The 72,089-nt window shown below is 38.6% G+C and overlaps 2 long non-coding RNA genes across 3 annotated transcripts; one reads left to right on the forward strand and one right to left on the reverse strand.

Moving 5' to 3' along the window:
• Positions 1–1,740: 1,740 nt before the first annotated feature.
• On the reverse strand, positions 1,741–54,597 carry LOC134484355 (uncharacterized). 2 transcript variants are annotated; one of them, XR_010061770.1, is made up of 3 exons: positions 51,285–54,597; positions 41,068–41,169; positions 1,741–2,462 (listed from the first exon to the last, which is right to left on the reverse strand). It is a non-coding gene; the product is annotated as an uncharacterized LOC134484355 (long non-coding RNA). The 2 variants fall into 2 exon arrangements; XR_010061769.1 differs by lacking the exon at positions 1,741–2,462 and adding an exon at positions 37,187–40,314.
• Positions 53,590–56,251, forward strand: LOC120099658 (uncharacterized). The gene is made up of 2 exons (XR_010061771.1): positions 53,590–54,364; positions 55,715–56,251. It is a non-coding gene; the product is annotated as an uncharacterized LOC120099658 (long non-coding RNA).
• Positions 56,252–72,089: the final 15,838 nt, after the last annotated feature.

Consider the following 72,089-nt stretch of genomic DNA (forward strand, 5'->3'; position numbering starts at 1 on the left):
ATTAACACTCCACATAGCTCCGCAGCACTATATTATTTTAAGTTTCCAAGCTAAGTGATTTCTTGTTCTGTATTAGAATCATGTGGGAGTATCTAGATCAATCAGTGTAATCCTAAGGGATTCTTCTTGGTATATTATCATCTACAGATGGTGTAATATCTACAACGTTTGATACTCAGCCTTTGATACACCTTCCTTCACCTGTGTAAAAGAAAATTATTTGCAACAGAGGGATCCTGTAATATTTAAGCTACTACATGAATCCCTTGGCTAAAATATGGCTATACATGCTTATTCATGCCTAAAAGACCCTTGGGGAGACCCACCTGTCTAAAAATGTCAATTACTAATCAGATGTCCACTATGTGTACAGTCTGAGGAAGAGTCACTTCAGTTCATGTTTGGAACTGAAGAATACTCAGCCATTTTCCAAACGGAAAAAAAAAAACAAACAAGTTACTTAGATAAGGATTGAGAGAATGCTTTTATCTAGGTAGAACATTAATTTTAGCCTTACATACAAATGTGTGATGTGCAGTATTTTCAACACTGTATTTCAGAAGGAATTATATACTTTTGGGTATGGTCTCTCGGACTAGCATATGATATCAATATAGTTTGCTGTGACAGATTTTCAAGTACATATGAAATCTGAGGACTTCAACAGAGTAACTCTAGCTCAAACATATATCCTTCATATTATTTGTGACCCACACTGGGAACACTTACTACATGTATCAGAGTTCTGACTCAGTTTTAGTATTTTTTTTGGTCTCATGCTAACTTTTGATGCTTCCTTTCTCCAATAGAACAGTTAGTCAATGAGTCTGTATACCAGATATCAGCTGCATTATCAAGCGTTGGTTGCAATTTCTCTCTGCTGAATTCACAGCCACGAAGAAGTGTTTCTTATGAGATAGCCTTGATCTCTACAATGCAGATTATTGTTGTCTGTGTCTTTCTCTGACTCTCTCAGTTCTCTTAAGGGTCCTACCAGGGAAGAAATGGCAATGATAGTGAGAAGTAATCTTTGTGGACCCAGGATAGACAAAATCCACCAAAGTTTCCTTTCATGTGATAAGAAAATAGTGGACAGTGTTTATATTCAACTTAGTCAATGAAATGCTCTCCCTTTATACCCTGTATAAACTGGACTGGCTTGTTAGCTATGCCTGTTTACCCAGCTTGCCCAGTTTTCAGGCTGAGAAGAGGAGAATTTTTTCTCAGCAAGGCATCAGGTGGTGGACCAACATCTTACTCTTGCTCACTGTTACCCAGTTCCTCCAACGTAGCAGCTTCTTCCAAAAGGATCTCCATTGTCCATAGTATGCCTGACTTCAAGTCTGAAGCTATGAGCCCAGTCAACAAGAAAATTTCCATAGCTAAGAAAAAGTAAAATTTTTCTTTATTTAGTGCTGAGGTGGAGGGGCAGATATTATTGTGACTTTTCTTATTGTAAGTTCTTGAAACAGGAAGGGGAAGAGCACTGGAGGAGGGTTAATTTTGATCTACTTAGGGTTTCTTAATTATAATAGTAGTAATAATAATAATAATAATAATAATAATAATAATAATAATAATAAGAAGAAGAAGAAGAAGAAGAAGGAGAAGAAGAAGAAAGATGAGGAGGAGGAGGAGGAGAAGGAGAAGGAGAAGAAGAAGAAGAAGAAGAAGAAGAAGAAGAAGAAGAAGAAGAAGAAGAAGAAGAAGAAGTAGAAGTAGAAGAAGAAGAAGGAGAAGAGGAAGGAGAAATAGTTTAGGCTGGGAAGATTATTCAGCAATTAAGAGTACTGCCTGTTTTTTCCAAAGGTCATGAGTTCAATTCCAGGTGTACACATCATGGCATACAATCATCTATAATGTCATCTGATGCCCTCTTCTGGTGTGTCTGACAGGTACAGTATACTGTTAAAAATAAAATAAAATAAATCTTTAAAATAAATAAAAATCAAAAGTTTTCTTATCTAAGTCTAAGTTACTATGCTTCTGTAGCTTAGCAGCTTTCTGTGTTCCTCTGAGGACAGAAAATCCATTCTCTTTCTATTAAAATCCAGGATGAGAGCTCACACATTGCTTGCCATATCTCGACTGTTATTCAAACACACCTTCTTCTTTTCTGAGAAATGAAATAGCTTCCCATTACACTCCTATCCTACCTTCAAGTTCTGCTTTTGAGAGGTGCATCAGAAAAATGAGTTTGTGCATAAGGATGCTGGCGTTGCAGTTGCTTCTGATGTGAGAATACTGGGGTTAACACAGAGGGGTCAAGACGGTCAACAAATGACTGAATGTAATGACAATCTTTTGTTCAAATTCTGTGGATGCAATGGGTCAGTATTCCTGGAAGTTACCCAACTCACAGGTTTTCTTCTCGAGCTCAATAGTCAGTTTCTCCAACTTCTTAATGTGCTGTACTTGCTCACTGATGTTGGAAGGTTGGCATGATACCTTCCCAGCAAACCCTATAGATAAACACAAGGGAACATGAATATTAATGGCCCAGTCACAGAAGAGACCATGCTTTGTCCCCCAACAAAGCATGAGGAAAGGGGAACTCTACAGACACTTTGAAGCACTGAAAGAGTAAGAAAGCTCTTTTCAAGATGGACCTATTAGCTACTCTCCTACCTACAACCATGATTCCTAGACATATGCAGGTAAGATCTGTAGTACATACAGTTTAGGACCACAAAGCCCTAAACATGTATGTTCAAGAAAAATGAGTCTGAGATTTTGATACATGTCCAGGGCAGTATCTCTCTCTTCTTATCACAACATGTCAATGACATGTACAGGAATCCTGTGAAGATGAAGTCCAATACTCTACCCTGAGTGGCGAAGCTTTATCTATGTGGCTCCTATTGGATATCTTTCTCATTCGGAGTGAAAATAAGGAACTCTTAGCAAACCAACAGCATGCTTGTCAATTACTGGTGGTCTGCCCAACATTCATCAGATATTCTTGATGCTTGGTCCCTTCTTTTAGAATCTAGAGGTTTCAGACCACAAGTCCTGCTCCTAAGAGGTCTGACCCAAGCACAGCTTCTCTAGGAAGCTTCCCAGCAGTGGCTCAGGGCTTACTATCTCTGCTTTACACCAGATTATTTATTTTGCACTTTTATAACAAGAAAGAAGTCCTAATTTTTTTGTCTCTCTCTCATCTCACCATGCATTCTGTTTTCCCTGTAAATAACTTGATAATCCTAAAAAACATGTCTGTGTGTAAACCAATATGCACTAACTAAATACCACAAGGGCAGCTTCTGTTTCCATAACACTAGTGATATCAGAGAGAATACCACAGAATTTCAGGTATACAATAGTGTATCCAGAGGAGTGTCCCCTTCAACATCACATAACTACACATTAACTAGATCTTCTCCAAATCAACATGCCAAGTTGCCCTTTCCAGTACCTTTGCCTGAGACACAAGCGAAGACTTTCCATCACTCTCCCTTCTAAAATGGAGAAATGACTGATTTATTGAATTCTTTCCCACCATCATGTACAGATATTGAAGCCTAAATTTTCAAACAAAGCCCAGAATTTGTCTTCCCCACCTTATGTTGCAGGCTGAAAATGACAAGGAAGAAAGGAAGTTGAGAACTTAGGTCAGGATGATTTTCGTTGATGCAACGATTCTACAGAGTTAATCCCTCTAAGAGGACATCTTCTGGAGCTAAATGATCATTTTTTCCAATTTCCTCATCCATTGCTCCTCCTAACTAATGCTGGAGAGTTGGGATTATGCCTTCTTTGTAGAGTTGGCACATAGATAAATACAAGTAACCAAAAATTTTGGAAAGATCCACAGAGTAGTACAGTTTGGGTGGGGGAGTAAAAAACTAGGAATAATTGTGTAAATTTGGACAAAAACATTGTTCAGAGCCTCAAAAATAACATGTTTTAGACATGGGGCTGTTTATGATGTGAGCAGCAATTCACAGGTCAGGCTACAGGTGCATTGGTTAACATAGGTGCAATTTGAGACCTCAAAAACAGTCAGAGAAAGCATGGTTGGTCAACCTGGAATGAGCAATTAAGAAGTCATGCTATACTATGGAGAGTTATTATATGAAGGAAAGATACAGACAGAGACAAAGACAGACAGACAGACAGACAGACAGACAGACACACACACACACACACACACACACACACACACACACACACACACACACCAAAACAAAGCATCAGTCATGGGGACAAATATGTTGTAGATCAATGATAAGGAGCTTCAACAAGGGAAGAAAAGTCAAATTCTTCTGTTGGGTGCCACATGTGACAACGTCTATACTCCTGAAAGTGTGTCACTACTACATTTCTGGACAGCATCCATTAGAAACCTACAGACAGGGAATGGTAAAGTAAGCGTAGAGTCTAGGTATTATTAAACTATACATGTTTATTAAAGCCCCATGTAACCTTTGTCATGATCCTGGCAGTCCCAGCAAAGGGAAGCAAGCCCATGGTCAGCCTGCCATGCACTTCTTGGATCTCTGAAAATTTACCTTCCATACATGCTTATTGGGCCCTAAGCTTGTTGGGAGTTGTTGAATATTCTGCATCTTCACAGGTGTTTAAGTTCTAGTCTAGTAGAGTTGGATGTCAACTCTATTTCTAATTGTGGTTCTCCAGAGGACACCTAGTTCAGATCACACTAGGGTTTATAAGATAAGGAAGTGCTTAAACTGGCAAGAAATATGTTATCATTAGTAAAGACTGTTTTAGGATAGGGGAAAAATATGACAGAGACGCAGAGAGACACACACACAGAGAATGAAAGTATTGCCTTATGTACATGAAGCCAGAAAATAATTTGTGAATCTAGAAGACAAGGTATGAAGGATTACCTGTAAATCCCAGTAACTAAGAAAGAACCTTGGAGCCAGTTTTGATATTGAGGCTTCATACAGCTTGGCCTTTACCAATGTGAGACACTACATTTCCATGAGCAAATCCTTAGCCTGGAAAACGTAGTTATGGTGGCCCAGAAAAAAAGCAAAACAAAACAAAACAAAACACAGAATTGTCCCCTTTGTTTGTTTCTCATGACTCTGATCTCCCATGTCAGAAGAGGCTGAGTGGCCTTCCACATACCCTCACATGCAGCTCACAAGGAACAGCACCTATCTTCATCAGTACTTCATCTGAGCCTACCCTTGGCCTTTGGATGGTACTCAGGAGCTGAACTGACAGGTTACATATTCCTAGCTGGGTGTCAAAGTTCAGACATGAAAATCCCACTCTGTGATTGTCAACAGTTCCATGTATCCATTGGGATGGCAGTGTCACAATGGCTGCACCTGTCTTTTCATGCCTTTCACATGCTTTATGTGACCGAGTTGAAAGTCTCTCTCAGAAGTATTTACAGATCCACAGGATGCAGCTTGGCTTCAAAGGCCACATGTCTGACTACAGAAGCCACGTAAACAATGTCACAGTTCACAGCTATAATGTAGACATGTCAAGGTATTTCCTCTAAGTTTTGCTTTGAAGCATATTCTTTTTTTTTTTCTTTATTAACTTGAGTATTTCTTATTTACATTTCAATTGTTATTGCCTTTCCCAGTTTCTGGCCAACATCTCCCTAACCCCACTCTCTAACCCCTAAGCCCATTGTATATGGTTGTTCCCATCCCCATCCTCCCCCCATTACCGCCCTTTCCCCAAAAATCACGTTCACTGGGAATTCAATGTTAGCAGGACCAAGGGATTGCCCTTCCACTGGTGCTCCTACTAGGCTATTCATTGTTCTCTATGAGGTTGGAGCCCACGATCAGTCCATGTATAATTTTTAGGGAGTGGCTTAGTCCCTGGAACCTCGAGTTCCTTGGCATTGTTGTTCATATGGGTTCTCAAGCCCCTTCAAGTACTTCCAGTCCTGTCTCTGTTTCCTTCAACGGGGGTCCCGTTCTCAGTTCAATGGTTTGCTGCTGGCATTCCCCTATGTATTTGCTGTATTCTGGCTGTTTCTCTCAGGAGCCATCTACATCCAGTTCCTGTCAGCCTGCCCTTACTTGTCAAGCGTATTATTTTATTACAGATTATGCTAATCTTTCTAGAAGGCCACATTGTGGGAGACCATTTGGATTATGCCCCATCCACAGTTTATAGATTTTTTACAGAGACTTCTTTCAGTGAAAATGGTTTCTGTAAATTGCATACAAACTAACCATGTAAGGACACAAACCACACACATAGACACAAAAGATACACAGATACACACAGACACACACAGACAAAAACAGACACACAGTGTGCAGGGATAATACAGATGTGTATGTTAAAAAAAGTTAGGATAGTGTATCGATAATATAAAATATGAAGGGTTACACTAAAATCTAAGACACTAGGATGGAGGATGGGAAGCAATTGTGAGGTGTGCTTTCCCACAACTTGGACACATGAAAAAATGAAGTATGAGACATCAGAACTGCATTGTCAAACAAAGACAAGAAACATACACAATCAATTGAATGCAAATACAGCTCATCTTGTTGATCTCTAATGGAAGAGTTCAGGTGTTTCGAACACCTCTCCAGCATAGTATTTCATTGCAGTCCAATGCTAGAACACCAAAGGATATTCAAGAACATATAAGGAGATGAAGCCAGAATGTCAGCATTCCCAGAGATCAGTTGAGCAGGGAGTTCTGTTTTCCTATGTCTACCTTAACTATGCTTCAGAAAACCAAGGAGACAGTCTCCTCAAGCATATCCACATCTTTACTGGGTGTAATTTGTCTTCAGAACATCTTTGGCTGTAGTTACAGAAGCCAGGATGAAAACTACAAACTATGTCAGCATAAAGTTGATGTGCATATGGCCAGGATCACTGCTAAGTCTCTCTAGACCTACGAGTGTAGATAGACATGCCTTATAGGAATAGAACATGGTTGTTTAGTTCCCGCAATTACTGTTCAGGACACATACAGAAGTCATGAAGAACCCAGTCCCTCTTCTATTTCACTAATTGATATTTCTTCAATATAGTAGAAAACTGTGGTTCTCAACTCACTCTTGAAGCCGTGACAGGGTGATCCCATTGGACGGCCATGTTTTGTTGTTGGAACTGAAATTTTATTTACATGCTCACAAGAGCAAATAAATGCAAGTACGGAAAGTTCCTTGGTCCTCTACATGAGAGTGACATCCTCACGTAGTCCTCTGATCTACTTGAGAAACAAAGAATTTAGATGGGCAATGAAAAGGATGCTGACCAAAGACCCACATTATTATTATTATTATTATTATTATTATTATTATTATTATTATTATTCCAGGATTATTCCTTTATATTATAGTCTGTGTTGTTACCAGTGTGCTAAAGTTTTTAACAATGTTACAGGCTTTCGGGATCGGTAGACATTACACAACCGTCTTATCATTTGTATAGGAATACTCAGAATTATTAAATAACAGAAAGCAGAAAATTTTAAAAACATATTTATGCTGGCTAATTTAAATTCCTGTTTTTGCCTCTGGAATATTATATATTCTCTTTCAGGTTCTTCTTGAAATTATGAAGAAGTAAATAATCGGTATGGGTTTATCTGATTACATTCTTTTTTTTTTTTTTTTTTTTTTTTTTATCTCTCTCTTACCTACCAAGTATTTTTTTTTTTTTATTTACTTGAGTATTTCTTATATACATTTCGGGTGTTATTCCCTTTCCCGGTTTCTGGGCAAACATCCCCCTCCCCCCTCCCCTACCTTATGGGTGTTCCCCTCCCAACCCTCCCCCCATTGCCGCCCTCCCCCCATAGACTAGTTCACTGGGGGTTCAGTCTTAGCAGGACCCAGGGCTTCCCCTTCCACTGGTGCTCTTACTAGGATATTCATTGCTACCTATGGGGTCAGAGTCCAGGGTCAGTCCATGTATAGTCTTTAGGTAGTGGCTTAGTCCCTGGAAGCTCTGGTTGCTTGGCATTGTTGTACTTTTGGGGTCTCGAGCCCCTTCAAGCTCTTCCAGTTCTTTCTCTGATTCCTTCAACGGGGGACCTATTCTCAGTTCAGTGGTTTGCTGCTGGCATTCGCCTCTATATTTGCTGTATTCTGGCTGTGTCTCTCAGGAGCGATCTACATCCGGCTCCTGTCGGTCTGCACTTCTTTGCTTCATCCATCTTGTCTAATTGGGTGGCTGTATATGTATGGGCCACATGTGGGGCAGGCTCTGAATGGGTGTTCCTTCAGTCTCTGTTTTAATCTTTGCCTCTCCCTTCCCTGCCAAGGGTATTCTTTTTCCTCATTTAAAGAAGGAGTGAAGCATTCACATTTTGATCATCCGTCTTGAGTTTCGTTTGTTCTAGGGATCTAGGGTAATTCAAGCATTTGGGCTAATAGCCACTTATCAATGAGTGCATACCATGTATGTCTTTCTGTGATTGGGTTAGCTCACTCAGGATGATACTTTCCAGTTCCAACCATTTGCCTACGAATTTCATAAACTCGTTGTTTTTGATAGCTGAGTAATATTCCATTGTGTAGATGTACCACATTTTCTGTATCCATTCCTCTGTTGAAGGGCATCTGGGTTCTTTCCATTTTCTGGCTATTATAAATAAGGCTGCGATGAACATAGTGGAGCACGTGTCTCTTTTATATGTTGAGGCATCTTTTGGGTATATGCCCAAGAGAGGTATAGCTGGATCCTCAGGCAGTTCAATGTCCAATTTTCTGAGGAACCTCCAGACTGATTTCCAGAATGGTTTTACCAGTCTGCAATCCCACCAACAATGGAGGAGTGTTCCTCTTTCTCCACATCCTCGCCAGCATCTGCTGTCACCTGAGTTTTTGATCTTAGCCATTCTCACTGGTGTGAGGTGAAATCTCAGGGTTGTTTTGATTTGCATTTCCCTTATGACTAAAGATGTTGAACATTTCTTTAGGTGTTTCTCAGCCATTCGGCATTCCTCAGCTGTGAATTCTTTGTTTAGCTCTGAACCCCATTTTTTAATAGGGTTATTTGTTTCCCTGCGGTCTAACTTCTTGAGTTCTTTGTATATTTTGGAAATAAGGCCTCTATCTGTTGTAGGATTGGTAAAGATCTTTTCCCAATCTGTTGGTTGCCGTTTTGTCCTAACCACAGTGTCCTTTGCCTTACAGAAGCTTTGCAGTTTTATGAGATCCCATTTGTCGATTCTTGATCTTAGAGCATAAGCCATTGGTGTTTTGTTCAGGAAATTTTTTCCAGTGCCCATGTGTTCCAGATGCTTCCCTAGTTTTTCTTCTATTAGTTTGAGTGTGTCTGGTTTGATGTGGAGGTCCTTGATCCACTTGGACTTAAGCTTTGTACAGGGTGATAAGGATGGATCGATCTGCATTCTTCTACATGTTGCCCTCCAGTTGAACCAGCACCATTTGCTGAAAATGCTATCTTTTTTCCATTGGATGGTTTTGGCTCCTTTGTCAAAATCAAGTGACCATAGGTGTGTGGGTTCATTTCTGGGTCTTCAATTCTATTCCATTGGTCTATCTGTCTGTCTCTGTACCAATACCATGCAGTTTTTATCACTATTGCTCTGTAATACTGCTTGAGTTCAGGGATAGTGATTCCCCCTGAAGTCCTTTTATTGTTGAGGATAGCTTTAGCTATCCTGGGTTTTTTGTTATTCCAGATGAATTTGCAAATTGTTCTGTCTAACTCTTTGAAGAATTGGATTGGTATTTTGATGGGGATTGCATTGAATCTGTAGATTGCTTTTGGTAAAATGGCCATTTTTACCATATTAATCCTGCCAATCCATGAGCATGGGAGATCTTTCCATCTTCTGAGGTCTTCTTCAATTTCTTTCCTCACTGTCTTGAAGTTCTTATTGTACAGATCTTTTACTTGCTTGGTTAAAGTCACACCGAGGTACTTTATATTATTTGGGTCTATTATGAAGGGTGTCGTTTCCCTAATTTCTTTCTCGGCTTGTTTCTCTTTTGTATAGAGGAAGGCAACTGATTTATTTGAGTTAATTTTATACCCAGCCACTTTGCTGAAGTTGTTTATCAGCTTTAGTAGTTCTCTGGTGGAACTTTTGGGATCACTTAAATATACTATCATGTCATCTGCAAATAGTGATATTTTGACCTCTTCTTTTCCGATCTGTATCCCTTTGATCTCCTTTTGTTGTCTGATTGCTCTGGCTAGAACTTCAAGAACTATATTGAATAAGTAGGGAGAGAGTGGGCAGCCTTGTCTAGTCCCTGATTTTAGTGGGATTGCTTCAAGTTTCTCTCCATTTAGTTTAATGTTAGCAACTGGTTTGCTGTATATGGCTTTTACTATGTTTAGGTATGGGCCTTGAATTCCTATTCTTTCCAGGACTTTTATCATGAAGGGGTGTTGAATTTTGTCAAATGCTTTCTCAGCATCTAATGAAATGATCATGTGGTTCTGTTCTTTCAGTTTGTTTATATAATGGATCACGTTGATGGTTTTACGTATATTAAACCATCCCTGCATGCCTGGGATGAAGCCTACTTGATCATGGTGGATGATTGTTTTGATGTGCTCTTGAATTCGGTTTGCCAGAATTTTGTTGAGTATTTTTGCGTTGATATTCATAAGGGAAATTGGTCTGAAGTTCTCTTTCTTTGTTGTGTCTTTGTGTGGTTTAGGTATAAGGGTAATTGTGGCTTCATAGAAGGAATTCGGTAGGGCTCCATCTGTTTCAATTTTGTGGAATAGTTTGGATAATATTGGTATGAGGTCTTCTATGAAGGTTTGATAGAATTCTGCACTAAACCCGTCTGGACCTGGGCTCTTTTTGGTTGGGAGACCTTTAATGACTGCTTCTATTTCCTTAGGAGTTATGGGGTTGTTTAACTGGTTTATCTGTTCCTGATTTAACTTCAATACCTGGTATCTGTCTAGGAAATTGTCCATTTCCTGAAGATTTTCAAATTTTGTTGAATATAGGTTTTTATAGTAAGATCTGATGATTTTTTGAATTTCCTCCGAATCTGTAGTTATGTCTCCCTTTTCATTTCTGATTTTGTTAATTTGGACACACTCTCTGTGTCCTCTCGTTAGTCTGGCTAAGGGTTTATCTATCTTGTTGATTTTCTCAAAGAACCAACTTTTGGTTCTGTTGATTCTTTCTATGGTCCTTTTTGTTTCTACTTGGTTGATTTCAGCTCTGAGTTTGATTATTTCCTGCCTTCTACTCCTCCTGGGTGTATTTGCTTCTTTTTGTTCTAGAGCTTTTAGGTGTGCTGTCAAGCTGCTGACATATGCTCTTTCCTGTTTCTTTCTGCAGGCACTCAGCGCTATGAGTTTTCCTCTTAGCACAGCTTTCATTGTGTCCCATAAGTTTGAGTATGTTGTATCTTCATTTTCATTAAATTCTAAAAAGTTTTTAATTTCTTTCTTTATTTCTTCCTTGACCAGGTTATCATTGAGTAGAGCATTGTTCAATTTCCACGTATATGTGGGCATTCTTCCCTTATTGTTATTGAAGACCAGTTTTAGGCCGTGGTGGTCCGATAGCACGCATGGGATTATTTCTATATTTCTGTACCTGTTGAGGCCCGTTTTTTGACCAATTATATGGTCAATTTTGGAGAAAGTACCATGAGGAGCTGAGAAGAAGGTATATCCTTTTGCTTTAGGATAGAATGTTCTATAAATATCCGTTAAGTCCATTTGGCTCATGACTTCTCTTAGTCTGTCTACATCACTGTTTAATTTCTGTTTCCATGATCTGTCCATTGATGAGAGTGGGGTGTTGAAATCTCCCACTATTATTGTGTGAGGTGCAATGTGTGTTTTGAGCTTTAGTAAGGTTTCTTTTACATATGTAGGTGCCCTTGTATTTGGGGCATAGATATTTAGGATTGAGAGTTCATCTTGGTTGATTTTTCCTTTGATGAATATGAAGTGTCCTTCCTTATCTTTTTTGATGACTTTTAGTTGGAAATTGATTTTATTTGATATTAGAATGGCTACTCCAGCTTGCTTCTTCTGACCATTTGCTTGGAAAGTTGTTTTCCAGCCTTTCACTCTGAGATAGTGTCTGTCTTTGTCTCTGAGGTGTGTTTCCTGTAGGCAGCAGAATGCAGGGTCCTCGTTGCGTATCCAGTTTGTTAATCTATGTCTTTTTATTGGGGAGTTGAGGCCATTGATATTGAGAGATATTAAGGAATAGTGATTATTACTTCCCGTTATATTCATATTTGATGTGAGGTTAGGTTTGTGTGCTTTCATTCTCTTTGTTTTGTTGCCAAGACGATTAGTTTCTTGCTTCTTCTAGGGTATAGCTTGTCTCCTTATGTTGGGCTTTACCATTTATTATCCTTTGTAGTGCTGGATTTGTAGAAAGATATTGTGTAAATTTGGTTTTGTCATGGAATATCTTGGTTTCTCCATCGATGTTAATTGAGAGTTTTGCTGGATACAGTAATCTGGGCTGGCATTTGTGTTCTCTTAGGGTCTGTATAACATCAGTCCAGGATCTTTTGGCCTTCATAGTTTCTGGCGAGAAGTCTGGTGTGATTCTGATAGGTCTCCCTTTATATGTTACTTGACCTTTTTCCCTTACTGCTTTTAATATTCTTTCTTTATTTTGTGCGTTTGGTGTTTTGACAATTATGTGACGGGAGGTGTTTCTTTTCTGGTCCAATCTATTTGGAGTTCTGTAGGCTTCCTGTATGTCTATGGGTATCTCTTTTTTTAGGTTAGGGAAGTTTTCTTCTATGATTTTGTTGAAGATATTTACTGGTCCTTTGAGCTGGGAGTCTTCACTCTCTTCTATACCTATTATCCTTAGGTTTGATCTTCTCATTGAGTCCTGGATTTCCTGTATGTTTTGGACCAGTAGCTTTTTCCGCTTTACATTATCTTTGACAGTTGAGTCAATGATTTCTATGGAATCTTCTGCTCCTGAGATTCTCTCTTCCATCTCTTGTATTCTGTTGGTGAAGCTTGTATCTACAGCTCCTTGTCTCTTCTTTTGGTTTTCTATATCCAGGGTTGTTTCCATGTGTTCTTTCTTGATTGCTTCTATTTCCATTTTTAATTCCTTCAACTGTTTGATTGTGTTTTCCTGGAATTCTTTCAGGGATTTTTGCGATTCCTCTCTGTAGGCTTTTACTTGTTTATTAATGTTTTCCTGTGCTTCCCTAAGTGTGTTCAGGTCTTTCCTGAAGTCCTCCAGCATCATGATCAAATATGATTTTGAAACTAGATCTTGCTTTTCTCGTGTGTTTGGATATTCCATGTTTGTTTTGGTGGGAGAATTGGGCTCCGATGATGGCATGTAGTCTTGGTTTCTGTTGCTTGGGTTCCTGCGCTTGCCTCTCGCCATCAGATTATCTCTAGTGTTACTTTGTTCTGCTATTTCTGACAGTGGCTAGACTGTCCTATAAGTCTGTGTGTCAGGAGTGCTGTAGACCTGTTTTCCTCTCTTTCAGTCAGTTATGGGGACAGAGTGTTCTGCTTTCGGGCATGTAGTTTTTCCTCTCTACAGGTCTTCAGCTGTTCCTGTGGGCCTGTGTCTTGAGTTCACCAGGCAGCTTTCTTGCAGCAGAAAATTTGGTCTTACCTGTGATCCCGAGGCTCAAGTTCGCTCGTGGGGTGCTGCCCAGGGGCTCTCTGCAGCGGCAGCAACCAGGAAGACCTGTGCCGCCCCTTCCGGGAGCTTCAGTGCACCAGGGTTCCAGATGGTCTTTGGCTTTTTCCTCTGGCGTCCGAGATGTGTGTGCAGGGAGCAGTCTCTTCTGGTTTCCCAGGCCTGTCTGCCTCTCTGAAGGTTTAGCTCTCCCTCCCACGGGATTTGGGTGCAGAGAACTGTTTATCCGGTCTGTTTCCTTCAGGGTCCGGCGGTGTCTGTGGCAGGGGTCCTGCCGCTCCTGGGCCCTCCCCCACGGGAGCCCAGAGGCCTTATACAGTTTCTTCTTGGGCCAGGGATGTGGGCAGGGGTGAGCAGTTTTGGTGGTCTCTTCCGCTCTGCAGCCTCAGGAGTGCCCACCTGACCAGGCGGTTGGGTCTCTCTCTCACCGAGTCTGGGAGCAGAGAGCTCCTAATTACATTCTTTAACGAGTATTTCTTATTTACATTTCGACTGTTATTCACCTTCCCGGTTTCCAGACCAACATCCCCCTAACCCTATCCTGTCCCCTTCTTTGGGTGTTCCCTTCCTCATCCTCCCCACATTACAGCCCTCCCTCCAACAATCAAGTTCACTGGGGGTTCAGCCTTTGCAGGACCAAGGGCTTCCCCTTCCACTGGTGCTCTTACTAGGATATTCATTGCTACCTATGTGGTCAGAGTCCAGGGTCAGACCATGTATAGTCTTTGGGTAGTGGCTTAGTCCCTGGAAGCTCTGGTTGGTTGGCATTGTTGTTCAAATGGGGTGCAGAGCCCCTTCCAGTCCTTTCTCTGATTCCTTCAGGGGTTTGCTCCTGGCATTTGCCTATGTATTTACTGTATTCTGGCTGTGTCTCACAGAAGAGATCTACATCCGACTCCTGTTGGCAAGCAGCTCTTTACTTCATTCACGTATCTAGTTTGGTGGCTGAATATGTATGGGCCACATGTGGCTCAGGCTCTGAATGGGCATTCCTACTGCCTCTGTTCTAATCTTTGCCTCCCTATTAACTCCCAAGGGCATTCTTGTTCCCCTTTTAAAGAAGGACTGAAGCATTCACATTTTATCATCTGTCTTAAGTTTCATGTGTTCTGTGCATCTAGGGTAATTCGACAATGTGGACTAATACCCACTTATCAATGAGTGCATACCTTATGTGTTTTTCTGTCATTGGTTTACCTCAGTCAGGATGATATTTTCCATTCCATCCATTTGCTTATGAACTTCATAAAGTCATTGCTCTTGATAGTTGAGTAATATTCCTTTGCGTAGACGTACCAAATTTCTGCATCCATTCCTATGTTGAAGGGCACTTGGGTTCTTTCCAGCTTCTGGCTATTATGAATAAGAAATTCTGCACTAAAAACATCTCGACACGGACTTTTTTCTGTTGGGAGACCTTTAATGACTGCCTCTATTTCTTTAGGAGTTATGGGGATGTTTAAATGGTTTATCTATTCCTGATTTAATTTTGGCACCTGATATCTGTCTAGGAAATTGTCCATTTCCTGCAGATTTTTAAATTTTGTTGAACATAGGCTTTTGTAGTAAGATCTGAAGATTTTTTTTTATTTCCTCTTATTTGGCAGTTATGTCTCCCTTTTCATTTCTGACTTTGTCAATTTGGACACACTCTCTGTGTCCTCTCGTTAGTCTGGCTAAGGCTTTATCTATCTTGTTGATTTTTCAAAGAACCAACCTTTGGTTGTGTTGATTCTTTCTATGATTATCTTTGATTCTACTTGGTTGATTTCAGCTCTGAGTTTGATCATTTCTTGCCTTTTACTCTTCCTGGGTGTATTTCATTCTTTTTGTTCTAGACTTTTTAGGTGTGCTGTCAAGATGCTGACATATTCTCTTTCCTGTTTCTTTCTGCAGGCACTCAGCACTATGAGTTTTCCCCTTAGCACAGGTTTCATTGTGTCCAATAAATTTGGGTACGTTGTACCTTCATTTTCATTAAATTCTAAGAAGTCTGTAATTTCTTCATTTTTTTCCTTTACCAGGTTATCACTGAGTAGAGCATTGTTTAACTTCCACGTATATGTGGGCGTTCTTCCCTTATTGTCATTGAAGACCAGCTTTATCCCGTGGTGGACTGATATGATGCATGGGATTATTTCTATCTTTCTGTATCTGTTGAAGCCTGTTTTATGACCAATTATATGGCCAATTTTGGAGAAAGTGCCATGAGGTGGTGAGAAGAATGTATATCCTTTTGATTTAGGATAGAATCTTCTATAATTATCTGTTAAGTCCATTTGGTTCATGACATCTCTTAGTCTGTCTACATCTTTGTTTAGTTTCTGTTTTCCATGACCTGTCCATTGATGAGAGTGGGGAGTTGAAATCTCCTACTCTTATTGTGTTTGGTGCAGTGTGTGCTTTGAGATTTAGTAAGGTTTCTTTTATGTATGTAGATCCCTGTTATGGGAACAGAGTATTCTCCTTTCAGGTGGATAATTTTCCTGTCCACTGGCTTTCAGCTGTCCCTGTGGGTAGGAATCAGCAGGACCTGCACCTACGTCTCCTATGTTCCTCTGTGGGGGGGTACACAGATGGCACAAGGTGTTTTCCTGTTGAGTCAGGAATCTGGGCAGAGAATTGTCTCCTCTGGTTTCCCAGGAGTGTTCTATTTCCCCCACCCTCAGCTTTTGGGTGCAGGGAGCTGTTTGATCAGGTCAATTCGGATCCAGGCACAGTCTGGAACATGGTGGTCCTGCAGTTTTCCTCCGCTATATGCCTGGGTCCAGAAGCACTATGCTGTTTTGTCTTGGGCCAGAGATGTGTATAACGGTGGGCAGACCTGGAAGCCTTGGTTTCTTGTAGGCTCAGTATTGTCCACACTCCTGGGTGATCAGCATTCTGTCTCTGCATCTAGGAGCAGGGAGCTCTGGGCTGGGATCACGAGGTTCAGTAGTCAGCTAGAAACTGGAAGTTCCTGGTCCCAGAGGATTTCTGCCTTTGCTTGTCCTGAGTCGACCAGTCAGGTCACTTAGAGCAGAAAAGTTTGATTCACCTCTGGTCTCAGGTCTGATGTCGCTCCTCAGGTTGATTTTAAGGTTTCTATGAGAGCCGCAAGCAGAAATGTCCTGCCCCTACTGTTTCTAGGTCCCTATGCACAGGAGGCCCAGATGGAATTAGGTGGTTTTTTCTTGAGTCAGGAATGTGAGAAGAGTTTTTTCACATCAGTTCTCCAGTCTTTCCAATTCTCCTCCAAAATGTGTTGGAGAAGACCCCTCTGATCAGGGGAGGTACAACAGGCCCCATCAAACAAAGATGGCTGCAAAATTTCTGTGTTCATATAAGAAATGGAACTATTACTTCAATGATTTTTCTTGAAAAACATAAAATGCTATAGTCTCCTGACCCTTGCCTTTCATACATAACTAAAATGCTTTAATCTTTGACTTATACCAGCATCTAGATGCTCTCTCACTCTTTTGAGTTAAGCCTCCTGTTTCTTTCTCCCTCAGTTCCTTCTTTTTTAATTGAATATTTTATGTATTTACATTTCAAATTTTATACCCTTTTCTGGTTCCCGTCCCTTTAATCCACCCTCCCCCTGCTTCTTTGAGATTGCTACCAATCCTGCCTGCATATTCACACCTCAACATTCTGGCATCCCCTACACTAGAAAAACCAGACTTTATAGGACAAGGCATTTCCTCCTATTGATGCCAGACAATGCCATCCTCTTCTATATATGTGGCTGGAGCCATGGAACCCTACCTGTGAACTCTGTGATTTGTAGTTTAGTCCCTCAATTCCTTCTTCTTTAACTGGACAAGAGCTCATTATGATTCACTGCTGTCAGTGCTGTCCTTGCAGCAGGAATACAATGGTTAGAGAGCCTGGACCTCAGGAAGCTGAATGTTCACACAAATGACTAAAAACTTGTACCGACAGAAAAAAAAATAGCGTGCAAATATTTTCAACATATTGCACAATGAACACTTACCATGGGATTCAATGATGTTTCAAAATATTATCGCCAGGTTTACTTTGTGCCCAGCTCCATGAGTGAGTGGGTCATCATTGATTTTAGATTATTTATTTAGTGTTGAATATTGAGAGCCTCCGACAAAGTTCTTCCAGTGAATCTTTATTCACACTCATAGTTCTTTGTTTTTTTTTTTTGTTTGTTTGTTTGTTTTCTTTGGTTTGGTTTGAAATCAAAATATATACAGCAGAAAAGTTAGCTCTTTACTATTTTTGGTATAGTGCACAGCATGTCTGGTGTGTGTCTGTCACTCCCTCTCTAACCCAGATTTATTTGAATTTATGAAGCTGAGATGCCATGGATTTTGCACACAGGAACCATCTTTGTTCTCCCTCCACCAGACCTCAAACCTCCTGTTTCTTGCCACTACTTATGATAATTTTATATTCACTGATACATACAGAAACAGAGAATCCCAGTCATTTTGTAGTAACTTGGTATCCTCAGGGTCCTGCCATGCAGCATACATCAAATGCCTGAGTAATATTCCACTCCAAGGAAAGCCCACAGCTGATAACTCTTCAAATTATACTTTATTTTTTTCCACATATCTATGTTTGATGATGACTCTTAAAAGCTTTACCCTCTTTTTTAGCCCTCCATCAACACAAGGCAAAAGAAAGGATGGGGGGCTTTGAGGGGTGTACTGGTGGCCCTGCTTAGAAAGGTTCACTGGAGGGGTTGGGGATTTAGCTCAGCAGTAGAGCACTTGCCTAGCGAGCACAAGGCCCTGGGTTCGGTCCCCAGCTCCAAAAAAAAGAAAAAAGAAAAAAAAAAAGAAAGAAAGTTTAACTGGAGCAACTCCCATCTGTGTTGTCTGGAAAGCAGAATATCAGTTCACAGTTTAGCAGAGGCAGTCTGTTCCAATAGAAAGTATTTCATGAATACACTAATAGTCCAGTTTTGTAGAGTTGTCATAACAAACAGGAAATAACAGCAGTTGCACAACATACGAGAAACAACCAGGCTTCTGTCAGTAACCTGGAAAGAGAGAAGTTATATGCTGTGCCGCTCTCAGGGATTTGAAGATCAGCAGAGACTCAAGAGTCAGAAACATTGCTGCTGCTGCTTTAATTGTTTGCCATAGTCTGTATAGTCAACTTTTCCTTGAAAAATATAAGCTATTTGAAACTTTTGCTGCTGCTACAAATATATTACTGTAGCTGAGTAATTCTGTACATGATTTTCTCCTCAGTGGGATAGAGATCATTCCAATCATTTACAGCTATTGCAGCTAATGTTGAAATGGGTAATCCAATATGTGATCAGATGAGAAAAATTAAGACAGAGTACATGCTTTGACCATGTTTCCTATAAAAAAGTTTAAAAACACTTACAACTTATGAGCTGTAGTGGTACTACAAACCCTTAAAACCACCTCAATAGCAGTTACTTATTCTTACTCTTTTATGAAATAAAATACAGTTAGTTAACAAAAGGTGACAACAGGGTGCTTGTGAATATGTAAGCCTAATGCTGCCTTTGGTTAAGATGATAATTATCAAAACTATGATTTCAAGCAAATTTACAAAAAAATGTGTGTAAGACATGGAGCTCATCTGTTAATTTTCCTGTTCTGTTTGGCCAAAAGCACACACCATCTAGTTGTAGGGATAAGTCAGTTTTATATTGTAGAACCTCAACCTAAGTATACATGTTTTTTCAAACATCTACTAGCAGGGTTACATTCTTTCACTTTTTTTTTCACTTTTCATCTCTAAATTTCCTTTTCCAAACAATGATCCCAGGGTTGTAGGAAGTTGTGTAAGGGGTTTTAATTATTTTCTCGTTCTATTTTTTTTTATTCCAGAGGTGAGAACCAAACCCAGGGCCTTGTGCTTGCTAGGCAAGCACTCTACCACTGAGCTAAATCCCCAATCCTCTAGTTCTATGTTAAATGTAAAGATATAGAGGAGAATATGTGAGTGGATAAACAATTTGTAATTGTATCTTATTAATATATTTCCCTTAGATTTTATTTTGTTTTATATTTTACTGACAAAATAGTTACAATTTATTGAACTTGGTGACTCAAGGCATCAAGTATAATACAGTTTTAAAAATGACTTGGAGCAATATATTATGTGAACTTGAATTTTAACTCCATTATATCTTATTTTAAGGAGGAATTTTTCACACTGTTGTTTTTAGTATTTAAAAAAAAAGAAGTGGACTGATAACTAAATGAATTTTTGGAGGATCAAAATGATATATATATATAGGAAGAAAATTGTTTGTGCAGATCATATACTTAATAAACAATGATATTTGATTATATATTCAGTAGATGGTGAAGCCCTTGAAGGAAAGCAGAAACTACAAATATATTTTTATAAGTCAATTCTCTATATATGTACTGGAAACATAATAAGGAATCACTTATTTTTGGAGTAAGTGTATGAGTGAATTAGAGAAGCAAAGGACATCATATCAATCCCCAAGTACATGGAAGTCAGATCGCTAAACAATCATCATGTTAAACAAGAAAAAATGATTACAGAGTCATTTAGAAATAACAACATTTTTCTCTTCTTTGGCTAAACCATATATGTCATGCCTAGGCAAATTCTTCTAAAAGCAAGGTCTTTACTTTGAAAAAGCATGTATGTATATATGTATATTTGTATATATGTCTATATATGTATGTGTACATCAGGACATATGTATATATCATATACATGTGTTTATGTGTATATACATAAATGTGTATGTTGACACAGATAAACATATATATATATATATATATGTGTGTGTGTATATGTATATATAGATATATTTGTTTGTATGTGTGTATGTACATGTATATACATATAAATATGTAACATAAAAACGAACTCTATTTTCTAATTTTATGAAACTTTATTGCTAAATACATTAGCACTCAAGAATTTTAAAAGCTGCTCTATAAATTTGATTCATTTTAAAATCACAGTTCAGAAAATAGATTCAATGTAGGTGATTATTATACTATCAAATTTCATTATCTATTTGATAAAAACACAAAGACTTAATTTAGTAATGTCACTGTACATATGTTTTAGCATGTGACATATCTCATTAGTTTTTCCAGCATGTTATATAATTTCAGGATTCAAGACCTATGTAAGGTAGAAAATATAACAAATGGATTGCTATATGTGATAGATCAGAGCAATAGATAGATAAATAGATAGATAGATAGATAGATAGATAGATAGATAGAAAACTAGATACATACATACATATATACATACATACATACATAGTTACAAATATGAAAGATCACAGATGAAAAGTAGACAAATATCACATACTCAGAATCATCGATCATGAAATAACTAGTATTAAAATATGAAAATATCTTCCTATATGAAGCAAATTTTAAATATGAATTACGTTCATATTTTAATACCTAAAGGGAGATTTATCAGCCATAATATTTAAAATAAAATGTCTATTTGAAATACCCTCTCAGGTAATTAAGAGACATTAAATACTTAACTTCCTTTACATTAATCTGTTAAATTATCCCATCATCTTGTCTTTGTTACTTAAATGCAAAACATCAAACTTTGTCTCCAAGTTCAAATCTTCGTTACTTTCCACCCTGCTCTGCATTCTACCTCAAATCCTATCACAATGTTTAAGTCTCTAACAAATCCTCATGTTCTCTCATGAAAATTAATCATGATCCATCTTTTTTTATCTTTACTACCATTGTTCTCTTACAGATAACTATTATTTCTCTGTCACCAATGTGATCACTATCCCCTTCTCTCTTTTAAGTACCATTTTCAACATCAACCACTTTATAGTTGCTCTTTATTTGAGAAAATAAAATGATCTATTTTTCCCCTAATAAATTATGTACCAAGAATTTTTTCCATTGAAACTTTAGACAAGAAAAACAAAGTTGTTACAAAGTTCTAGTTCTACTCAGACCTAAAACAGAAACCTGGCTATGTGTCAGGAATCATAGGAAGAACACTTCTGGAAGAGAACGCAGAGTTGTAGAAGAAGACCTCGTGCAGGGAAGTGCTTCATTCAATTGTAAACAAAAAGGGTAAAAGACCTGAACTTTCATATTGAGTGAAAGTTGTTGAAGAATATACACAAGTGATTCTGAGTGGGTTACAGAAACAGGTTAATTTATAAATCCATGGTAAATACTAGAAAAATGGCATCAAATTGTAAAAGAGCAGAAAAGGAAGTAAAGTTAAAAGTTGGTACAGGTTTCAATATGGATGTTGGTAATTTGAACATGCTGAAGATTATTGGACGATTTAATGGGATGAATGCCTCAGATACATTAACAATATTGCACGACCCTATAGCGAAATTACACAGTGTGAGAACATTAACAATAACCTTTGACAAAAATCTGTTCATGTATGTGTATATTCTTTAATATTTCTTTTTGAAAACATTCATTTAATTAAATAAAATTCAATAACGAACCGAAGATAACCCTTTTCATCTCTGACATATCCAATCTCTAAACAGGGGTATAGTGGATGAAACTTCATACAGCATTTGCCTACTCCAGGTATTATTAATTTAAAATAATAAGCAGAGGAGTGTATCATATTTGTGGGCATTGGTTACTAAGGCCCAATTATCTCCTCAGAAGATTACCATTAAAAGCAATCTAACATAACTTTGATTCCATTAAATATTTAAAATCTTAAATACTAAGCTTGCTTATCATTTTCACAGCAGAGGACACCATATGTAATTACATCATTTTTACATGTCAATATGAGTCACTATACCTTTCTGATTTTGATACATACCAAGCTTAACAAAGGGGAGACAGTACGCTTTACAGCAATCCTTACATTTCTCCTATGGTACACTACATGTGGTCCATATTACAATCGATTAAATTAATAGTTTAAGTAAATGATAATGGCATGTCAATGTAGATTTTGATATTTCATACAATAAAAAAATAAAGATACAATAAATAATTACTTACAGAATTTACTTTTACAGGGAGACAGTAGGTTAATAATACCTTATAATATCCACCCTAATTCATATTGAGCCAGTGCTGGAATATGAGTAACAATGTTTGTAAAAAGAATAAGTACTTTTCTGTATCTTTTTAACAGCAATTGGACATAATCAATAAAGAAGTATCAGATAAATGTAGAAATAATTCAAAAACTTTTTAAAAATATAGTGAAAGATATTTCTAGAACACCTGAGTTCATTTCTGAGGCTCCATATAACTAGCTAATATAGTGCAGAGCACTTGTATTCCATGTGTATAAACAATATTCATTTCCATAGGAAATAAATGTTTTAAAATCTCAAAAGCTATATTTATTTAAGAGTAAGATTTTTGACGTTTAAGATTACAAATTTTCCCATTTTTATTAAATTTGGTATTTACTATTTACATTTCATATTTTATTCCTTTCTGTGGTTCCAGGCCATCAGCCCGAACCTCTCCTTCTCCCCTTCTATAATGTGGTTGCACCCTCCACATCCATTCCTATCCTTAAAGCACCCGACCGTACTTTCCCCTACATGAAGGGTCCAATCTTATTAGGACCAAGAGCTTCACAATGGTGCCCCAAAAAGGCTATTCACTGCTACATATGGAGTTGGGTTGTGATTTAGTACCTGAAAGATCTAGTTTGCTGGCAGTATTTTCTTTGAGGTTGTAAGTCCCTTAGCCTCTTCAGTCCTTCCTTTAATTCCTCCAAAGGATGTCCTATGCTTAGTTCAGTGATTTGCTGCTGGCATTTGTCTCTGTGTTTCACATGCTCTAGCTGTGTCTCTCAGGAGGGATCTATATACAGTTCCTGCCAGCATGCACTTCTTAGCTTCATCAATCTTTTCAAGTTTGTGTATATATATATATATATATATATATATATATATATATATATATATATATATATATATATATGGGGGAACATGTCCAGCAGACTCTGAATGGCCATTCCTTCAGTCTCCTAAAAACAATGCCTACCTACACCTATTATTTATATTTTAGTTACTCTAAATATAAGGAAGGAGTGAATCATCTGCATTTTGGCCCTCCTTGCGTTTCATGTGTTCGGTGCTTTGTATGTTAGGTAATTTGAGCATTTGGGCTAATATCGACCTATCAGTGAATCCATACTTTGTGTGTTTTCTGTGATTGGGAAACATCACACCAGATGATTATTTTCTAGGTCCATCTATTTGACTATGAATTTCATGTACTCATTGTTTTTGATAGCTGAGTAGTAGTACTTTGTGTAAATATATGCCATTTTCTGTATCCATTCCTCTGGTGAAGGGCATCTGGGTTCTTTACAGCTTCTGAATATTATGAATAAGGCTGATATGAACATAGTGTAACACGTATGTTTGTTGTATGTTGGATCATCTTTTGGGTATATGCCCAGGGGAGGTATAGCTGGGTCCTCAGGCAGTGCAATGTCTAATTTCTGAGGAAACTCAAGACAGATTTTCAAAGAGGTTGTACTAGTTTGCAATCCCAACAACAATGGAGGAATGTTCCTCTTTCTCCACATCCTCTCCAGCATCTGCTATCACCTGAGTTTTTGATCTTAGCCATTCTGACTGATGTGAGGTGGAATCTCAGGGTTGTTTTGATGTGCATTTACCTGATGACTAAGTATGTTGTACATAACAGAAAGCATTTTAAGAAAGGATGCTACCTAACTGTTGGTCTGGATATAGCTGAGTGCCAATTGATCCATTTCTATCTCTTTCTTAAAATTTCGCGTCAAGTGTATCAAGGAAATCTATGTAAAACCATATATGCAGAAACCAACAGAAGGGAAAATACAGAAAGTGCCTAAAACACATTTGCCAGGAGAAAGTTTACAGAACAAAATACCAAAGGTTCAGGCTCCTAGATCACCAGTCAATAATGAAATTTAAACAATCTTAAAATTTTTGTTAACGCAAAGTTCACTGCCAATAGGATAAAACAGAAATCTACACATTTGGAAAAGATTTTAACCAACCCCATATCTGGTAAAGTGCCATAATAATAAATATAGAAATAATTCAGAAAGTTAAACTCCCACACAACAAAGTAACCCAACTTTTAAACTGGGTTAGAGAGCTAAAACAAGAATTCTGAACTGATGTATCTCAGTAGCTGAGAAACATATCAAGAAATCTTCGAAATCCTTAGTTATCAGAAAAATACAAACTGAAATGAACTTGAGAGTCTACATTACACCAATCAGTGTGACTAAGACAAAAAACTAATGCAGTAGCAGAGTAGGCTATGATGTTGAGAAAATGGAACACTCCTCCACTGCTGGTGGGATTTGTATATGTATAGCCACTTTGGATATCAATGTGGAGGTTCAGAGAATATTGCAAATAGCATTGCCTGAAGACCCGGCTTTACCAATCACTTCAACGCAAATACTCAAATATGATCCACATATAACAGTGACAAGTGGTTGAACATGTTCAGGGCAGCCTTACTTATATAAGTCAAGTGCTGCAAACAGTCATGATATACGTCAACTCAACTTAGGAATAAATACAGAAAGTGTGCTATATTTAAACAAAGAAATACTACTCGGTATTAAAAATGAGGAAACCAAGAACTTTGTAGGCAAAGGGATGGACGTGGAAATTAGTGAAGAAACAGAGATCGAAAAGGACATAACATGGGATGTACTTAGTGAGAAGTGGATGTTAGCCGAAAAGATCAGTATACCCAATACACAAATCATTTATCACATGGAAGTTAAAATGTTAGAAGGCCATACTGCAGATTCTTGCAACCGACTTAGAATTGAGAGCAAAATGATAATAAAAGAGAGAGGAGTGGAGGGACCTTGCTAGAAGTAGAGAAGAGTGGACAAAATTGGGAGTGTAGAAACAATATAAAGACAAAAGAGAAATCTACAGGAACATTGGAATAAATAAAAATAAGCATCAGTGGTGGGTGTTGAACTTGGGCATTTCCAGGAAAGTCACAGATGCCAGGGATGCAAGAGGGTTCTATAAATTTACTGGGACTATGGTAGTTGAGATAGTAAGCAGCAAAGAGATAGAACCACAAGAGACTACCTCCTGTAGCTAGACATGCCCACCTGTGAAGAGAAGGTGATGCCCACACATTTCAAAATCTTTAACTTATAAATGTCCAAAATGAAAAAAAATGCAAAGAAAAAAAGGAGCAGAGACTGAAGGAAAGGCAATCCAGAGACCACCAGACTAGAAGAACAATTTCATCCACAGACTCCAAATCCTCCGATGACTCCTGATATCAAGATGTGCTTGCAGATGAGACCCTAATATGTCTGTCATCTGAGGGGCTCTGCCATTACCAGATGGTGACAGATTCACATACACATAACCATATGACAGAAACTGAGAGCCAGAAAAGCAAGGCTAGTGGATTGCCTGAAGGATCTGAAGGGGATTGGAACCCAATATGAAGAACAACACTATCAATAAAGTTTACCCTTCAGAGTCTCAGGAAATTTAGCACAAACAAGTTTATATTTGTGCCAGTAGATGGCTTCTGCTACATAGATTGTAGAGCATATGGAGAAGACTACTGCCTCATCTTCCATTTCTGGGAAGGGAGTCAATTGGTCCTGTGGAGATGCCATATCCCAGAGAAGGGGGATGGTAGAGGACTAAAGTGGAAGTGGGTATGTAGATGGGGGAGCACCACCTTAGAAACTAAGAGGATCAAAATGGCTTGTGTGATTCAAGAAAGAAAGGCCAATTGGGGAAATGACATTTGAAATGTAAACAAAGGAATAGATTATTGTATACATATAATGTTTATAATATAATATGTTCATGTTTCCAACAGAGACATTCACATCTCATTCCTTAATGACTATACAAAATGTTTGCTCAAAGGTAAAATCCATATTTTGGGATATACTTATTATTGAAAAATTACATAGATAAACCCAATCCATATTTTATCTTCTGTCCCTGTACTTATAATAAATCTTTATTAACTTTGATAAAAATAAAAAAAAGTGTTTCTACTCCATTACTGACAACTGACAGAAAGAGAGGAAGACTGAGTATTACATACTAATTTACACCGATACACACATATTCTCAATAAAATCCGTGCGAACAGATTCAAGAAGACACTAAAAATAAAAATATATACACATATATGTCAAATCTAATTCTAATATGATCTTTGTGATAGGATGTTGCATCTTTAACTCAGAACTTTAATCAAGATCTATTCTTATTTTTATATTTTTAGTCATCTGCAGATACATCTTTTTTAGGAATGAATCCTTCGCACTGGAGACCAGAGAAGAGACCTGCAGTTGCATTATTAATAAACATCAAAGCAAAATATAAAAGTCTGAATGGAATAAATATTTTAGGACAGTGTTTTGCAAGGAAATTCTTTCATAGACAGTCTTTGAAGAGCTCTGAAATTTTGCATTTCATATTTGACTTTTCTGGGTCTCTCACTAGAATCAACTCACAACTGTTTGGGATTTTCTTGGCAATTAACCAGTTTGTGAACAGAGCTGAATTTATCATATGCTCTTCCATCTACATTAATATTGCTACAGTGAGGAACAACTATGGTAAAACTCTTCATCTGATTTTTCAAACAGCATCCTCATACCACTGCGGACTTTTGTGCTTGTGGAGGGAAAGGTTGAGAACACCATTTGAAAGTTGGAAATGCTGAAGTGGGAAAGGCCTGTGTGTGGATCATACACAACTTCAGAATATCCATTGTTTTAATATTCACTAGGAAGTGGACTTCTGCAAAATGACTTCAGCAGAAAAGCATGGTAGAAAAACGGTAATTGATTCACTGGAGATATAGATGCACTGGATTGTTCAACATGGGCTTAGAGGTAGAGACATGTGAGCACATAAAGTATGGAGAATCAATCCTGTGTGATGTTAAGTTTCCCTACCCCATGGTTTCATGCAAACAGCATTATATTTAAGCACTGAGGAATAGAATAAAAGTCAATTTTTTGAAAATCCAAGTCACAAAAAGTACTGTCCTCCTCCATGATGCACATAAACTCTCAGGTGCACTGGCCTTCACATGCCTGGATGACAGCTGTCAGCATGGGATTTACTGCCATCCTTTTCATAACAGCAGAGCTCCAATCTGCTTCAGCCACGTCATCAGCTCCCAATTCTGATGGAGGGAGACTAGTTCACTGAGTATGCCTATGAAATCTTTGATTAGCTTAAAGACCTAGGAACTATTTTCACTCCAGTGAGCTGTTATAAGTAATCTTGAATTGAGTTGGTATTGTTAGTGGCTGTGATGTCTACAAATCCCAGAAGACCATGTTTCAAAGGGAGTTGATTGAGAATTTCTTGGGTATTTTTGCAATACTGGTAGGTGGGCTCGATGAATAGGAACATCTTCCCAGACTGGGTCTTGCAGTTCCCATACTCCTGAGCCATGTTGTGAGGCTGCAGTTTCCCTGAAAGGAACATTCTATTGAAAAATGGTAATCTCAATGTATTCTGAACAATGCATTATAATTGAAGACCATAGAAAACATGGAAGAAAGAAACTTTTACTTTTTCTAGCTTACACTCACATTCCTACCAAACCCTCACATACCATAGAACCTGCTTACTGAGGATTTAATCATATAATAATGAACAGATGAGACATCCAGGCTTGTGGACTTATCAACTACTGGATTCTTGGACTTTACAAATATCCATCCATTGTTAAATTATGTGGACCACAGACTGTGATCATTGTGATAAATCCCTTTTCTCTGTACAAAGAGATTCATCCTCTACTCTCTGTTAGGGAACAGCGGCTTCTACACCTGGAATCTAGAGAAGACCTTTTACAGCAGTTTGTGTCTAGTAAGTGTTTCAGCTCAGTTACAAATTACCAATGGCCACATTCCCTTAGCATGATTTTCATATGATGCTTTGATACAGTGCTTCTTATTTCCTAGAGTTCTTGGCAACAGAATTCAAATAGCAAAAGTAACCTATCAATGAAATCCACAGTAATATATTTGCATGAGTGCATTGGAAAGAATTATTATAGGATAAACAAGAATTGGAAAACTAGATTCCCTTCCTTCTGTAGATCAAGACCAGGAAACCACAACTACAAAAAATCTGAGACAAGTTGTCTGAAATTTGTTCTTTTCTTCAATCATGGGGCTCATGGGGAAGGAACTCAGGTCTCAAGAGTTGGCACAAATTTCCTTAATTTCTGAGCCAGGTCAACTGCTGAATACCTCATTCATGAACCTGAAGAAACTCAGTATCCATACTGCTATAATGTGTATATATCTATGTATCATTCATAGGATGGACACGTTTAGCTGTTGCTTTGAAAGCAACAGTCTGGAAAAACACAGAATTTATTCTTTCACACATTAATTCTCAGGCTGATGGTTGGTCTCAAAAGTTCATTCCATGAGTTATTTTACAAAAATCATTCACTGATCTGAAAGAAACACTTTTTAAATGTTGGGATGTCTTCTAAAACAATATCAACAATCCTTCTCCATACCCAGTTTTGAACTGAATCATTCTCCAAAGATCTGTTGACTGTGCTGAAGGATGCATCCCTCCAGACTAGATTGAATCCTGCTCTTAGCACTGCATTTATGATACATAAGCATGATTTCCTTACCACTTTCAACCCCAGGAGATTTTTTTCAATTCTTAATTTAATCTGATGAGTCTAATCTACATCATAACACAGGATGAGATTGACAGTTCTGCTCCAACCCTTGCAATAAGCGATGCTAAGGTATGATTGTGCATCTACTAATGCCCTCATGGATGACTGGCAGTTTAGACAATAAGCATTCCTATTCCTTATATGTATTTCTTTTTTTTTCTAGAAGGAAGGGAAATGGAAAGGAGGAGAGAGGAGAGGAAGGGAGAGGAGAGGTGGGGGGGAGAAAGGGGAGGGGAGAGGATGGGAGTGGAGGGGCCATTTATGTATGTCTGTAGTTCTCACAAACCTTCTTTCTTTGAATGAGTTTGTTCAAGTTCAACTAATGCAGTACAAAAGGAAGGACAAAAGTCATGGGCAGGTTCTGGAGAGATAGCTCATCCATTTTTTCAAATTTCCTTAACATAGGACCAAAAGGATAACCCAGTTCCAAGTGGAATTCACTAACCTTGACTGGATTCTGGGGTAATTGCATGTATGTGGTGCATAGCACTTACATCAAATGAAAAATTATGTATAAAAGAAATAATAGCGCTCTCTGCTCCCAAACCTCATGGGAGAGAGACCTCACCGCCTGGTCAGGTGAGCCCTCGTGAGGCTGCAGAGTGGAAGAGACCACCAACACTGCCCACCCCTGGCCACATCACTGGCCCAAGAGGAAACTGTATACTGACTCTGGATTCCCTTGGGTTAATGCCCAGGAGCGACAGGACCCCTGTGCCTGAAGGGAGAGACCGGATAAACAGTTCTCTGCACGCAAATCCCATGGGAGGGAGAGCTAGACCTACAGAGAGGCAGACACACCTGGGAAACCAGAAGAGACTGCATTCTGCACACATCTTGACACCAGAGGAAAACACCAAGTGCCATCTGGAACCTTGGTGCACGGAGGCTCCCAGAAAAGGCGGTGCAGATCTTCCTGGTTGCTGCCGCTGCAGAGAGTTCGTAGGCAGCACTCCACGAGCAAACTTGAGCCTCGGAACCACAGGTAAAACCAACTTTTCTGCTGCAAGTGACGTGCCTGGTGAACACCAGACACAGACCCACAGGATCAGCTGAAGGACTATAGATAGGAATAACTACACGCCCGAAAGCAGAACACTCTGTCCCCATAACTGGCTGAAAGAGAACAGGAAAACAGGTCTACAGCACTCCTGACACATGGGCTTATAGGACAGTCTAGCCACTGTCAGAAATTAGCAGAACAAAGTAACACTAGAGATAATCTGATGGCGAGAGGCAAGCACAGGAACCCAGGCAACAGAAACAAAGACTACATGGCATCATCGGAGCCAAATTCTCACACCAAAGCAAACATGGAATATCCAAACACACCAGAAAAGCAAGATCTAGTTTCAAAATCATATTTCATCATTATGATGGAGGACTTCAAGAAAGACGTGAAGAACTCCCTTAGAGAACAAGTAGAAGCCTACAGAGAGGTAGCACAAAAATCCCTGAAAGAATTGCAGGAAAACACAATCAAACAGTTGAAGGAATTAAAAATGGAAATAGAAGCAATTAAGAAAGAACACATGGAACATAGACATAGAACCAACCCTGGACATAGAAAACCAAAAGAAGAGACAAGGAGCTGTAGATACGCGCTTCATCAACAGAATACAAGAGATGGAAGAAATAATCTCAGGAGCAGAAGATTCCATAGAAATCATTGACTCAACTCAAAAAAGATAATGTAAAGCAGAAAAAGCTACTGGTCCAAAACATACAGGAAATCCAGGACTCAATGAGAGGATCAAACTTAAGGTTAATAGGTATAGAAGAGAGTAAAGACTCCCAGATCAAAAGACCAGTAAATATCTTCAACAAAATCATAGAAGAAAACTTCCCTAACCTAAAAAAAGATATTGCCATAGGCATACAAGAATCCTACAGAACTCCAAATAGATTGGACCAGAAAAGAAACACGTCCCGTCACATAATACTCAAAAAACCAAACGCACAAAATAAAGAAATAATATTAAAAGCAGTAAGGGAAAAAGGTCAAGTAACATATAAAGGCAGAACTATCAAAATCACACCAGACTTCTCGCCAAAAACTATGAAAGCCAGAAGATCCTGGACAGATGTCATATGGACAATAAGAGTATATAAATGCCAGCCCAGGTTACTGTATAAAGCAAAACTCTCAATTAACATAGATGGAGAAACCAAGATATTCCATGACAAAACCAAATTTGCACAATATCTTTCTACAAATCCAGCACTACAAAGGATAATAAATGGTAAAGCCTAACATAAAGAGGCAAGCTATACCTTAGAAGAAACAAGAAACTAATCCACTTGGCAATAAAACAAAGAGAAGAAAAGCACACAAACATATCCTCACATACAAATATGAATATAACAGGAAGCAATAATCACTATTCCTTAATATCTCTCAACATCAGTGACCTCAACTCCCCAATAAAAAGACATAGATTAACAAACTGGATACGCAACGAGGACCCTGCATTCTGCTGCCTACAGGAAACACACTTCAGAGAAAAAGACAGACACTACCTCAGAGTGAAAGGCTGGAAAACAACTTTCCAAGCAAATGGTCAGAAGAAGTAAGCTTGAGTAGCCATTCTAATATCAAATAAAATCAATTTTCAACTAAAAGTCATCAAAATAGATAAGGAAGGACACTTCATATTCATCAAAGGAAAAATCCACTAAGATGAACTCTCAATCCTAAATATGTATGCCCCAGATACAAGGGCACCTACATACGTAAACGAAACCTTACTAAAGCTCAAAATACACATTGCCCCTCACACAATAATAGTAGGAGACTTCACCACCCCACTCTCATCAATGGACACATCACGGAAAGATAAATTAAATAGAGACGTAGACAGACTAAGAGAATTCATGAGCCAAATGGACTTAACAGATATTTATAGAACATTCTACCCCAAAGCAAAAGGATATACCTTCTTCTCAGCTCCTCATGGTACTTTCTCCAAAATTGACCATATAGTTGGTCAAAAAACGGGCCTCAACAGGAACAGAAAAATAGAAATAATCCCATGCCTGCTATCAGACCACCACGGACTAAAATTGGTCTTCAATAACACTAAGGGATGAATGCCCACATATACTTGGAAAGTGAACAATGCTCTACTCAATGATAACCTGGTGAAGGAAGAAATAAAGAAAGAAATTAAAGACTTTTTAGAATTTAATGAAAATGAAGGTACAACATACCCAAACGTATGGGACACAATGAAAGCTGTGCTAAGAGGAAAACTCATAGGGCTGAGTGCCTGCAGAAAGAAACAGGAAAGAGCATATGTCAGCAGCTTGACAGCACACCTAAAAGCTCTAGAACAAAAAGAAGCAAATACACACAGGAGGAGTAGAAGTCAGGAAATAATCAAACTCAGAGCTGAAATCAACCAAGTAGAAACGAAAAGGACCATAGAAAGAATCAACAGAACCAAAGTTGGTTCTTTGAGAAAATCACCAAGAAAGATAAACCCTTACCCAGACTAACGAGAGGACACAGAAAATATGTCCAAATTAACAAAATCAGAAACGAAATCGGAGACATAACTACAGATTCAGAGGAAATTCAAAAAATCATCAGATCTTACTATAAAAGCCTATATTCAACAAAACTTGAAAATCTACAGGAAATGGACAATTTCCTAGACAGATACCAGTTACCAAAGTTAAATCAGGAACAGATAAACAGTTAAACAACCCCATAACTCCTAGGGAAATAGAAGCAGTCATTAAAGGTCTCCCAACCAAAAAGAGCCCAGGTCCAGATGGGTTTAGTGCAGAATTCTATCAAACCTTCATAGAAGACCTCATAACAATATTATCCAAACTATTCCACAAAATTGAAACAGATGGATCACTACCGAATTCCTTCTATGAAACCACAATTACTCTTATACCTAAACCACACAAGGACCCAACAAAGAAAGAGAACTTCAGACCAATTTCCCTTATGAATATTGACGCAAAAATACTCAATAAAATTCTGGCAAAATGAATCCAAGAGCACATCAAAACAATCATCCACCATGATCAAGTAGGCTTCATCCCAGGCATGCAGGGGTGGTTTAATATACGGAAAACCGTCAACGTGATCCATTATATAAACAAACTAAAGGAATAAAACCACATGATCATTTCATTAGATGCTGAAAAAGCATTTGACAAAATTCAACACCCCTTCATGATAAAAGTCCTGGAAAGAACAGGAATTCAAGGCCCATACCTAAACATAGTAAAAGCCATATACAGCAAACCAGTTGCTAACATTAAATTAAATGGAGAGAAACTTGAAGCAATTCCACTATGATCAGGGACTAGACAAGGCTGCCCACTCTCTCACTTCTTATTCAATATAGTTCTTGAAGTTCTAGCCAGAGCAATCAGACAACAAAAGGAGGTCAAGAGGATACAGATGGGAAAAGAAGAAGTCAAAATATCACTATTTGCAGATGATATGATAGTATATTTAAGTGATCTGAAAAGTTCCAAGAGAGAACTACTAAAGCTGATAAACAACTTCAGCAAATTGGCTGGGTATAAAAATTAACTCAAATAAATCAGTAGCCTTCCTCTACACAAAAGAGAAACAAGCTGTAAAGAAATTAGGGAAACGACACCCTTCATAATAGACCCAAATAATATAAAGTACCTTGATGTGACTTTAACCAAGCAAGTAAAAGATCTGTACAATAAGAACTTCAAGACACTGAAGAAAGAAATTGAAGAAGACCTCAGAAGATGGAAAGATCTCCCATGCTCATGGATTGGCAGGATTAATATAGTAAAAATGGCCATTTTAAAAAAGGAATCTACAGATTCAATGCAGTCCCCATCAAAATACCAATCCATTTCTTCAAAGAGTTAGACAGAACAATTTGAAAATTCATCTGGAATAACAAAAATCCAAGAATAGTTAAAATTATTCTCAACAATAAAAGGACTTTAGGTTTAATCACTATCCCTGAACTCAAGCAGTATAACAGAGCTATAGTGATAACAACTGCATGCTATTGGTACAGAGACAGACAGATAGACCAATGGAACAGAATTGAAGACACAGAAATGAACCCACACACTTATGGGCACTTGATTTTTGACAAATGAGCCAAAACCATCCAATGGAAAAAAGATAGCATTTTCAGCAAATGGTGCTGGTTCAACTGCAGGTCAACATGTAGAAGAATGCAGAGCGATCCATGCTTATCACCCTATACAAAGCTTAAGTCCAAGTGGATCAAGGACTCCACATCAAACCAGATACACTCAAACTAACAGAAGAAGAATTGGGGAAGAATCTCGAACACATGGGCACTGGAAAAAAATTTCCTGAACAAAACACCAATGGCTTATGCTCTAAGATCAAGAATCGACACATGGGATCTCATAAAGCTGCAAAGCTTCTGTAAGGCAAAGGACACTGTGGTTAAGACAAAACGGCAACCAACAGATTGGGAAAAGATCTTTACCAATCCTACAACAGAGAGAGGCCTTATGTCCAAAATATACAAAGAACTCAAGAAGTTAGACCGCAGGGAGACAAATAATCCTATTAAAAAAAATGGGGTTCGGAGCTAAACAAAGAATTCACAGCTGGGGAATGCCGAATGGCTGAGAAACACCTAAAGAAATGTTCAACATCTTTAGTCATAAGGGAAATGCAAATCAAAACAACCCTGAGATTTCACCTCACACCAGTGAGAATGGCTAAGATCAAAAACTCAGGTGACAGCAGATGCTGGCAAGGATCCGAAGAGCGTGGAACACTCATCCATTTTTGGTTGGATTGCAGACATGAACAATCATTCTGGAAATCAGTCTGGAGGTTCCTCAGAAAATTGGACACTGTACTGCCTGAGGATCCAGCTATACCTCTCTTGGGCATATACCCAAAAGATGCCCCAACATATAAAAAAGACACGTGCTCCACTAAGTTCATCGCGGCCTTATTTATAATAGCCAGAAGCTGGAAAGGATCCAGATGCCCTTCAACAGAGGAATGGACACAGAAAAGGGGGTACATCTACACAATGGAATATTACTCAGCTATCAAAAACAATGACCTTATGAAATTCGTAGGCAAATGGTAGGAACTGGAAAATATCTTCGTGAGTGAGGTAACCCAAACACAGAAAAACACACATGGTATGCACTCATTGATAAGTGGCTATTAGCCCAAATGCTTGAATTACCCTAGATGACTAGAACAAATGAAACTCAAGACGGATGATCAGAATGTGAATGTTTCACTCCTTCTTTAAAAGGGGAACAAGAATACCCTTGGCAGGGAATAGAGGCAATGATTAAAACAGACACAGAAGGAACACCCATTCAGAGCTTCCCCCACATGTGGCCAATGCATATACAGCCATCCAATTAGACAAGATGGACGAAGCAAAGTATTTCAGGCCGACAGGAGCCGGATGTAGATCTCTCTTGAGAGACACAGCCAGAATACGGCAAACACATAGGCCTATGCCAGCAGAAAACCACTGAATTGAGATTAGGACCCCCGTTGAAGGAATCAGAGAAAGAACTGGAAGAGCTTGAAGGGGCTCGAGACTCCATATATACAACAATGCCAATCAACCAGTGCTTCCAGGGACTAAGCCACTACCTAAAGACTATACATGGACTGACCCTGGACTCTGACCTCATAGGTAGCAATGAATAACCTAGTAAGAGCACCAGAGGAAGAAGAAGCCCTGTGTCCTGCTAAGACTGAACCCCCAGTGAACTAGATTGTTGGGGGGAGGGCGACAAGGGGGGGTGGGTGGGGACGGGAACACCCATAAAGAAGGGGAGAAAGGAAGGGGATGTTACCTGGAAACCGGGAAAGGGAATAACACTCGAAATGTATATAAGAGGGCTTGAGAGATGGCTCAGTGGTTAAGAACACCCGACTGTTCTTCCAGAGGTCATGAGTTCAATTCCCAGCAACCACATGGTGGCTCACAACCATCTGTAAAGAGATCCGATGCCCTCTTCTGGTGTATCTGAAGACAGCTACAGTGTACTTATATATAATAAATAAAATAAATCTTAAAAAAAAGAAAGAAATGTATATAAGAAATACTCAAGTTAATAAAAAAAGAAATAATAGCAATAATAATGGTAATGATAATAATCTGAACCAAACAACTATCCAAAATAGGCACCAAATACATATTCAAGGCCAACAATATAAAAACTAAGTATAAAAAAGATTTTTAAGAACATGGAATTCATTATCTCTTCTATGTGGTTCGCACTGAGACTATATCTCAATAAAGCAGAGACAGAATACGTCAGATATTCCGAAGTTTAATTTCCAATACATTGGTGAATGTTTTCATTTTCTGGTAGTCATTAGACAAATACTGTTGATTTTCTCATTAATTTGTTCTATGAGATCATTCCTAAAGTACTATGTTTTAGGAGTAGCTAAATATATGACCACAAGGATAGAGTATGGATACCTTTTCCATCATGAAATTGGTATACAGATTAGGCCACACTAGACACATCGAAAGGCCAATCCACATGTGTACCTCTGGCTTACTGGGAACAATTGTGAATCCCAAGACCCTGCAAATTTTAGTCATCTATCTCTACATATGGTTTCTGGGATTACAGGGTGCAACACGACACAAGAAAAAACTTGTTTCTTATGAGTTGAAAAACACATTTTATTCTGAAAAATATATATTAATTTTTTTTCAAAAAGGGTTTAATGATACAATCATAACCCAATGTGCATGATGTTATCAAAACTGCAAATTCACCAAAAGAACAAAAATTTATTAAGAATGAATAACAAAACTTCCAACCAAACCTACAGTACTAATACCTGAAGCAAACACAACTCAAACCAAAAACAAAACACAGTAATTAAGCTAAGCAGAATTCTCCAGCTGAAGGTTTAGCACCACAGTCGTACCTTGCGGCTGGCCTTGGGAACATAGTGGAAAGGCAGTCAGTCACCAATTGTAATACATTTTAGCAGGTGAATCTAGCTATGCCTTTTTGAGGTCTTTACAGGTCACAGTCTTCCAAAGCTAATATGAGACTTGTATAGAATTTGGTTTCTAGACTTTGAACTTCTCTTGATGGATTTCCAACAATAAACTAGAAAATCCCTCATAACAAGAACAAATTAATCCTCTCAGACTCCTCCTGGATGCTCAGAAGCTCTTGATGTGCTTCAACATTTCTTTGAAACCCTCCCATGTTCAAGTTCGGCATGAAGGTAATTCCAGTGTCTGAATGGAAACTCACTTCCCTTTCGTACCTAGGCTACAGCATTTACTTAGCTCAAATGTTTACACTCCTAAGGAGATAAACATTTCAAAAATTCATCCTCTCAGTGTGTACCACTAAATATATAGCATATATTTCTACCATTTCAAGTCTTCCTTATCCATATTTCCTGAAGACTTTAGCTTTCTCCATTTTAGTAACAGGTTCTGTACCCAGCAGTCCTTGGTTACATGCAATGTTTGTCCTTGGCTTTGAACCAGCTGCTCAGTCTTAGGACCTTACCCAAGCACAAGTTTCTCCATTTTTGAATTAAGTTGTTGCTAATACGATTTCTGAGGTTTTTCAACTTGAAGAAATCTCCAAACTCTTACTGTCCCTACAGTTATGTTTAGGAATGACGTGGTTCAATACTGCAATCATGAGACCTGAGCAATTGCAGTTTCATAAAATCAAAATTAAATCACTACACATCTCTGAAATGCTGTTTCAACGTGGATTAAGTAGTTACTGTTTTCAAGTCATCCCTCTTAAACTTTAAAATGTAAGCATTACTCATGCACAGAATGCTTTCTCAAGAAAGGAGGAGGAATTCTAAATTTTTCATTGAGTTTGGGTTTAACTTACTTGTGGAGAATACTCTTCATATCTTGGATAATTCCAGCATGCCACACACAGCACAGAGGAAGTCAATTATTTGTGGGTTTTGTGTGTGTGTGTGTGTGTGTGTGTGTGTTTGTGTGTGTTTGTGTGTGTTTGTGTGTATGTGTGTATGTGTGTATCTGTGTGTTTATGTGTGTGCATGCGCGTGTGTGTATAGTGTCTAGGTCACTCCACAAAAAATCATGCTACGTTTTGGAGAAGCACACTTATTCAATGATACCATGGCCTCCTCAGTTTTGTATGCCTCTTTAGCATACCTAATCACTTCAAATTACACCATTTACCTATACCTCTGGGGCACAGACTAAATTCATAATATCCACCAATCTCCATAGGGATTCAGAGCTGATTGATAAATAATTTTTGGAGTCTTTAGATTCAAATTTTGTCCCAAAAGTCATTAAGTATTTATTGTCCTCAAAACTCAAATCTCGGTATTATTTTCGACTTTTGAGTTTCATGCCCAAACCTCATTCACTACATGCACTCCCTCCATTGTTGACAAGTTCAAGTTATGCTTTCAGAATGTCATGTTTGCTGTGACTACCTAGTTATACAGACATGTGATAGGCAAGTGATTTCTAATATAGATTTCTTAATACTCAGTGGTTCTATTCAGTATCTGTGAAGTGGGGATTCAATCTCTTTGTGCTAAATGTAGGTTCCAAACTGCCTCTGGATATTTTTGAATAGCATCTGCTATATATGCATATGCTTTTTAGGTGGTTTTTCTTTAAAACACTCCACATACCATAGCATCAGATTATTTTAAATTTCCACGTGAAGTGATATCTTGTCCGTTCTGGCTTAGAATTGTGTGGGGATATTTAGGTCAATCTCTGTATCCCTGCAGAATCTTTCTTGATATATTATCTCCTATGGATGGTGTAATATCTACAACCTTTGATACACAGGCTTTGATAAACCTTCCTTCACCTGAGTAAAAGAAAATATTTACAGCAGATGGATCCTCTAATTTTTTGTATACTACATGATTCCCTTAACTGAAATAAGTCTATGCATGCTTATTCAGGCACAAACAGATCCATGGGGAGACGCCCCGACTAAAAATGTCAACTACTACTCAGATGTTCTCTATGTATACAGTCTGAGGAACAGTCACTTCAGTTCAATTGTTTAACTGAAGAATACTAAGCCATTTTCAAAATTAAAAAAAAAAAACAAAACAAAACAAATTACAAAGGCAAGGATTGAGATAATGCTTTTGTCTATGTAGAACATTAATTTAAGCCTCACATACAAATGTGTGATGTGAATTAATTTCAACCAATACTCCAGAAGGAATAATATACTTTTTTGTATGGTCTCTCTGGATTAGAGTATGATATCAATACAGTCTTCCGTGACAGATTTTCAACCACATATGAACATCTGAGGACTCCAGGAGAGTAACTCTTGCTCAACAAAATAACCTTAATGTTATTTGTGACAGTGCCAGGGTCCACTTATTGTTATGTATCAGAGATCTGACTCATTTTTAAGTCTTTCTTTATCTCATGCTAATTTTTATGCTGCTTGATCAGAGGTTGGTTGTAATTTTCCTCCCTGCTGAATTCACAACTACAAGAAAGTGTTTCTTATGAGAAGGCCTTGATATTCTAGAATGTAGAATGTTGTTGGCTGTGGCTTTCCATGGCTCCCACTGTTCTCTCAAGGTTCATATCAGTGAAGAAAAAGCATTCAGAATGGAAAACACTATTGTTCCGACACAGGACAGACAAAATCCACCGAACTTTCCTTGCATGGGATTAGAACACAGTGGACAGGAGATACAGTCAGCATAGTCAATTAAATGCTCCCCCTTCGTATCCAATGGACAAATGTTTACCCATCTGGTTTGGCTTGTTAGCCATGCTTGCTTAGACTGCTTACCCAGTTCCCAAGCTGTGAAAAGGACACTTTTTTCTTAGCAAGGGATGAAGTCGTGGAACAACATCTTACTTTTGCTCTCTGTTTCCCCATTCCTACAAGGTAAGCAGATTCCTCCAAAGGAGATTCCATTTCCATAGTCTCCCTCCATCAGATCTGAAGCTCTGAGCCCAGTAAACAAGAATATGTCCATAACCATGACAAAGTAAAACTTTTCTTTCTTCAGTGCTGGGGAGGATGGGAAGCTGTGATGGTATCTTCTTTATTGTAGGGTATCTTGAGACAGGAGAGGGGAAAGAGCTTTGGAGGAGGGGAAATCTTGATCCCTTTAGAGTTTAAGTATAATAATAATAATGGTAATCATCATCATCATCATCATCATCATCATCATCATCATCATCATCATCATCACCATCATCGTCAAAAGTAATTTAGACTGGTGAGATGATTCAGCATTTAAGAGCCCTAACTGTTTTTCCATAGGTCCTGAGTTCAACTACCAGCAAAATCATAGTGGCATAAAACCATGTATAATGGCATTAAACTTCCACTTCTGTTGTGTCTGAGAGTTACAGACACTCATTGAAAACAAATAAAATAAAACTTTAAATAAAAAAAATAAAAGTTTACTTATCTAAGTTTAAGTTACTATGCTTCTGTAGCTTACCAACTTTCTGTGTGTCTGAGGACAGAAAATACATTCTCTGTCTATTAAAATCCATGATGAGAGCTCACACATTACTTTCCGTAACCCAAGACAGTTATTCAAACCACTGCTTCTGCATTTCTGAGAAATAAAATAGCTTCCTATCACACTACTATCCTTTCTTTATGTCGTGATTCTGAGAGGAACATAAGAAAATTAATTTGTACATGAGGACATTACAGTTGCATTTTCCTGTGGTCTGAGAAAACTGAGGTTATCACACAGGGGTCAGGACTATCTACAAAGAAGTGCATACAATGAGTACTTCTCTTCAAATGCTGTTGGTGCAATGGTTACATATGCACGAGAATTTTCCAACTCACATGTCATCTTCTGGAGCTCCTTAGTCAATTTCTCCAACTTCTTAATCTGTTGCACTTGCTCACTGATGCTGGAAGGTTGGGATGATGCCTTACCCGGAGACCCTGTAGATAAAAACAAGGGAACATGCATAGTAGTAGCCCAGACACAGGAGAAAAAATGCAAATCCCCCAATAAAGCATGACAAAAGGCGAAGTCTACAGACACGTGGAAGCACTGAAAGAGGAGGAAAGCTCTAGTCAAGCTGGATCTATTAGCTATTTTCTTTCTCCCAACCATGATCGATAGACATAAGCCTCACTTCCTTCTGCAGTCCCTCTGGCCCTTAACAACAAAATCTGGCCAAGACATGAAGAAATGGAGGACATTTTCAGTACATATCTGATGGGATGCAGGTAAGTCCTGGAGTCATTAGTGTTTAGGACCCCCAATCCTTAATCATGTATGTCCAAGACAAAGAGTCAGAGATATTGATGCATGTCAAGGGTAGAAGCCCTTGTCATAAAATTCCAATGGCATGTCCAGGATACCTCTGAAGATAAAATTCAATACTCTACACTGAGAGTCAAAATTTTTATTCCTGTGGCTCTTCTTGGAATTCTTGCTCATTCAGAATGAAAGTAAGAAACTCATAGTAGACCAGCTGCATCCTTGACAATTCCTGGTTCTCTGCCAAAAAATGATCAGATATTCCTGAAACTGGTTCTCTTCATTAGGAATCCAGAGCCCTCAGATCATAAGTCGTACTCCTACAAGGCCAGAGCCAAGAGCACCTCCTCTAGGAAGCTCCTCAGAACCAGCCAAGTGCCCTAACTCGCCATTTACCACAAGATAATTATTCTTTCCATTTCTGTAACAAGAAAGTATTTTAATTTTTTCTTTCTCTTTCTTTTGTCTCTCCATGCTTTCTGTTTTCTCTGTAAATAGCTTGATCATCCTCAAAAATATTTGTGTGCGTAAACCAATAAGTACTAACTAAATACCACAAGGGCAGTTTCTGTTTCCATAAAACTAGTGACATCACAGAGAATACCATGGAAATTCCAGCATACTCTAGAGTATCCAGAAGAGAGTCCCCTTCAACAGCACATACCTACCCATTAACTAACTCTTCTCCAAATCAACAACCCAAGTTGCCCTTTCAAGGATCTTTGCCTGAGACACAAAGGAAGACATTCTATCACTATCCTTCTAACCCAGAGATATCACTGATCTATTGTATTTTTTACCACCTTCATGCATGAATAGTGAAGAGTCAATTCTCAAACACAGCCCACAAATGTTCCTCACCACCTTAGGTAGCACACTCAAAATGACAAAGAAGAAAATAAACTGAGAACATAGTTCAGAATGCTTGTCAGTGATGCGATGATTCGACACAGTTAATCCATCTCAGGGACATCTTCTGTAGATAAATGACCAATTTCTCCAATTTCTTCATCTATTCCTCCTGATTAGTAATATTGGAGGGTTGGGATGATGTCTTCCCAGTAGGCCAGGAACATAGATAAATACAATTAAGCAAAGACTTGGGGAAGATCCACAAACTACAACAGTTTGGATAGGGGAGTAAAAAATACAGAAAAGTTTTAAATTCTTATAAAAACTTCCCTCAGAGGCTCAAAAATAGCTTTTCTTAGCCGTGAGGGTGGTTATGATGTGATCAATGGTACACAGTTGTGGCTACAGGTGCACTGATTAACATATGTGTAATTTGAGTCATCAAAAGCAAACACTCAGAGAAAGCATGATGGGTCAATCTTGGAATGAGCAATTAAGAAGTGAAACTGAAGTATAGAGAGATATCATCTGGAAGAAACAGACTGACAGAGACAAAGACAGAAAGACAGACAGACAGACAGATACACACACACACACACACACACACACACAGACACTCACACACAAAACAAAGCAGAAGTCATAGGGGGAAATGTTGTTGTAGATCATTGGCAAGGAGCTTCAGCCAGGGAAGAAAAATCAAATTCTTCATTTGGGGGCCACATGTGACAACGTCTATACTCCTGAAAGGCAGTAACTACTACATTTATATACAACAGCCATTAGGAAAATACAGACAGGGAAGTGTAACATAAGGGAAGAGACTAGGTATTGTTACACGATGCATGTTTATTAAAGCCCCATGTTACCTTTCTCCAGATGCTGGTAGTCCCTGTAAAGAGAAGCCATGGTCATCCTGGCATGCATTTCTTTTATCTCTGAAAATTTTCCTTCCATACATGATCCTAGGCTTGTTGGGAGCTGTTGATATTCTACATCTTCTCAGTGGTTAAAATTCTAGTCTAGTAGATTTGGACAACAGTTATATTTTTAATTGTGGTTCTGCAATAGACAGCAATTTTAGATCACACTGGAGTTTATGAGAGAATAAAGTGCATGAACTGAAATGAAATATATTATCATTAGTAAAGATTGTTGTAGGAAAGCTGAAAAACAGGAAAGAGAGGCAGACAGAAGGAGAAAGAGAGATGAGACTGAAAGACAGAGAAATACACATACACAGAGAGACAGAGTGTAAAAATATGCCTTGTGTATATGAAGCCAGAAAATAATTTGTGAATCTAGGAGACAAGACATAAATGACTGCCTGTAAATCCCAGTAACTAAAAAAGAAGCCTGGAACCACTTGTGCTATTGAGATCATACAAGATTGGTATATACCAATGTGAGACACTAGACTTCCATGTGCAAATCCTTAGCCTAGAAAATGTAGTTATGGTTGTCCAGAAAACAAAACAAAACAAAACACAGATTTGTCCTCTCTGTCCCCATTCATTACTCTGATCTCCAATGTCACAAGAGGATAAATGGTCTTCCACTTACCCTGAAAAGTAGCTCACAATGAATAGCAGCTATCTTCAACATTCCATCATCTGAGCCTACCCATGTCTTGTGGATGGTGCTCAGGAAGCTAACTGACAGGTTAACCTTTGCCTAGCTGGGTGTCAAATTTCAGACATGATACCACAACCTGTGATTGTCAACACTTCCATGTTTCTAATGGGAGGACAGTGTCACAATGGCCTGATACTCTCTTGTCACGCTTTTTTTTTTTTATTAACTTGAGTATTTCTTATATACATTTCAAGTGTTATTCCCTTTCCCGGTTTCCGGGCAAACATCCCGCTCCCTCCTCCCCTTCCTTATGGGTGTTCCCCTACCATACCTCCCCCATTGCCGCCCCCCATAGTCTAGTTCACTGGGGGTTCAGTCTTAGCAGGACCCAGGGCTTCCCCTTCCACTGGTGCTCTTACTAGGTTATTCATTGCTACCTATGGGGTCAGAGTCCAGGGTCACTCCATGTATAGTATTTAGGTATTGGCTTAGTCCCTGGAAGCTCTGGTTGCTTAAGATTGTTGTACTTTTGTGGTCTCGAGCCCCTTCAAGCTCTTCCAGTTCTTTCTCTGATTCCTTCAATAGGGGACCTATTCTCAGTTCAGTGGTATGCTGCTGGCATTTGCCTCTGTATTTGCTGTATTCTGGCTCTGTCTCTCAGGAGTGATCTACATCCAGCTCCTGTCGGTCTGCACTTCTTTACTTCATCCATCTTGTCTAATTGGGTGGCTGTATATGTGTGGGCCACATGTGGGGCAGGCTCTGAATGGGTATTCCTTCAGTCTCTGTTTTAATCTTTGCCTCTCCCTTCCCTGCCAAGGGTATTCTTTTTCCTCATTTAAAGAAGGAGTGAAGCATTCACATTTTGAACATCCTTCTTGAGTTTCCTTTGTTCTAGGGATCTAGGTTATTCAAGCATTTGGGCTAATAGCCACTTATCAATGAGGGCATACCATGTGTGTCTTTCTGTGATTGGGTTAGCTCCCTCAGGATGATATTTTCCAGTTCCAACCATTTGCCTACGAATTTCATAAACTCATTGTTTTTGATAGCTGAGTAATATTCCATTGTGTAGATGTACCACATTTTCTGTATCCATTCCTCTGTTGAAGGGCATCTGGGTTCTTTCCATTTTCTGGATATTATAAATAAGGCTGCGATGAACTTAGTGGAGCACGTGTCTCTTTTATATGTTGAGGCATCTTTTGGGTATATGCCCAATAGAGGAATACCTGGATCCTCAGGCAGTACAATGTCCAAATTTCTGAGGAACCTCCAGACTGATTTCCAGAATGGTTTTACCAGTCTGCAATCCCACCAACAATGGAGGAGTGTTCCTCTTTCTCCACATCCTCGCCAGCATCTGCTGTCACCTGAGTTTTTGATCTTAGCCATTCTCACTGGTGTGAGGTGAAATCTCAGGGTTGTTTTGATTTGCATTTCCCTTATGACTAAAGATGTTGAACATTTCTTTAGGTGTTTCTCAGCCATTCGGCATTCCTCAGCTGTGAATTCTTTGTTTAGCTCTGAACCCCATTTTTTAATAGGGTTATTTGTTTCCCTGCGGTCTAACTTCTTGAGTTCTTTGTATATTTTTGATATAAGGCCTCTATCTGTTGTAGGATTGGTAAAGATCTTTTCCCAATCTTTTGGTTGCCGTTTTGTCCTAACCACAGTGTCCTTTGCCTTACAGAAGCTTTGCAGTTTTATGAGATCCCATTTGTCGATTCTTTATCTTAGAGCATAAGCCATTGGAGTTTTGTTCAGGAAATTTTTTCCAGTGTCCATGTGTTCCAGATGCTTCCCTAGTTTTTCTTCTATTAGTTTGAGTGTGTCTGGTTTGATGTGGAGGTCCTTGATCCACTTGGACTTAAGCTTTGTACAGGGTGATAAGCATGTATCGATCTGCATTCTTCTACATATTGCCCTCCAGTTGAACCAGCACCATTTGCTGAAAATGCTATCTTTTTTCCATTGGATGGTTTTTGCTCCTTTGTCAAAAATCAAGTGACCATAGGTGTGTGGGTTCATTTCTGGGTCTTCAATTCTATTCCATTGGTCTATCTGTCTGTCTCTGTAGAAATACCGTGCAGTTTTTATCACTATTGCTCTGTAATACTGCTTGAGTTCAGGGATAGTGATTCTCCCTAAAGTCCTTTTATTGTTGAGGATAGCTTTAGCTATCCTGGGTTTTTTGTTATTCCAGATGAATTTGCAAATTGTTCTGTCTAACTCTTTGAAGAATTTGATTGGTATTTTAATGGGGATTGAATTGAATCTGTAGATTGCTTTTGGTAAAATGGCCATTTTTACTATATTAATCCTGCCAATCCATGAGCATGGGAGATCTTTCCATCTTCTGAGGTCTTCTTCAATTTCTTTCCTCAGTGTCTTGAAGTTCTTATTGTACAGATCTTTTACTTGCTTGATTTAAGTCCCACCGAGGTACTTTACATTATTTGTGTCTATTATGAATGGTGTCATTTCCCTAATTTCTTCCTCGGCTTCTTTCTCTTTTGTATAGAGGAAGTCAACTGATTTATTTGAGTTAATTTTATACCCAGCCACTTTGCTGAAGTTGTTTATCAGCTTTAGTAGTTCTCTGGTGGAACTTTTGGGATCACTTAAATATACTATCATGTCATCTGCAAATAGTGATATTTTGACCTCTTCTTTTCCGATCTGTATCCCCTTGATCTCCTTTTGTTGTCTGATTGCTCTGGCTAGAACTTCAAGAACTATATGGAATAAGTAGGGAGAGAGTGGGCAGCCTTGTCTAGTCCCTGATTTTAGTGGGATTGCTTCAAGTTTCTCTCCATTTAGTTTAATGTTAGCAACTGGTTTGCTGTATATGGCTTTTACTATGTTTAGGTATGGGCCTTGAATTCCTATTCTTTCCAGGACTTTTATCATGAAGGGGTGTTAAATTTTGTCAAATGCTTTCTCAGCATGTAATGAAATAATCATGTGGTTCTGTTCTTTCAGTTAGTTTATATAATGGATCACCTTGATGGTTTTCTGTATATTAATCCATCCCTGCATGCCTGGGATGAAGCCTACTTGATCATGGTGGATCATTGTTTTGATGTGCTCTTGAATTCGGTTTGCCTTAATTTTATTGAATATTTTGCGTCGATATTCATAAGGGAAATTGGTCTGAAGTTCTCTCTTTTTGTTGTGTCTTTGTGTGGTTTAGGTATAAGAGTAATTGTGGCTTCGTAGAAGGAATTCGGTAGGGCTCCATCTGTTTCAATTTTGTTGAATAGTTTGGATAATATTGGTATGAGGTCTTCTATGAAGATTTGATAGAATTCTGCACTAAACCTGTCTGGACCTGGAATCTTTTTGGTTGGGAGACCTTTAATGGCTGCTTCTATTTCCTTAGGAGTTATTGGGTTGTTTAACTGGTTTATCTGTTCCTGATTTTACTTCGATACCTGGTATCTGTCTAGGAAATTGTCCATTTCCTGAAGATTTTCAAGTTTTGTTGAATATAGGTTTTTATAGTAAGATCTGATGATTTTTTGAATTTCCTCTGAATCTGTAGTTATGTCTCCCTTTTCATTTCTGATTTTGTTAATTTGGACACACTCTCTGTGTCCTCTCGTTAGTCTGACTAAGGGTTTATCTATTATGTTGATTTTCTCAAAGAACCAGCTTTTGGTTCTGTTGATTCTTTCTATGGTCCTTTTTGTTTCTACTTGGTTGATTTCAGCTCTGAGTTTGATTATTTCCTGCCTTCTACTCCTCCTGGGTGTATTTGCTTCTTTTTGTTCTAGAGCTTTTGGGTGTGCTGTCAAGCTGCTGACATATGCTCTTTCCTGTTTCTTTCTGCAGACAGTCAGTGCTATGAGTTTTCCTCTTAGCACAGCTTTCATTGTGTCCCATAATTTGGATATGTTGTACCTTCATTTTCATTAATTTTTCAAAGGTTTTAATTTCTTTCTTTATTTCTTCCTTGACCAGGTTATCATTGAGTAGAGCATTGTTCAATTTCCAAGTATATGTGGGCAATTTTCGATTGTTATTGAAGAGCAGTTTTAGGCCGTGGTGGTCTGATAGCACGCATGGGATTATTTCTATCTTTCTGTACCTGTTGAGGCCCGTTTTTTGACCAATTATATGGTCAATTTTGGAGAAAGTACCATGAGGTGCTGAGAAGAAGGTATATCCTTTTGCTTTAGGATAGAATGTTCTATAAATATCCGTTAAGTCCATTTGGCTCATGACTTCTCTTAGTCTGTCGACATCACTGTTTAATTTCTGTTTCCATGATCTGTCCATTGATGAGAGTGGAGCGCTGAAATCTCCTACTATTATTGTGTGAGGTGCAATGTGTGTTTTGAGCTTAATAAGGGTTCTTTTACATAAGTAGGTGCCCTTGTATTTGGGGCATAGATATTTAGGATTGAGAGTTCATCTTGGTGGATTTTTCCTTTGATGAATATGAAGTGTCCTTCCTTATCTTTTTGATGACTTTTTGCTGGAAATTGATTTTATTTGATATTAGAATGGCAACTCCAGCTTGCTACTTCTTGACCATTTGCTGGGAAAGTTGTTTTCCAGCCTTTCTCTCTGAGGTAGTGTCTGTCTTTGTGTCTGAGGTGTGTTTCCTGTAGGCAGCAGAATGCATGGTCCTCATTGCGTATCCAGTTTGTTAATCTATGTCTTTTTATTGGGGAGTTGAGGCCATTGATACTGAGAGATGTTAAGGAATAGTGATTATTGTTTCCCTTTATATTCATATTTGGATGTGAGGTTATGTTTGTGTGCTTTCATTCTCTTTATTTTGTTGCCAAGACGATTAGTTTCTTGCTTCTTCTAGGGTATAGCTTGCCTCCTTATGTTGGGCTTTACCATTTATTATCCTTTGTAGTGCTGGATTTGTAGAAAGATATTGTGTAAATTTGGTTTTGTCATGGAATATCTTGGTTTCTCCATCAATGTTAATTGAGAGTTTTGCTGGATACAGTAACCTGGGCTGGCATTTGTGTTCTCTTAGGGTCTGTATGACATCAGTCCAGGATCTTCTGGCCTTCATAGTTTCTGGCGAGAAGTCTGGTGTGATTCTGATAGGTCTCCCTTTATATGTTACTTGACCTTTTTCCCTTACTGCTTTTAATATTCTTTCTTTATTTTGTGCATTTGGTGTTTTGACAATATGTGACGGGAGGTGTTTCTTTTCTGTTCCAATCTATTTGGAGTTCTGTAGGCTTCTTGAATGTCTATGGGTATCTCTTTTTTTAGGTTAGGGAAGTTTTCTTCTATGATTTTGTTGAAGATATTTACTGTTCCTTTGAGCTGGGAGTCTTCACTCTCTTCTATACCTATTATCCTTAGGTTTGATCTTCTCATTGAGTCCTGGATTTCCTGTATGATTTGGACCAGTAGCTTTTTCCGCTTTACATTATCTTTGACAGTTGAGTCAATGATTTCTATGGAATCTTCTGCTCCTGAGATTCTCTCTTCCATCTCTTGTATTCTGTTGGTGAAGCTTGTATCTACAGCTCCTTGTCTCCTCTTTTGGTTTTCTATATCCAGGGTTGTTTCCATGTGTTCTTTCTTGATGTCTTCTATTTCCATTTTTAATTCCTTCAACTGTTTGATTGTGTTTTCCTGGAATTCTTTCAGGGATTTTTGTGTCTCCTCTCTATGGGCTTCTACTTGTTTATTTATGTTTTCCTGGAATTATTTCAGGCATTTTTGCAATTCCTCTCTGTAGGCTTCTACTTGTTCTCTAAGGGAGTTCTTCACATCTTTCTTGAAGTCCTCCAGCATCATGATCAAAAATGATTTTGAAACTAGATCTTGCTTTTCTGATTTGTTTGGATATTCCATGTTTGTTTTGATGGGAGAATTGGGCTCCGATGGTGCCATGTAGTCTTGGTTTCTGTTCCTTGGGTTCCTGCGCTTGCCTCACGCCATCAGATTATCTCTAGTGTTACTTTGTTCTACTATTTCCGACAGTAGCTAGACTGTCCTATAAGCCTGTGTGTCAGGAGTGCTGTAGACCTGTTTTCCTCTCTTTCAGTCAGTTATGGGGACATAGTGTTCTGCTTTCGGGCGTGTAGTTTTTCCTATCTACTGGTCTTCAGCTGTTCCTGTGGGCCTGTGTCTTGAGTTCACCAGGCAGCTTTCTTGCAGCAGAAAATTTGGTCTTACCTGTGGTCCAGAGGCTCAAGTTCGCTCATGGGGTGCAACCAGGAAGACATGTGCCGCCCCTTCCAGGAGCTTCAGTGCACCAGGGTTCCAGATGGTCTTTGGCTTTTTCCTCTGGCGTCCAAGATGTGTGTGCAGAGAGCAGTCTCTTCTGCTTTCCCAGGCTTGTCTGCCTCTCTGAAGGTTTAGCTCTCCCTCCCACGGGATTTGGGTGCAGAGAACTGTTTATCAGGTCTGTTTCCTTCAGGTTCCGGGGTGTCTCAGGCAGGGGTCCTGCCGCTCCTGGGCCCTCCTCCACGGGAGCCCAGAGGCCTTATACAGTTTCCTCTTGGGCCAGGGATGTGGGCAGGGGTGAGCGCTGGTGGTCTCTTCTGCTCTGCAGCCTCAGGAGTGCCCACCTGACCAGGCGGTTGGGTCTCTCTCTCACTGGGTCTGGGAGCAGAGAGCTGCTGCTGTCACGCTTTTCATATGCTTCATGTGACCCAGTTGATAGCCTCCTTCATCTTATTCACAGATCAACAGGATGCAACTTTGCTTCAGAGCCTTCATGTCTGGCCACAGAAGCCAAGAGAAAAATGTCACAGTCAACAGTGATAATGTAGCCATCCCAGGGCATTTCCTCCAAGTTTTACTTTCAACTGTATTATTTTTTGCAGATTATGCTACTCTTTCTAGAAGGTCATGATGTGGGAGAACATTTGGATGCTGCCCCATCCACAGTTTAGAGATTTCTTACATAGAATCCTTCTCTAAACTTGCATACAAACTAACCATTTAAGCGCACAAACTGAAACAGACACACACACACACACACACACACACACACACACACACAAACACAAACACAAACACGGTATATAGATAATAGAGAAGAGCGTATTGAAGAAAAGTTAGGTCAGTTGGTCTACTATATAAAATGGGAAGGGCTTTTCTAAAATCTATTACCCTAGAATGGAGGATGTGAAAATGGGAAAGAATTGTGTGTCGCACTTTCCCCGCAACTTGGCCACATGAACAATGATGTATGAGACAATAGATCTGCATAGTCAAAGCCAAAGACCAGAAGCATACACAGTCAATTGAAGGTCAATACAGCTCATCTCTCTGATTCTAATGGAAGAGTTCAGTTGTTTCCCACACCTCTCCTGAAGAGTATTTCATTGCAATCCAATGCTAGCACACTGAAGGATATTCAAGAACATACCTGACAGGTGATCTTTTGACCTAGGTTAATATAAACATGAAGCAAGAGTGTCAGCATTCCCAGAGCTCTGCTGAGCAGGGCGTGCTGATTTCCTCTGGATCACTTAGTAATGCTTCAGAAATCCAAGAAGTCAGCCTTCTCAGACTTATTCACAGCTGCACATGTGGTTTCTTGTCTTCACAACACCATACCCTGTAGATACAGAAACCAGGATGAAAACTGCAAACTTCACCAGCCTACATTTCTTTGACAGATGCCCAGAATCTCTGATAGGTCTCTCTAGATCCACGACTATAGATAGGCATGCCTTGTAGGGGTATAACATGGTTGTTTAGTTTCCCCATCTACTGTTCAGAACACGTAGGGAAGTCAGTAAGGAGCCAGTCCTTGTTTTAGTTTACTAACTGACAGTTCTTCACTGTAGTAGAAAACTGCCTGCCATAGGACACTTTTAGGACAAAACCGCAAGGAACAGATTTGGAAAGGTCTATACCAATCCTCCATCTGATAGAAGGCCATAACCAATACATACAAAGAACTCAAAATTTAGACTTCAGAGAGACAAATAACCCTATTAAAATTATGTTCCAGAACTAAACAAAGATTTCTCAACTGAAGGAAATCAATTATCTGAAAAGAACGTAAAGAAATGGTCATCATAGAAATGTAAATGAAAACAACTCTGAGTTTCCACCTCACACAAGTCAGAATGACTGTAATAAAAAAACTCAGGAGACAGAAGATGATGATAAGGATGTGAAGAAAGAGGAACACTCCTTCTTTGTTGGTTGGATTACAAACTGGTTCAAACATTCTGGAAATCAGTCTGCAGGATCCTTAGAAAATTGGACATTGCAATAACTGAGGTCCAAGCCATACCACTCCTGGGCATATACCGAAAAGAAGACATAAAAAAAGACACATACAGAACAATGTTCATAGCAACCTTATTTAAAATACCCATAGGCTGGAAAGAACCCAGATGGCATTCATCAGAGAAATGGATACAGAAAATATGGTACATCTACACTATGGACTACTAATCAGCTATAAAACAATGATTACAAGAAAGACATAGACAAATGGATTGAACAAGAAAATATCATCCTGTGTGAAGCAAACAAATCACAGAAAAACACACATGGTATGCAATCACCAAACGTGTGTATTGACCCAAAAGCTCAAATTACTCATGGTACCATCCACAGACCACTAGAAGGTCAAGAAAAGGAACCCAACTTATGCTTGCTTCAGTCCGTTTTAGAAGGGGGAAAATATCTATGAGTTTACAGCAGATACTGAAGGAATATAAGAATATAAGATTGATATGAATATAGGATTGATGAAGCTAAGAAGTACATGCTGACAGGAAACAGATTTAGATCTTCCCTGAGAGACATAGCTAGAGCATGTCAAATACAGAAGTGAATTCCAGTGGCAAACCAGTGCACTGATCCAGACCTCCTGTTGGTAGATTTTGAGAAAGGTTTACAAGAACTGAAGGAGATTTCAAATCCCATAAGAACTACAATGCCAATGAACCAGAGCTTTCTGGTTCATTCAAACCAATATTCAAATCTGTACATGGAAAGACCTAAAGATCCAACTGCATATGTGGCAGAGGATGGCCTTGTTGGGCACCAATGTAAGGAGAAGCCGATTGTACTCCATGGGTTTGACTCCCAGTTAAAGAGAATGACAAGGGGCAGTAAGGGGAGTTTATAGAAAAAGGGGAGGATACTAGTTAAGCTCTATGGAAAGGAACTTGGGAAATGAAATAACATTTGAAGTGTAAATATGGAAATATCCGATTAAAAATTCATTAAAATTTCCTGAAAAAAAAAATAAAGGAAGGAAAAGGAATAAAAACTTACTGACTCAGAAATCTTAAGGGTAACTGTTAGGGAATGCTACTCAGAGTAATAGTAGTGAAAAGAGTGAGATGATGAAGTCTCCACTAGAAGCAATTCTCCTTCCCAGATATCAGTTTCAGACACAAACTGCACTAAAGGAATCCAAAGCATGGAGGAGTTTACACTGAGCTGAGGACACAATACTTGCCTTTGCCTTCATCCTTAGCACCTTTTTATTCTGGGCACAAAGAAAAGCCTTGAGCTCTCAGGAAAACTACTTTGTCCTTCCCAAGACTTAGCTTTTAGAATAAAGAAATTAATGATATAAACTCAATAACTTCCAGGAACCATAATAGGCAGGGAAGTCTACATACTTTGAGAGGCTCCCAGCTACTGATTCCTATATGTGGAAGGCTATGATATAGGCTATCTCTTTGAGGAACACACTCAACCCCTAAGCAGGACTCACTGAGCTTTACCAAGGAGCACATATTTGTTCTTTTTATACCAAGACAGAAGGCCAGCTTCCTTCTCCCTATCCCTCCTCCTTGATCTTCTCTCTCACAAATGGCTGTTTACTTTGAATTATAGGCCAATTAGTAAACCCTAGAGGTAGAGGTACTTAAGGAATATCTGAGAGGCAGTTAATGTCACGACAACACTTGTGACATCACAGAAGAATCTACTACTCTCCAGGTTACAAGAGATTTTTCGTTGAGGTCTTAATGGTGATGTGACTGAGAACTGCCTTGTCCTACCTGCTAAACAGCTTTCCTTACATTGACCAGATTAGAGGGTGCCCTTTCCAGGAGTGTCTCCTGTGACACAGTGGAAACCTTTACATACATCTCTCTAAACCTAGAGACATCTCTTTGCTTCATTAGTGGTTACATATTCTGAATGGAGATAGTCAGGGGCTTGTTACTGGTAGAAAAAATTAGGAACATGGAGGGGAAGAGATTCTTCTAGATAATATTTTTAATCCCAGTCAATTTCTGTGACATACAAATCAATTTTCTAGGTTTTCTCTGTTTCCTATGGCCAGTGTTTTTCCTACAGACCTTTAAATGAATGAATATTTTACTACATTTTCCAATTTTACATTCCTTGATAGTGAACTTTATATATATTTCTGAATGTTTACTCAACAATTCCGTTTTCCAATTTCATTATTTTGCAATTGTTTTGGAACAAAAGTGGGCCCAGTTATAGAGTCATTATAACAGTGTAAGTATTGTGTTCCCATTTCAATGATAAACTCCCAAATCCACATTTTATCCAAAAATTACCAGACATCAGGAAAACAAAGGACAACATGAACTATTGAATGTGTTTCTGTAGTCCCATTAGACATCAGTTCTCTAATATCTACCTTCCTGTGTTACCAGGGACAGACTTGAGGGTTTTGGATATTTTACCATGATTCTTTTTTCAGTCCAACCCTAAGATTCAGGAAGATGGGCAAGGAGAGGGATGGCTTTAGGTCCATGGAAACATTAACTTCAATAGGTTCATAAGAACAGGAGGGAGTATATTTGACACTGTAATTTTTGGATTCTAAATTCTTGACCTAGATCTGCTCATTCATGCTAAATTTCCAAATAACCTCATAGCTGTAAGGACCATCAAGAATATATATATATATATATATATATATATATATATATATATAATTTCATCCAACAAAATTAGATAAGAATGATTAAGCTTAGAAGTGCATGCTGAGAGGAACCAGGTATAGAACTTTACACAGTGACCCAGCTAGAGCATGCCAAATACAGAATTGAATGCTAGTGGCAAACCAGTTAACTGAAAACGGACCTCATTTTGGTAGATTTTGAGAAAGGATTACAAGAGCTGAAGGGGCTTTCAATCCCATAAGAACAACAATGCCAATGAACCAGAGCTTTCTCTTAACAAACCAATATTCAAAGACTGTACATGGACAGACCTATGGCTCCAAAAGCGTATGTAGCAGAGGATGACCTTATTGGGCACCAATGGAAGGAGAGGCCCTTGGTCTTCCCTGGGATTGACTGCCTGTTCAAATGATTTTCAAGGTATAGTAAGTGGGGTAATAGAAAAAGGGGAGGGGAACTGATAAGGGATTTTATGGCCAGGAAATTGAAAAAGGAAATAATATTTGAAATGTAAATATAGAAATATTCAATAAGAAAAGAATAAAATTTGCTAAAAAATAAAAAAAATGAAAGAAATAAAAGAAAAGAAAAGTGCCAACTAATCACACTTATTGACTCAGAAATCTAAATGGTCTTGTCAGGGAATGATAATCAGAGTAATACAGTCGAAAGTCTGATGTAATGAAGTCTCAACTAGAAGCAATTTTCTCTCCCAGATATCAGTTTCAGACACAAACTGCACTCTAGGAATCCAAAGCCTGGAGGAGTTTAAATTGAGCTGAGGACACAATACTTGTTATTTCCATCTTCCTTAGGAACTTTTCCTTCTGGGCAGAAAGAATAGAATCCATGAGCTCTTAGAAAATCAACTCTGTCCATCCCAGTACCTGACATTTGGAATATAGATATTAATGATATAAACATCTCTGATTTCCAGGAACCATAGCCAGCAAGTAAATCTAGATGCTACTGAGTGGATCCAGGCTCCAGCTTCCCACGTGTGGAAGGCTGAGATCAACACCATCTCTTCAATGAACTATAACTATTCTGAGAGAGCATTCAGTGAGCGTTCCCATGGACTACATATTTCGTCGATTTTTTAAACTAAAACAAAAGGCCAGCTTCATTCTCTCCATCTCTGATCTCTTCTTCTTCTTTGTTCACCTCCCAAATGGCTGTTTACTCTGAATTAGAAGACAATTAGTAAACCGTAGAGGTACTGAAGGAATATCTGAGAGGCAGAGCAGTCACAACAACACCTGTGACATCACCGAAGAACCTAAGACTCTTCTGGATAAAGAGATTTTTCAGGAAAAGCCTAATGGTGATGTCACTGAGAACTGCCATGGCCTTCCTGCAGAACAGCTTTCCTTACATTGACAAGATTAGAGGGTGCCCTTTCCAGGAGTGTGTCCTTTGACACAGTGGAAAAGATTACATACTACATCTCAATAAAGAAAGTGATTTCTCTTTGCATCATTAGTGGTTACATGCTCTGAATGGCGAAAGTTAGTTAGGGACTTGGCATGGGTAGAAAAGATCTAGGAACTTGGAGTGGAGGAGAATCTTCTGGATAATAATTTTATTCATTGGATCATTCCTGTGAAATACAGTTCAATTTCCTAGGTGTTTTCTGTTTCTTAAAGGACAGTATTTTCCCAACAGACCTTTAATTGAAAGAATATTGTATGACATTTTCTTACTGTACATTCCTTCATAGTGGACTTTACATAGATTCCTGAATGTGTATTCAAACATTCTGTTTTCCAATTCAATATTTTGCAATGATTTTGGCAACAAAGAATGCCCAACTATAGAGTGAATATAAGATTAATATTGTTTACCTCTTCGAAATGATAAACTCCCAAATCCTCATTTTATCCAAAATTTATCAGACATCAGTAAAGCAAAGGACAATATGGACTACCTAACGTGGTTCTGTAGTCACATTAGATATCAGTTCTCAAATATCTTCCCACGGCCAGACTTGAGGGTTTTGGATGTTCTACCATGATCTTTCTTCAGGGCAAATATAAGATTCAGGAGGATGTGCTGGGAGAGGAATTGCTTGAGGTCCAGTGAAACCTCAACTTCAATAGGTTCAAAAGAACAATAGGTAGTCTATTTGGCATTGTCATTTGTGGATTCTATATTCTTGACCAAGTGGCACAGAATCCACGTTAACATTCCATGTACCCTCATAGCGTTAGGAGACAACAAAAGTGTGTGTGTGTGTGTGTGTGTGTGTGTGTGTATATGTATATATATATATATATATATATATATATATATATATATATATATATATATATATATATATGCATGCCACCAAAACTAGAGAAGATTGATGAAGTTAAGAAATGCATTCTGCCAGGAACCGGGTGTAGATATTGCCTGAAAGACACAGCTAGAGCAGGTCAACTATATACATGAATGCTAGTGGCAAACCAGTGAACTGAAGACGGACCTCTTGTTGGAACATTTTGAGAGAGGATTACTAGAGCTGAAGGTGCTTTCAACACCATGAAAACAACAATTACAATGAATTAGATCTTTCTGGTACTAGACCAATATTCAAAGAATGTGCATTGACAGACCTATGGCTCCAACTGCATATGTGGCAGAGGATGGCCTTGTTGTGCACCAATGGAAGGAGAAGCCCTTGGTCCTACCTAGGTTTCTCTCTCAGTTCATGGGCATGCCAAGTGGCCTTAAGGGGTATTAAATAATTGCAGAAACTGCACATACTGTGGCCATATTCCGGTATTCAGGACACAAGGAAATTAATTTGATTAATCATAGGTATGCAAGGAGATACTTCAGGAGAAGAAGAGGAAAGGGAACTTGGGCCTGACTGATGCACAGCATGGGTTCACCAATCCTAAAAAGAAAGAGGAGAGATGTAGTTTACATTATAATTGTTGTTCCATTTCCCTGTTTCACCTCCAGGAACCAAGTATCTCATCCTTCTTCCCCTGATTCTATAAGCGAGCTCCTTACCCACCTACCCACCTACTCCCTCCCGCCTCCATTTCCTGACATTCCCCTACCCTGGGACATTGAGCCTTGACAGGATAAGGGACCTCTCCTTCCAGGTCGATCCTCTGCTACATATGTGACAAGAGTTATAGGTCAATCCCTGTGTACTCTTGGGATGTTGGTTTGGTTCCTGTTATTTCCTGTGGGAAGGTTATTTTTAAAGTTGTCACAGATATAATTTTAAGGAATCAAGTGCAAACGAGAGAGGAATGTGTTGTTATAAACCTAAGCACACATCTATGGAAGGAAACTAATTAGAATGGCCAGGAGTTCTTATGATGCCCTGCCATACTTTTCCAGATTTCCAGTGTTTTTTTCCCCTGAACTCAGCCATTTAACCTTAAAGGAAGGCCATTCTAAAAGAATCCATACACACCTCCTTGTGGTTTTCAGGAAATAATAAAGATAATATCCACAAGGAGTGAATGGCTTATTAGTTTTAATAAAAAAATCTCAATTCACAGTGACAAATAACGGAATGGTCAGAAGAGACAGAGATAGACAACACATAAACAAATAAATGAATATAAGGAGACAATAAATGGTGGTTACAACAAAATCATGCACTTGGGAAAAGTGTCATTTGGAGACATCTCCCTAGAATCTTGATGTCTGTTAGAGGCAGTAAAAATGGCCATCACTATGTGTTCAACAGAAGGTTTTAGATCCAGTATTACTTCTAAAAGTAACAAAATACATGAAAATTTCTATAGGAAATGTAGACCAGGGTATCACAGGTCCCTCAATCACTCTGTTGAGTTTCTTTATCTTGGTTCCCTGTGGAATGCCTCAGGTAGCACCTTGAAAAAAACCTACACACATCAGGGTCATAGTACATGATGAAATGTATAATTTGCTCAAACTGGTTACAATTTCAAAAAGATAAATCTATGGCTTCACGATACTACAGGGTAAAATCGAAAGACCACTCAGAATGACCAAGGCTTGGAGGGAAATATTTTAGGAAGACTAACTCTAAATGCAAATTACCAGATTCAGTTTTAAAGAAAAAGTATACAAGACCAAAAATGCATCCTATTTGGCTAATGCTGGGGGAAACAAGAAAGTTTAACAAGAGTCAAGAACATGCGGTCAGCTAGGTCAACTTCAACTTCTCAGTTTCTAGAAAAGAGTTGGGTTCTCTGCCAGAAACATTATCAGGCCAGTTGGTAGAAATGAGAGACAGCTTGCACTTGGAAAAGATGGAGAGATGTTTGTCCTCATAGCCAATGTAAAAAGAAAATAGTCAAACTCGTGCAGAATGACAAAGGGTGCAAACCCATCAGGCATGGAGATTGGTATCTAATGAGGTGCTTCTGTTGGGGGAAGAAAATAAAACAGGGTAGTGAAGAAGGTATTTATAAATACAACCTAAGGTTGTATTTACACATGGTTGTCTATATAACCATAACTAGAGTAGAAAATGATTAATAATTGAAATCAATAATTCCTTCATATTTTGTTAATAAAGTGTTTCTATAGATTTTTGTGTTTTCTTTCCTCCATTTATTTATCATGCAATATAATATCAATTAAGACAATACAATCATTTTCATATTCATTTCAAATTTGAGATACTAAAAGAATGTGCCATGAAACCCATTGCACCTATTCTAAATGTATAACGTGTTTGACATTGTGGAATTGATAATTATATCACATTCAGTATAACTATGACCTGGTTAAATATATAATGCATTTCTATTTGTAAGTAGGATCATTCTATTTTATCAAGGCACCATTATAATCTGGTTATTATTTTCATTTACAAATTATTCACAATATAGGAAAATATGATGTTGTCTCAAGTTGACAAGAAGTAGACTCGTGATGGCTATTTTCGGTTGCCTACGTGAATGCAACAGGAATTATCTAAAACCATAAAATAATTGGCATATCTTTGAAGGACTTCTGGTTTCATTCAAAGTGACAAGATCTACTTCTAGTCTGAATATGTAAAATACAAAAACACACCATGAATCCAGATATTTAATCCTGCTACAATGTGGTCAATTCCTTCTATTGGAAGCCTATAGGAGGACAAGGAAGAAAGAAATGCTTGTTCTTATCCTGCTTGGTCTGTCTTGATAGCAAGTTTATTTCATTACTGGCATTAAATCTTAATTCGAAAGAATGTCAAAACCACTGAAGACAACTTAAGACATCATCCTTGGTGACACAGCAACTGGAAGATTCTTGACCTTAACTTTCACAGCCAGCCATTGTTGGATTAGCTGTACCAGAGCCTGTAAGTCACTCAAATAATCTCTCCTCTCCCCATATGTGCACAAAAACATACAGGCACACACACACACACACACACACACACACACACACACAAACACACACACATATATATGTATATCTATATATGTATATATATGTATATCTATGTATATATATATGCATATCTCAGATACTTCTCTGTCTGTTTATCTACCTACCATGATACCTAGATACCTAGACATATAAGTAGACACATAGATTAATATTAGGTTGTGTGAAATCGGTATAGACCCAGGATAGAGTAGGTGCCTCCAATCATGTCACAGGTACTTGGTGCTTAATTCTTCTCAATCCAAGATATCTGTTACTGCTGTGGAAGCAAACTTACTCCACAAATTAGTCCTCACTTACACAGGACATAAACGAAACTGTGTGTGAGTTTATAGGTATCTTAAGAATAAAGTTAAAGAATGCCAGTAAAGTATTTGGGTTTCAATTAAGCTTCATGCATTTAGACTCTGTCTTTAGCACTACATTTCAAGGCTTAAACGATGCTTGTGTTCCCTGAGGCCTACCGGCACAATGGACAACCAGGAAGACACTGCTTCAAGCACTTGCCAGCAAATCCCCTGAAAGCACACTCTGCAGGAGTAAACTACACCCTGAATCTTGCACTCCATTTTCTGATGCACAACTCTGACTGCTTTCATGGAGACCAGCTCTGACAAGGACTAACCAAGAAAGATCCTGCCCCAATTCCTTGTGTAACAAGACCCCTTAAAGCACACTAAGGAACCTTAAATATCACCCCATTCCCTAGGGTCCATTATCTGGAGAACAACTTCCACCTTCTTTGCTCTAGATTAATGTGGTAACTGGGTTCCCAAACAAAACCTATACTAGGTAACATAGAAACAATTTTAGGACCCAAAACCCAAGATGCCGCATAGGCCGTAAAAACCTGTGGATAGACCCCTACTGGGTTTGAACTTTTGCAAGTAACCTGTGCTCTGGACACTCAGAGCAGAAGTCAGAAAGAAAACAGGAATTAATGGAGTGGGGCATCCAAAAGCACTTTTCCAACAATGATAATCTCAGAAATCATCATGTAAATCCATAATAACTGCAAAACCAAGAGGGCTAAAGGGCAACATAAGATCACAATCAATAACACCCAGGGCAATTGGTATAACCATGTTCTAACTATACTAAAGCAGCCTGTTGAATATTAAATCACAGCTGCAGCAGAAAATGACCTTAAATCTAATCTTATGAAGATTCTAGCTAACTTTAAAGAAGTAATGAATAATCCCTGTAAATAAATATAGGAAAATAAAATCAAATGGGTGAAGAAAATGAATAAGATTGTTCAAGGCCTGAAAAAAAATAGAAGAAATAAGAAAAACATAAAATAAAGAAACCCTGGAGATGGAAACCCTACGTAAGAGAACAGAAACTATAGATGCAAACATCAACAAGAGAATACAAGAGATGGGAGCAGCAATCACAGGCATATAAGACAGATGGAATTAATCTATCAGCAAAGATAAATATTAAATATAAAACCTCCGGGAAATATGGGACACTATGAAAAAAGAAAAAAACAAACAAACAAACAAACAAACCTAAGTGCAATAGGAATACAAGGAGAAGATTCTCAGTTTGAAAGTCCAGGAACTATTTTCAACCAAGTAATAGAAGAAAACTCCCCTAAACCAATGGAAGAGATGTCCATGAATGTACATGAAGTTTACAGAACAAGAAATATGTTGGATTAAAAGAAAAGAAAACAAACAAATGTGTCCACATAATAATCAAATCTTAATATACAGAAAAATGATATTAAACGGTACAAAGAAAAAAGCCCAAGTAACAAACATAGGCAAACTTAACAAAACTATATTAATTTTTAACAGAAAGTCTAAAAGTCAGAAGGGCCTAGGCAGATATCTTACATACATTAAGAGAACACAGATATAGGAAAAGATCACCATGGACTAAAGCTGGCATTAATAATCAAGGAAAAGTCTCTACAAACTCATGTAAATTAAACAACTTTTTACCGAATGACTGATGGCCTCGAGAGGACATACAGAAATTAAAGACATTCTAAAATTCAGTGAAAATGAAGGAGTAGCATACACAATCTCATGAGAAACAATGAGAGAATTGCAAAGAGGAAAGATCACTACAAAAATGGCCTTTCCAATGCAATCAGAGAGATCACATACCAGTAACTTAAAAACACAGGGAAGACCTCTACAAGAAAACAAACAAACAAACAAACAAACATGCCACAGGGGCAGTTATCAGAAGGCAGTTATCAAACTCAAGGCTGGAATCAATAAATAAGAAAAAAGAAGACAGTAATATTAAAAAGGGTCCCAAGAGTTGAGAAAATTAGCAACTTAGCCAATCTAATTCAAACGTGGAGGAACATTCTCCTAACTAACAAAAATGAAGGAAGACATAACGAGGAACGATGAGATAATTCAAAGAATCCTTAGGTTTTACTTCAAAAGCATATACTCGGGCTGGGGATTTAGCTCAGTGGTAGAGCGCTTACCTAGGAAGCGCAAAGCCCTGGGTTCGGTACCCAGCTCAAAAAAAAAAAAAAAAAAAAAAAAAAAAAAAAGCATATACTCCTTAACATTGGAAAATCAGAACAAAATAGTCAATTTCAAACTTAAATCAAGATCAGGTAAACAACTTGAATAAAGGTAAAGCCCCTAAGGAAATACAATCATTAAAAGTCTCCCAACTAAAAAAAAAGGGTGCATAGCATGGCAGGTTAGAACACATGTGGGAATCCCCCTTCTCTAAGGTGAAGGATAAGGAGCAATGGAAGAGGAGCATGTGAGTGTGGGAATGGGATGAGAGGACTTGGGAAAGGCTGTAATCCAGATGCAAAGGGAACAGATGAAGGAAATTAAAACAAAGGAATTACTGGCCATATGACTTACTTCTCCCACAGTTTTTCTTACTGTGTAGCAGTCTTCCTATCCCTAACTTATGTCCCTTGTCTCACACACCTGTGGGCCCCCCAGACATGGGCACAGAGCTGTAACACTGAAGAGCCTGGAGAAATATTTGTTGATTGTTTGCTGAGAAGGAGGCCAGCTGTAGAACACACCTCCTGTCATATTTTGATTTTCGCTGTCTAGAAACCTTCTAGGACACTTATAGAAGCTGATTTCTACCAATTGTGGATGACAGAATCTTTTCTTTAGTCCTTTAAGGGGAGAAAATGCAAAGCTGGGAGTGGGTGGGAAAAGATGCTGAATCCTGAGTGCAAGTTTTGTGTGGAGTTCCTCTACTTGCTTTCTGGTAAATCAGGGAAGAACCAGGCAAAAGGGTGCTTTCCTGGTGTACTAGAACACTGTAATCTAGATTGTATGCAACAGGGCCACCAGGAGAAATGATGGTTAGGAAGGCAAGAAATCACCAAAGAGCCTTGTAAGAGTGCATTGTCCTTGGAAGTATGTCTGACTAATGCATAATGCACAGCAGCATCTATGCCTCTTTTTATGTCACAGTGAGAGCCTGGCTATATGAGGCAATTGTGGCACACTGACTGTCCACAGGACCTCTAGGACATATGATTCTTTTTACGCTAACCCTGATCTCTGTAAGGTGACCTTGGAGCTTTGAGACAATAGGAAGACATAGCACAAAACACACACACACGAACACACACACACAAACACCACCACTACCAACAACAACAACTACAAAATCAACAAAAAATAAACAAAGAAACAAACAAACAAAAAACAACAAAGAGGTAATTTGTTGTAGAAAATAATTTAATCCCAATATGGTATTTTTACCCTGCCTTTGTCCATTTAATTCCCTGTTAAAAGACACACACATACACACACACACACACACACACACACACACACGCATGCACACACACACACACACAAACACACACCACCACTACCACCACCACCACCAACAACAACAACAAAAACAACAACAAACAAACAAACAAACAAAAACAAAAAACAAGGAGGTAGTTTGTTGTAAAAAATAATTTACTCCCATTCTGGTGTTTTTACCCTGCCTTTGTCCATTTTATTCCCTGATAAAACACACACACACACACACACACACACACACACACACACACACACACATTTTATATTAAGATAAGCCATTTTGAGAAATCGAAATGCCCAGATATTTACACTTTATCTCATTAAAATCTATTTTCTATCTATAATTCCACACTATTACTATGTTTTATCTGGCCTTCTCTTGATTCCAATTGACCAGATGGTATGTCCATGCCTTTTTGAACCAAAAACCATTGCACGTTCCTCTTCTTTTCACTCTGTTCTCTCTTCTGGGTCTCATCTGCCTTCCTACCCGACCCTGACAGTAAATTCACCCTCAAGACTTCCAATAATCCGTTTTGGCTCCTACAAACATCACAAATACCTGTGTGTGTGCATGGGATTATGCATGTGCATGTGAGGGTCTGTGTGTGTGTGTGTGTGTGTGTGTGTGTGTGTGTGTGTACATGCATGCACACATTCACATGATTAAAACATAAACATTCTTTGAACATAAAAAGAAAACTCATAACTCATTTGAACCAGCATTCTTAGATGAGTTTAGCCATCATAAAAAAAATTATTTTCGCAACTGGTGGTTTTTACATACTTGTTGGGAATGCAAACTCAAGTCCTCATATTTGCATGACAATGAAATCACCAACTATTGCATCATCCAAACACCTTACAATTACATTTTATAAGCTTCTTAGGTTTACTGATGTGTTAGTTACAGATTCAGATACTATCTGTCTAAATACAAGTTGTATGGTTGCTTAGATATTTTTAAGAGTCCTCAGATGCCTGATAGTGCTGACTCGTGCCTTTAATTGCAGTACATGATCAAGTTTCTTTGTTCTGGGTGAAGGTCCTCACAATGACTCTGCATTGCTCTGGAATGGCCTCTTGTATTTACATTCTTTTGTGCTAATTTAGCAATAATCCAGAATCATCCAACCTAGCTGTCAAACATCACATTATATGATGTTTCCAAGTCAAGTGATTGCTAGGCCCTACTTGCCATGGCATATCACTGTGTTGAAAATCTATTGGAGCCCTCAGGAATGCTTCTTCAAACTTGTCATCAGCTGCTGTTGTAATACACAAATCCTATGATACATAGCCTTTCACCTGTGAAAAAGAATAACCTTTACAGCAGGCTGATCGTGTACCTTGTTGTACACTATGTTATTCTTTCAGCCAACACATGCCACTGTGTGCTTATTAGATGTCACAAATACTATGGGGATACATCTGGCTTTCCAAATTTCTCATATAAAACCAGGATGAACTTTATAAACCCTTTTTCAGGATCAGACCTTTAAATAGGCTTTGAAACATAACAATAAACACTGATTTTCCTTATGGAAGAATAAATTCCTGACAAGAGGAGGGAGAGATTGCTGTCATCTCTGTTTAACAATAACCTCAGCATGCCATGTGTGTGATATGGAGTAGCTTCAATACTGTACTGTGGAAATAATATGATGTTTTTGGTGTACTCTGTCTAAATGACAGTGTGACATCCATATAGATTCCTGTCCTAACAAATATGGAGGCCTGAGGATTCATTCAGCTTGCTAAAGCCCCTAATAGAGGAACATTGCTCACCAACTCCTTGTTGTTGTACCCCTTATTGAGCAACTTGCTAGTGGGTATCAAGGAACAGAACAACTTTGAGATTATATATATATATATATATATATATATATATATATATATATATATATATATATATATATATATATCACCAATCCTACATGTGACAGAGGGCTATTACCTAATACATACAAAGAGTTCAAGAAGTAACTCTACAGAGAGACAAATAACCCTAATAAAATTGTGGTCCAGAACTAAACAAAGATTTCTCAACTGAGGAATATCAAATATCTGACAACCATCTAAAGAAATGTTCATCATTTTTAGTCATCAAGGAAATGTAAATGAAAACAACTCTGAGATTCCTCCTCACACATGTAAGAATGGCTAAAATAAAAACTCAGGAGACAGCAGATCTTTATAAGGATGTCAAGAAAGAGGATTGTTCCTTCTTTGTTGGTGGGATTACAAACTGGTTAACCACTCTGGATATCAGTCTGGAGATTCCTCAGAAAATTGGAAATTTCACTACCTGAGGATCCAGATAGAACTCTACTTGGCATATAATCCAAAGATGCTCCAATATACTTAAAGGACACATCCTCAACTGTGGTCATAGCAGCCTTATTTATAATACCCAGGAGCTAGAAGGAACCCTAATGGCATTCATCAGAGGGATGAATACAGAAAATATGGTATATCTATACAATGGTGTACTACTAGGGTATCAAAACCAATGATCTCAAAAAAGTTATAGACAAATGGAATGAACTAGAAAATATCACACTGATTGAGGTAACCCAATTACAGGAAAACACATATGGTATGAAATCATCATAAGTGAATATTGGCAAAAAAGCTCAAGTTACCCAAGATGCAGTCCACAGACAACTGGAAGCTCAAGAAAAGAACACACAAAATGTGCATGCTTCACTCCTTTTTAAAAGGTGGAACAATGCTATCTATGAATTTAGAGCAGAGACTGATGGAATCCCATTCAGATCATGCCGAACTTGCGGCAGAAATATATATATATATATATATATATATATATATATATATATATATATATATATATATATCACTCACCAAAATAGATAAGATTGATGAAGCTAAGAAGTGAATGCTGACAGGAACTGTACATAGATCTTCCATGTGAGACACAGCTAGAGCATATCAAATACAGAAGTGCATTCTAGTGGCAAACCAGTGAACTGAAAGCAGACAATAATGGGGGTTATAAAAGAGGAGGGGGACCGGTCAGAGATCTTATGGGAAGGAAATTGGGAAGGGACATAAGATTTGAAATGTAAATATAGATATACCAAATTTAAAAAGGAATACAATTTGCTAAAAAATAAAAAAAATGAAAGAAATTAAAGAACACTGTGAAGTATTCACAGCTATTGACTGAGAAATGTAAACGTCATTGTAATGGAATGATAGTCAGAGTAATACTAGTGGAAAGACGGAGATGATGAAGACTCAACTACAAACAGTTCTCTCTCTCAGATATCAGTGTCAGACAAAAACTGCACTATAGGTATCCAAAGCATGGAGGAGTTTACTCTGAGCTGAGGACTCAATATTTGTCTTTCCCTTCTTCCTTTGGACCTTTTTCTTCTTGACAAAAAGAATAAAGGCTATGAGCTCTCAGGAAAACAACTGTGCCCTGCCCATCACTTGGTTTTTGAATAGAAAAAAAAATAATGTTATAAAATCTCTGACTTTCAGGAATGATACGAACAGGAAACTCCAGTTGCTTATGAGAGGCTCCCAGCTTCTGATTCCCATATGCGGAAGGCTCACATCAAGGCTAACTGTTCAGATATCCCACTTCATCAATACTAAGGACTCTCTGAGCTATCCCAAAAATCACATATTTCTTCCTTTTTTTATACAAAGACAGAAAGGCAGCTTCCTTTTCCCCATCACTGATATCTTAATCCTCTTTTTTCTCCCTCCCCTATGGCAATTTACTCTGAATTAGAGGTCAATTAGTAAACCCTAGAGGTACAGCAGGAGTATCTGAGAGGCAGTTGCAGCCAGGACAACACTTGTGACATCACAGAAGCAGCTAGAGGCTTCCAGGTTACAAGAGATACTTACGGGAGGGCCTAATGATGATGTCACTGAGACATGCCATGTCCCACCTGCTAAACAGATTTCCCTACATTGACCAGATTTGGAGTGCCCTTTCCAGGTATGTCTCCTGTGACACAGTGGAAACCTTTAGGTAGTCCATCTCTCTAAAGCTAGAGAAATCTCTTTGCTTCATTAGTGGTTACATGCTATGAATGGAGAAAGGTAGTCAAGGTTTGGCATTGGTAGAAAAGATTTAGGAATATGGAGTGGAGGAATTCTTCTAGATAATAATTAATTCCCAGGTTCATTCCTGTGATATATAGTTCAATTTTCTACATTTTCTTTGTATCCCAAAGGCCAGTATTCTCCCTACAGATATTTAATTGAATGAATATTGTATTTCACTTTCTTATTGTACATTCCTTGATAGGGGACTTTATAAATATTCCTTAATGTGTACTCAAAAATTCTGTTTTACAATTCCATTTTTGCAATGAATTTGGCAAAAAAGGGGGCCCAGCTATAGAGTGAATATAACAGTGTAAATATTTTGTAGCGAATTCAAATGATAAACTCTCAAATCCTTATTTTATCCATAATAGTTTTGGTGCATATATGCATATATATGTGTGTGTGTGAGTGTGTGTGTGTGTGTGTGTGTGTGTGACACATGTCCAGCAGTCTCTGAATGGCCATTCTTTCAGTCTCCTAAAAACAATGCCTCCCTACCCCTCATATAGATATTTTATTTACCCTTTAAAGGAAGGACTGAAACATTTGCATTTTGGTCTTCCTTCTTGAGTTTCATGTGGTCTGGGCATTGTATCATAAGTAATTAGAGAATTTGGGCTGATATCCAATTTTCAATGAGAGCATACTTTGTGTGTTTTTCTGTTATTAGGTAACCTCACTCAGGATGATATTTTCTAGGTCCATCCATTATGCTTATGAATTTCATACACATTGATTTTGATAGCTGAGTAGTAGTCCATTGTGTAAATATAGGCCATTTTCTGTATCCATTCCTCTGGTGAAAGGCATCTGGCTGTGGAAGCATGGTCAACCTCAAACATCTCTGTCACTCTAGCAAGCAGATGTTGTCACAATTTCAAATCACATCAGTCACCGAAAATAACCTGGGTAAAAATCTCTTACAGAGGGATGGCAGCCATTACTGGAGAAGGAAATGGCTTTGATGTCCATTAGAAAAATCTGCTCATGCCATGCCATTCAGTCAACCCAAGCATTATGGGATGAAGAGATCTAGCTTTAGAGAATGAATGTTTAAAGTTTCCTTGGGAATTTTTAGCCTGTTCGCAATGGTTCACTGTTAACAGGAAATATTTGAAGTGGAATACTATACAGCTATGAAAAATAAGGACATTGTGAAGTTGTGGTCAACTAGATGGAACGAGTTGAGAAAATTGAAACTCCTCTGGGTGAGGTCATTGAAGACCTTGAGAAAAAGGAACACTGGGCATGGATCACTGAAGAAACATATATCCACAGAAAATACAAGAGACATGACTGAGGAAGAGACAGCTGTGTCTACTGGACTATGGATCAATGGTTAGAGCCCCTAAAAGGGGAGATATCTATTAACAGAGTATTTGATCCACAAATACTGTAGAGGAAAGCTTGTTGGCATTTCAGAAACCAATGAGCCTATAAAGAAAACACACAATCTGTTTATTATAATTATAATCTATAAACATGTATTGGGTAGATCTAACATTATCATAACTTATACCCCAATCATAAAACCCCTTGCTAAATGTGCATTCTCCAGGCCATATGGATTGTTTCCAACATTACTTCCTCCTCTTTATCTTCAGGCCTCTCCCTTCCCCTCTTACCCTCTTCTGCCTCTTTACCTAACACCACCATCAAACCTCCAGTACCAACTTTCCCCTCTGGCTATCAGTAATAAGCTCTAGTATTTACTGACCAGTTAAAATTTGAAGAAGGTTCATATGTGATCACCTGAGTCCAAGATAGTGGGATAGTCAGTGGCGAACCTCCTTTGATGAAGCAGATAAAAATCAGGATACAACTTGCTTTTGCTGGTGGAAGAGCAAATCCGTATAATGCTTTGCATATCTATCCAGTAGATTCTGAGAAAATGGGGAATATTCTTCCTAAAGACACAGCTATACTACACCTAGTCTTATATCTGAAAAGACCTCTGCCATACCCCAAGGACATGTGCTCCATAAGGTTCCTAACTGCTTTTTTCATAATGAACAGAAAAGAGAAATAAGCCAGATGCGCCTCAAACAAATACTGGCTACAGAAAATGTGGTTCATTTACACTATGCTATACTACACAGCTAATGAAAAATATGGACATTGTGAAGATTCGGTCAAGTAAATGGAATGAGAAATTATTATTCTGAATGAGGTAACTGAGACCCAAAATAGCATGTACATACTCATGTAAAAGAGGGTATTAGCCATAAAGTACAGAATTCACACACTATGATCTATGGAACCAAATAGGGTAAACATGAATAAAGACCCAAGAAAAATGCTTGAATTTCACACAAAAGGAGGAATAAAATAATGAGAGGAGGCAGGTGGAAGAAAAGGATTGGGTGGCTGAGTGTATGGGAAGGAAAATGAGGTTTGAGAATCATTTCTTGGGACAGATGGGCAAGAGGGACAGAGGGCCAAGGAAATAAACTGAAATCAGTGACTGTCCAGGGTGGGTGCTATCTGTATGATTTTTCTGCAGTCTGGGATGCGTGAGGCTATCCCTGCATCCAGGAGGGTGACTTTAGCTAAGACTCATAACAGTGGGGATACGGAGACTGAAATGGTCACTTTTCGTAGCCACAGAGGACCTAAGGTGGAAGGATAAGGACACAAATCCACCCCCAAAATATTTACCAAGAATTTGCACTTTCTATTAAAGACACAGGGACAGAGCTGGAAGAGGAAATGAGGGAATGGCAAAAGGATAAGTGGCCGGATGTGAGACTTATCCTATGGGCAGACGGCAAACACTTACATTATTTATGGTCCTTTCTTGTGTTTGCAGACAGGAGGGTAGAGTTATTGTCCTCTGCAGGGCTCCACCGAGCAGCCGACTGACACCGGTGCACAGATGCATGGCCAAATTTCGGATGGAGCTCAGTGAGTCTCACTGAAGAACTGAGGGAAGGACTGAGAGAGGCAGAGGAGCACAATGGTCTTCATGTGGGTTCACTAAACCCATCGCCTGTCTGTGTATTCTGTTTTCCTACCCAGGCTGCGTTTTCAGGACCTGGTGGGAGACGATGAGTCTAGGCCTGCAGAGACTTGATGTGCAAGAGGAGAGGTTACACCCATAGGTTTCCCTCCACTCTCTCAGAGGAGAAGGGGAGAGGGTACAAGGAGGGACTGTAATTGGTGGGGGACTGGAGGAGTGTGGTGACAGGGCAGCATTCAGAATGTTACCTGGTGAATAGATGCAACCATTCTAGCAAGGGGCAAAGGCATGACATCATGGGTGTGGAGCATGACATCATGGTGGTTGGGCATGACATCATTGGGGTGGAGGAATGACAGCATAGTGATCAAGGCATGATATCATGAAGTTTAAGAGGAAATAGATGAAACTAAAAAAAGTCAGCACAGGAGGGAACTGAGATCTAGATACACAAACATGGCAGGCGTTTACCTATGCATTGTATCGGCTGTGAGATAAATCATATTCTATCTACAATCTACAAATGCAGAGAGAACACAGGAAAGAAGAAGGCCCGTGAGGGAAAAAGCATCGACCTCTCTGAAAGGAAAACTGGAACAGGTTCTGTGAGTGAGTGAGGGCGAGTGAGGACAGGAGTGGAGGGTCAGCGGGGACGATGGAGTAATAGCGCGGTGCTGAGAGAACTGGCCAGAAATAGGGGATACGGTTTAATGTGAAAACTCGATGGAAGCACTGGTTAATTCATCGTGTTTAGAGGGCCACGTTCCTGAGAATTTAATCTGACAGAGATACAGAGTACGAACCTGTAATCTTTTGAAATCGAGCAAGTAGGACATCAGGGGTGGGGATGGAGCACATTCAGTGGAGTCAATTTCTGAGGAGATAAAGTTGAGATCCTTGAACAAGAGACCGATGCGGGGACAGAGATTATAAAGATATAGCAAACGAGGACTTACTGGTACCTTAAACCTGCAACTGATGTAAATGCAAACGAAAACCCCTTCCTCCTCTCCAAGGTTTATTTAGCCCTTGTTCATCCTGAGTAAAATATATGCACACAGCCATAGCGTGTCCCTGAATACCTTCTAACAGAGCTGTGACACTGAAATCCT

This window comes from Rattus norvegicus, chromosome Y (genome assembly GCF_036323735.1).
Source record: "Rattus norvegicus strain BN/NHsdMcwi chromosome Y, GRCr8, whole genome shotgun sequence".
In the NCBI taxonomy this organism is placed as follows: domain Eukaryota; kingdom Metazoa; phylum Chordata; class Mammalia; order Rodentia; family Muridae; genus Rattus; species Rattus norvegicus.